Source organism: Pinus tabuliformis, chromosome 6, assembly GCF_031772625.1.
Source record: "Pinus tabuliformis cultivar Carrire ecotype Pingquan chromosome 6, CPIR1, whole genome shotgun sequence".
Lineage (NCBI taxonomy): Eukaryota > Viridiplantae > Streptophyta > Pinopsida > Pinales > Pinaceae > Pinus > Pinus tabuliformis.
Window position 1 is genome coordinate 789,164,072 of NC_142292.1, and position 72,089 is coordinate 789,236,160.

General features: G+C 39.3%; 2 pseudogenes; both read left to right on the forward strand.

The window, feature by feature from the left end:
- Nucleotides 1-30,499: 30,499 nt before the first annotated feature.
- LOC149261123 (UNC93-like protein 1 pseudogene) lies at nucleotides 30,500-33,080 on the forward strand (annotated as a pseudogene).
- Nucleotides 33,081-41,023: 7,943 nt separating this feature from the next.
- Nucleotides 41,024-51,760, forward strand: LOC149261124 (malate dehydrogenase, glyoxysomal-like; annotated as a pseudogene).
- Nucleotides 51,761-72,089: the final 20,329 nt, after the last annotated feature.

Below are 72,089 nucleotides of genomic sequence, written 5' to 3' on the forward strand. Positions count from 1 at the left end.
ATGAACCACACTAGTTGGTTCGAAACGCATCAACAGATGATTTTCTATGTGATTTTGTTGAAATTATTCTCACAAACATGTTATGGATCACAGAAGTCTCAACTCCATAACGTGTACTAGTGTCGGTTGTGGGTATCTCACTTGTTGGAGATATGACATACTTGTAGTTCGAAGGGGCCCAATATTTGCATGTACAAATCAATGGTTTAGTCTTGGAAACATAAAAAAACACAAAAAAAAATAAAATTATAAAACTTAAAATCAAAAAATGGTCAAAATATCTTACCTATAGCACCCCATTTCTCTCCCTCAAGAATCGTGAGCTATATATCTCTGTGGAAATATGCCCCTACATATGGATACTCATCCACCATGATAAAATGCATGCGCATCCATATGAAGAAAACTAGTGTGAATATCATGGACGATGGACCTACATGGCGGACCATGAGATCTGTCCACCTCCTCATCCCTAGAACTCTCGCATCAATGGGCTTGATTGAGATATGCTAAGGCTGTAGTAATGTAATCCTCTCTAGAGAAAATGAGGCCAAGATTTCTTCGGAGAAAAATTTCTTTAGTCTCCCATCTTTTTGTTTAGTCAGTTGTTCTTTCATGTTGACCAAAACTCCCTCGCACAAGTTGAAGATAGTTGGATCTATGCATGTATGACCTATTGGACACATGTAATGTAGAGATACCTGCCAGTATGTCCATAATGAACATGATCATTCATAGAGGCAATTGGTTCATGTCCTTTATCTTGATTTTCCCATCCTTGGTCAGTTGGGCTCGAGGTCTACAATGAGTGGTGAATAAATCCTTGATTGTTTCTCCTCCCCTTCTCGTTCCTGTGAAAGAGATGGGGGAACCTCGTCTAGATAGACCTATCAAGAAATATAGGTCCTCTACCTTTACCTCGAGAAGATGTGCTCTTAGTATGAATGCATGTGCTTGAACGTCCCATTCACGGATAAGATATTCAAGTAATTCCATCTATTGCCTCATTCTAGGAAGCCAGAAGAATTTTAGAAATCCACAATTTCTTAGTGCCTGGATGGTAGTAGGACCATTTGATGCATTCATATCTTGTTCTTCATGTTCTTTTTCCCGCCATATTAGAGAAATTTTGAATCAATGAAGTCCTGAAATATCACAAAGAGACTCATTATGATCGATTTCATGCAAAAAAACTTGACACATTTTGAAAGAATTTAGTGGTACAAATATGGGTTCTACACCCAATGCACCCCCCTGAGGGAGGTGTTGTAGCGGCTACAACCACCCTCCAAAATTTTGCCTTCACTTCATTTTGGAGCCTCCCTCCTTAAATCTTAGCAGCTTGTCTTGCACTGCTCATGTACTTGTGCTTTCATTTGAATTTATCTTTTGCTTTACAGCTTGTGTCACTTACTTGCTTTGTTGTCTAACCACAAGCTAACCCCCCCCCTCCCCCCCGTGACTTGGTTTCGTATGATTCTTGCACTGACTTGGAAAACGGCGCAGTCCTAGAGGGAATCCAGCCTAAAATCAGGAATTGCACAGTGCAGCCTAACAGTGAGCCTTGCTCTCAAGAATTGCGTAGATCAACCCAGCAGTGAGCCTTGCTCACAAGAATTGCGCAGATCAGCCTTGCCCACAAGAATTGCGTAGGTAAGCCCAGCAGTGAGCTTCGGCTCCATAACTATGTAGACCCAAATGGCATCTTATCTTTAGCTGGGAAACTGTGTAGAGCATGAGAGGCAGTGAGAGCCACCTAGCCCAGGAATTGTGCAAAGGAATTCCCTTAGGTGATGCTCAATGCATGTGTGGACAGGTTGCCCGGTTCCCTCTGTAACTGTGCAATTTATCCTTGCATGCATGGAAGCCTTTCTCGAAAAAGGAAAAAATCAAAAAGAAAAAAATCATCCCTAAAAAATAGGGATCTATGTTTAGCATCGGGAGTTACACTTTATGTTAATTTTAGAAACTGCGCCACTTGTCACTTTTTCCTAGAATTTTGGCATGCACATCATAAACCTTAAATTGATCAAATATATTTAATGGATGCCACCAAAGCTCATTTTCACATTCAATCTTGGAGCTCTGGCATTCTCGAGGCATCTAGGAACCTTCGACACGATCGACACAATTTTTCCGACTAAGTTTTGCTTTTCAAGTCTATTTTTGTTTTTTTATCACTTTTGTTTCCTTGGCTTGTGTGAGTGTTTTTTTGCATGTTTTATTGAACGAAAATTGGCATTTTAGTTTTTTTTAACTTGTAGAAGTGTTGTTTCAAGTTTTGCATTACCTTTCTTAAGTGTTGCATGCATAACCCAGTTTTTGCACTAATAGACGCCATTGTGGCATCTCTCCCCACAAGCTTCATTGTTCATCTGTTTGACTGATTCCTACATTTGTTTTAATTCAATGCATGACATTCACTCAAATATGCACCATCCTTCTCTCATGCATTCATATCTACTCATTTTCAAGTTTCCCTTGGGCAAATCTGAGCTGCCTTGGCTAGGATCTAGCTCTTCCCGGCATGCACTTTGCATTTCTAGAACTCAAGGTTCTGCCTTGGCTCCAGGAATCGCACAAAGGCTATTGGTTGTTGGCTCCAGCTATGCTCTTCGAGGAGACAGTCCCAGAAAGTATTCCCCACTGGGATTGCGCAATGCACAGTCCTAGCCAACACTAAGCCATATTGAACTGTGAATTGTGCATTTCTAGTTCATAGCAAGCCACACTAGACTCCGCCCTACGTAGTTCCAGTCATCGGTACCTCTCACTGACAGTTGGGACTACGCAATTCACAAATCTAGCTGACAGTCCCTCACATCTAAGAGTCACAACTGTGCAATCTTGCCCAGAAGGTTCCTAGATTGTTGCATGGCCGATCCTTGAAGTGCTTTTTGTTTTTAAGTTGACATTTGCTTGTCGTGAGTATCCACTATGTATCTAGGTACATTAGTTATTGAGCAGCTTCTTAGCAGTATAGGCATCATGGTTTCCAAGAGAGATTGTAGAGAGAAGAATTGGAGATGTAGTTGAACAGGTGCCAATGAAATTTCCCATTTACGCAGACACACAATTGTTCGTAGAGAAGGACATAAAGACTACATGGCAAGAAATAAAGGACATATTTGCAGGTACCTTCACGAAAGATTTGGAAGATCGACAAGTCGGGCTTGTAGAGGGTTACATGCAGGTACCCCGCCTTCCAATGCATGTATATCATTTATTGGATTGTCTCACATACTGATCTCAAGATGATGACATTGAGCAGTACCAGTGGAACACATCTTGCCACCTTCAGGTTGTAAAAATACCATCTAATGTATCATTTTCCACAGTGATTCAACCACATGGATGAACTGTTCAACACTACAAAAAACAATGTGAACATGAGAGACATCATGAAGCGTTGGGTAAATGAGCCATCGAAGTTTAGAGTGACACCCAACCGAGTCTACAAGATGAAATCACTCAGGAAGGCTTACCAACTCTTGGTCATCTTTGCATGCCACTTGTATGGTCAAGAGAGCACGAATACCTTTCCGCAGAGTTCGGTGGTTGTGTTGGATCAGTTGGAAAATGAAGGAATTCCATTCAACTGGTCGGACATGTTGGCTCTTTAGCTGAAATTGAATGTGTCTAATGCCTAGAATTCACCTAAGGATGAGCAAGAAATATTATTTATGTCCGCATACCTTCTTGATGCAATATGTTCCATGTAAAATTTCCCTGGCATGGGTTCAACATGGACACTATTAGAGGATGTTATGAACATCTATTACAAGTTTCTCTCTAAGTGCAGCTACTAAGGAGTCATGGTGAGGCTATTTGACCACTTCATCACCCCGTTGTACATGATGATCTTTGAACATGATCCACCTTGCATATCCCAAGAAGCGATGTAGGCATTGCTTAACATTGCAGATTGGTATGCCTCACTCGGTGGCACCTTCATTAGGATTTTTGGCAAAGAGAAGCCTCTACATGAGCTACCAATGTTTTCCATGGACAAGCTGGTCATGAAGGAAGTTTCATACCACATCTCCATATGTTTATTAGCAGGATTGTATAGGAGGAAGAAGGCACCATGGCCTACTCTTACTTTACGGATTGGATTGTACAATATTCATACCTTGAAGTATGTGTGTGTTGAGGCCGAGGACTTGAAGAATGTTGGGTTTGACACAAAGAGTTTCAATCTGTATGATTTCCATTTCATATGCAAGAACCATTGTGCGAAGGTGCATTACCCATAGATCCACGGGGCATGTCATTGTCTAGAGGAAGATCCTTGGATGTATTGCTAAAACTCCTCTAGGCTCAATGAACCAGTCAACATAACTATAGAATGGAAAGCATCACTACATAAAACAATACCACAAGAAGCAACAAAAACAAAAGGATTTAGCAACAAACTAGCACAAGACAAAGGAAAGAGGAAGATTTCTGAGAGCACAGAGGCTGAGAAAATATACAAGTTCAAAGAATATCCTCTTATTGAGAAAGTAACTTTGGAGATAGAGGTGAAGAGGTGACAATGCGAAAGGAGAGTAGAATGGAGGAAAAGAGAGAGAAGTAAAGGTTGGAAGATATGGAGAGGGAGTTGCAGGAGATAGAGAAGAAGCTAAAAGAAGAGCATGAGCTCAGGAGCAGAAAAAGGAAAGAAAAGAAAAAACAGGAACAAGAGGAAAGACAAGGCGCACTGACAAAGAAAACTGTGCCTATACAGGTTGAGGCAGCAGAGCAGCCAACAAATGAAGAAGAGAGTGAGTAGGTGTAGGTTCAATAATTTTCTCAGCAGTTCAGCAAATGGTTGAGGCAATGAACATGGATACAGTGTTAGGATATTCCGACACATAGGATATAGTTAAGTTCAACTTGGTCTAGCATAGAGTTAGGTTAGAATTAGGTAAAGTGTGTTTCTTTACCGTTGTACATTTTGTAACTTACAATCCGACGGTCACGATATGTAGTGATCCGATGGTTCACTCTCACCTCGGTATTATCGACAGTTGATCCGTGGCTTGACACCCGATTGGTCCATGAGTTCTATTTAAAGCGCATGGAGGGTCATTGTTCGGGTAATCCGTGCATGAGAGAAGCTTATGTAAATTTTCATTCTTTGATTAATAAATTGCCTGTAGTACCCATGTTGGGACAGGCCGTGGACTGTTTCCCTCCTTGCACTCTGAGGGTTTTAACCACGTCAAAAATACTGGTGTATTGATTTGAGATCTGGTTGTGAGCGGTGTCCTTTTGGTATTCTTTCTGTGGAACTTACCCTGTAAATTCCTACATGGTATCAGAGCTATTTGAGGGCCGCGTCCGTTGGTGATCCAAATCTGAAGCCGGTAGAACTGCATGCGGCTGTCGTTTCCTAGATCTGTTGTTTCTGACTGCTATCGGGCCGAGAGGACTGCTCTGTTGCGTTTGGAGCATCTGTTCCAGTGAGGAACCCCTTTCGTTTCATGCGAAAAGGTTTCCAGTAGCCCTAGCTGCGTAATTTTTCAGATCGGGAGGTATATAGTGTTTTTTTTGCAGTTTACTGTTAATTTCTCTCTGCTTATTTCGGTCTCAGTTTATTTAGCCTTTTTTTTTAACCGGATCTATACCTTTCATTTCTGCGTATGCTCTTTGCCCTGCGACTCTGTGCGATTTGGGCAAATCCGAAACAGAAAGGAAGGATTTTTCTCATGCGTATGCTCTTTTCCCTGCACCTTAGTGTGATCTCGGAAAATCAGAAACATTGAGAAAAATATTTAGTTTTTCGGCTAAAGCTAACCTTGAGATTTTTTTAAAAAATTTCTAGTTTTTTGGCTAAAGCTAACTTCGAGCCGCAAGGTTCATTTTTCTTTGCATATTCGTGTTGGGTTTTGTGTTTTGTGTTTTGTAGGGAAAAAGAGCTTTCTCAAGGCAAGCACGCAAACCGAGCCCCCCCCCCCCCCCTCTCTCTCTCTCTCTCTCTCTCTCTCAAATTTTTTGTATAGATCAATTGGTTCAAAGCTATTTTTAGAGAGTAGAGGTCTTGGGTTCAAGTCTCCATTTTGTGGGGGCGGATTTTTTCATTCCCGCACATTCGCGCACTTTGCCGGCAACGTTAACAATTGTTTTTAAAAAGCCATAACTTCTTCATCCGGAAGCCTTTTTCAGAGCCGTTTTTTTTAAAACCGCCTATTTTTTCGAGATCTATCCGTTGGTACACTCACTTTCAGCATCTTCAGCTTCAGTTTTTTTTAAAATGGAAAGTCCATGCCAAGTCATTCTTGACAGCACTAACTACTTCCAATGGGTAGAATACATGGAAGATTTACTTAGAAGTAAAGGTCTCTTCAGAATAGCCACAAACCAAGAGAAGAAACCAACAGATGAAGACAAGGCGGCAAAATGGGAAAATAGACAAGATCAAGCACGTGGTTTGATAGGGATGTCTATTTCTCCTGATCTTAGATTCCACATTGCAGGACTTGAGACTCCTCATGAAGCATTAGAAAAACTTGCTAAAGTTTTTGGGATTAAAAATGAAATTAGATCCCATCAACTTGAAAATGAGCTGCTTACTTTGGATCCTAATAATTTTTCTTGCATTGAAGATTTCTTGTCCAAATTCAAGACCCTTAGATATCTCTTGGAAGGTGTTAAAGTTAAGAAAGATGATGGTAACCTTATTTATTCCATCCTTACTAAGTTAGGACCAGCCTACTCTGTATTTGTTTCCACTTTCCATTCTACAAGGGAAGCTTTCATTTGTCAAGGACAAGACTACAAGGCCCCTTCCTTTGACTCCTTTTGTGATTCCTTAATAAGAGAACAAGAAAAACTCTTACACCTTGGTCTTCTTAATCTTGGAAACTCTTCCACGAAAGCATTAGCCGCCCAGCAGTACCCAAATTCAAAGAATCCTAAGAAGTCATATCCTCAAAAGAATGGTCCTAAACCATCTCAGCCTCAAAATGAAAGATCATTTCAGCAAAATGATAAGACCAATAAAAACAAATGGAAGAAGACTGATAGACATTGTAACTTTTGTAATCGAGATGGCCACTTAGAATCTAAATGCTTTAAGAAGATGGAAGCCTTGGAAGCCGCAATGAAGAAACATAACATCCATCTGGAGCCTACTTCAACTTCAACTTCCGGAACGGCACTTTCTGCATGTCATCGTCAATCATCTCAGTCTGGTTATGCATTAAATGTATCTTCTTCTTCTTCTCATTCTCATGAGTGGCTCATTGATTCTGGAGCCTCTTGTCACATGGCCAAAAACCAAGCCATGTTTTCTTCTTTAAATGATTGTAACACCAAAAATATATATGTTGGTGATGATAGATCTCTTAATGTTGTAGGGACTGGAACTGTTCATCTAGACAATGGTCAGTTCAATGATGTATTATGTGTTCCAAACTTATCCTGCAACCTTCTATCTGTCTATCAGATAACTCATTCAGGTGAAGGTAAAATTGTTGAATTTTCACCTCATGATGTTGTAATCAAGGATCTAAAAGATCCTAAACAGATTCTAGCTACTGGTCTTGCTGATGATTCCAAAAGGTTGTATAAGTTTCACAACTTTGGGTCATCCCATCTTCCCTCAGTATTTGTTGCTCATAATGATGAAGTGAGCAAACTTTGGCATGAGCGGTTTGGTCACTTAAACTATCGCTCCCTTCAGCATCTATGTAAAGAAAATATGGTGACAGGTCTTCCTATGGTATCTTGCAAAGATGGTGTTTGTTCCGGATGTGTACTCGGAAAACATCATCGGGACAGTTTTGACAAACGTGCCTCTTGGCACGCCTCAGCCCCTTTACAGCTTGTGCACAGTGATTTATGTGGTCCTCTTCCTGTTGCTTCATTCTCTGGCTGCAAGTACTTCTTAACTTTCATTGATGATTTCTCCAGACGCACTTGGGTATACTTCTTAAAACTCAAGAGCGAAGTATTTACCACCTTTTTGGCCTTCAAAGCATTTGTTGAAAAACAATCTGGACATCAAATTCTTAAGCTAAGAACTGATAATGGTGGAGAATATGTTAAAAATGCATTCATCAACTTTTGCACCGAAAATGGAATTCAAATGCAACATACTGTTCCATACACTCCACAACAAAATGGTGTAGCTGAAAGGAAAAATCGCACCTTAAAGGAAATGGCTAATTGTATGCTGCAATCTAAAGGACTCAGTCTTAGTTTTTGGGCCGAAGCAATTAATTGTGCAAATTATATAATCAATCGCACTCCTACTAAGGTTCTAGAGAATATCACTCCAGAAGAAGCTTGGAGTTCCATTAAACCAGATGTAAGTCACTTTCGTGTGTTTGGAAGTGAAGCATGGGCCCATATTCCAGATGAAAAGCATAAAGCTTTAGAACCTAAGAGTGAGAAATGTACTTTTGTTGGATATTCTGAAGATGTAAAAGGTTATAGACTTATTCCATTTAAGTCCAAAAATGTTATCATTAGAAGAGATGTAAAATTTGATGAAAATAAATCGGCCTGCGAGCCTAGTCCGGCGGATGTGCCACCTCTTCCTATCTCTTCTATCTTTGAAAACATTTCTTCTTCTGATGATGAAAGCGAGGATGATAATCCTCCCCCACCTTCTCAGGATCCTCAACTTCCAAGATGGGTCCGTGCTACTCGGGATGCAGCAGGTGATCTTGCCGGTGATCCTACAGATCAGCGACGTACACGTTCTCAGTTTGAAAGAGCCTCTTCTTTACTGGCTCAAGCTCCAGTAAATCATGATCCTGACACTTTTGCAGAAGCTTCAGGCCATCCACATTGGGAAGCAGCTATGAATGAAGAATATCATTCATTGATGACAAATGATACATGGGATCTTGTTCCTCTACCAAAGGGACGCAAACTTGTTAGATGCAAATGGGTTTACAGAACCAAGTATGGACCAGATGGGAAAGTTGATAAACATAAAGCTCGTCTAGTTGCTAAGGGCTTTTCACAGGTTGAAGGCATTGACTACACTGAAACCTTCTCTCCAGTTGCCAAAATGAACTCTATCCGCCTTGTTCTTTCCCTTGCTGCCTCTTTAAAATGGGAAGTCCATCAAATGGATGTTAAATCTGCCTTCTTGCATGGGGACTTGCAGGAAGAAATCTATATGGAACAACCCATTGGCTTCATACAAACAGACTCCAGCCTCGTTTGTTGACTTAAGAAATCCCTTTATGGCCTCAAGCAAGCTCCTCGGGCTTGGTATGCCAAAATGGATAGCTTTCTTTTAGAATCTGGCTTTTCTAGGTGTCATTCTGACAATACTGTCTACACCAAGAAAGTGGGCAACTCTCTTATCATCCTTGTTCTTTATGTTGATGATCTTATTCTTACTGGTAGTGATCCCAACCTTATAAACCATGTGAAGTCCAGCCTTAAAAAGAAATTTGAAATGACAGACTTAGGACACTTACACTATTTTCTCGGTCTTCAAGTCTTGCAATCCCAAGAGGGTATTTTCCTTTCCCAGTCCAAGTATGCTTGTGATATTCTTCGTCATTTTCACATGGAAGACTGTAAGCCAGCCCCTTCTCCCTTTCAGTCTGGAGTCAAACTTTCAGTCTCTTGTACTTCTCCTGAAGTTGATACTACCTTATACCGTCAACTTGTCGGAAAACTCTTGTATTTAACCCATACTCGTCCTGATCTTTCCTTTGCTGTTGGCCTTGTTGCTCGTTTTATGCAAAACCCCGTGAAAGTCATTGGAAAGCAGCTAAAAGAATACTTCGTTATGTTCGAGGTACAATACAGTTTGGGATTCATTACAGTACCAAAGCAGCTCCTCTGTTAGTTGGTTTCACTGATTCTGATTGGGCTGGTGACCTTGATGATCGGAAGTCTACTGCCGGTTATGTCTTCACTCTTGGTTCAGGACCTATTACATGGGCTTGTAAGAAACAGGCTGCCATTTCTCTTTCGTCAGCAGAAGCAGAGTATCGTGGTGCCGTGGAAGCTAGTAAGGAAGCCTTGTGGCTTCGTCAGATCCTATCAGAGTTTGGCTTTGAGCAGCAGCATCCAACCACACTTTGGTGTGATAATCAAAGTGCCATTCAGCTATGCAAAGATCCAGTCCAGCATCAGCGCAGCAAACACATTGAACTACACATGCACTTCATCAGAAAGCTCATTCATGACCATGTTCTTGAAGTGCAATATTGTCCAACAGATGATCAGGTTGCAGACATCTTCACAAAGGCTCTCACAGAGGCGAAGTTCACTAAACTTCGATATATGCTTGGAGTTCAGGAAGTTGTCACTAAGGGGGATAGGCTCTAGTGCCTCCTTCCTTCTCCTATTGTGTCATATTTGTAAATCCTTCAATCCTATCCCAAGTTGTTCTTAAGGGGGGATGTTAGGATATTCCGACACATAGGATATAGTTAAGTTCAACTTGGTCTAGCATAGAGTTAGGTTAGAGTTAGGTAAAGTGTGTTTCTTTACCGTTGTACATTTTGTAACTTACAATCCGACGATCACGATATGTAGTGATCCGACGGTTCACTCTCACCTCGGTATTATCGACACTTGATCCGTGGCTTGACACCCGATTGGTCCATGAGTTCTATTTAAAGCGCATGGAGGGTCATTGTTCGGGTAATCCATGCATGAGAGAAGCTTATGTAAATTTTCATTCTTTGATTAATAAATTGCCTGTAGTACCCACGTTGGGACAGGCCGTGGACTGTTTCCCTCCTTGCACTCTGAGGGTTTTAACCACGTCAAAAATACTGGTGTATTGATTTGAGATCTGGTTGTGAGCGGTGTCCTTTTGGTATTCTTTCTGTGGAACTTACCCTGTAAATTCCTACATACAGAACATGAGCCACATGACCAAGACACTGATCTCATGCCAAGAGCATCCAAGGTCGCACCTCAGTCTCCACCACCTCCAAAATCACAACCAGTCTCGAGCGAGCAAGGAGAGGTTTTTATCCTTGATGATGATCTGGAGATCGATGTGTATAATTTGTCATTCGAGAAGTCACAACACAAGATTTTACAGGCATGAAGAAAGCAACTCCTGATGATCACACATCACCTACACACATAAAGGAAAGGGTGATTGTGTCAGATGTTAGAAGACATCCACCTACCATGGTCAAGGCTTCTAAGTCTTATGTAGAAGCCATGAGTTCAACAGTCAACTTCTTAATAGCGGAGAGCGATCAGATGGTGAAGGACTTGCAAGAGCCTAGGCAAAGAACATAGTAGTCTGCGGGATTTGCTATGGCAGAAATGAATAAAGAAATACTTATGGAGATATAAACTTTGGAGACCACCATGCATATGTCATATAGAATGTTTGTCACTGTGCACAAAGTGGTTATCCATCTATATGGTTTTCAGTAGCAGTGCATGAAGGCAACCCAAAGTCTCACAGACATGCACACTGCTTTTGCGCATGTACAAGAATGGACAATAAGGTACAAGGGGGGGGGCCACTTTACTTTCACAAAATGATGAAGTCGGAGGCAGAGCTATACAAAGCACGAATTTAGATGTTGATACGAAACTATGAGAAGATCCCTCTTCTTATCACTAGTGTTGAGGCTTCCTATCCATGGTTGTACAAGATTATAGATGTCATAGTGAGGACAAACATGATCCCTTTGATCAGAACCCTCATTCAAGCCATGAGGAAGAACCAAGTCATGTTGGAGGTCGAAAAGTACATAGAGAAGTTGATGTGCGAAGCCACTAGTGACGACTTGCAGTTGAGCGTAGAGAACGTGCAGAAGTACATATGTGGTCCAACCACACTCAAGACATTCTTTTGCATGCTTCAGGATGAGCTAGATAGAGATTTCATAACCATATACCTGGAAGCTATGGAGGCAAGACCACCACAAGGAGGTTACCGAGTTGGTCTTTCCCCAAGACCATGAGTGATGTTGTTTTCTTGTTAGGCTGACTCAAGCCTATTTTGTCCCATATGGGTATATGTGGAAACTGTATTATTTTAAATATGTTGTAAGTGAAATTCCAAGTGTCACTAATAGAATGTGAACAATCACTATGTAATGTGAAGAGTCATGAGGGTAGTCTAAGACTCAAAGGGGAATGGCAAGGGTCATCGCACCCTTTGCTATATATAGAACCTCATAACTCATAATACAGGCTTTTGGGAGCGAAGCTTTTGGCTAGGAATTGCTTAGAGAAGGCTTGGAGAGTATTTTGACGAGCCTTGGCTTCTCCACAACATAGAGAGTGTACATATCTTTGGAGGATTAGGCGGTGTTGACTGTAACATTCCACTATTGGGGCTAGTGGTTGTCAACGGTGTATGTATGGATGGAACTTTCACTTAATAATATATAACAAACCCAACACTTTTTCATGCATGTGTTTTTATTGTAGTTGGACTATTCTGGTTGCTTTAGAAATGTATGTTATTTAACTTATGTATTTTTGTATGAACTATTTTGTATGCAATTGTATGAATCTTTTTGCATACGTGTTGTTGGTTTAACCAGTCACTTTGGTTTGTGGTCTATTCTACTTTCCAGCTTGTGATGTCATTCTACTCGTGTGTTCCTTTCAGGCTACATACTATTACATGCTTCTAAGGGACACACTTTGTTTTCCCCTCCGTGTGTTAGAACCCCCATGCATTTCACTTGACTCGCTACAAATTCACACACTTTATTCCAACAAAGATATTAGAATTACCTCTACATGCTACCGCAACCAAGGCATTACTTTACTACCCACTATTGGGTCTCCTACTCCAAATGATCTGAGGTCTAGTTGGGAATTATTACTAGGAAGATCCCCTAACATGTTGGCAGGTCCAGCACCGTCAACATTTCTGGCACTAGAAGGAGGGCTAGATGATAAGGTGAGCCCTCAAAGTCTATTTTGAATCTCTGCACACCATTGATGACTTACATTACCATCTCAACTCAGCATGTTTTTTGCATGCACGTGACTTCAAAGTGTCAGAGGATGTCAGAGATGACTTGTCACGTATCAAGTACGATGGTGAAGATGGATCAGCCTTGTTAAGATACGAAGTTTCCTTCTTAGGCTTTTGTGAAAGGAATGAAGTCCCTTTGGACAACATTACCTGTGGGATGTTTGCTTACATGTTTGATGAGCATGTTGACCAGTGGTGTTGCAAATTCCTCGCAATCTCTATTCACTCTTATGATCACATGATTGGAGAGTTAATCCGTGCTTCCTATCATTATGAACGCAAATCACTCAATAAAAAAATTATGGAATTATGGAAAGCACCTAATGAATCTATTGCGCAGTTTTGGGATCGCTTTTGTAATATTGCTTTTCAAAACCCTGAAGATGAAATTGATTGGAAATTTCTCAAAGAAATATTTCAATACCTTCTTCACATATCTGAAAATCCACATGTGTTAGAATAATTCAAACCCCTCCCAACATACCTCAGTGTTAGAGCTTCCAAATATAAGATGAACAAAGTTGTTGTCACAAGTGACCCTCCGTCCTCTTCTCATAAAACAACTTGAGCTCTGCAGGAAGAGGTGGGAGAAGTCGTGAACCCATCTATTGAATTGTCACATCCTCCCACCCCACCTGCTCTGAATATCTGCGTAGATTTGTACTGCAACCTTAATGGTTGTCACGAGGTCTTGTCTTCTCAACCTCCATCCTCTGGTTCCTTTGATCCTCTAGATTGTACTGTGTTGTGTTCACCCGTTCTGGACTCCACATCTATTGTTCACAAGGATCAAGTTGTTGACAGAGTCAGTGTTAAGAAGTCAACCTACGTTGTCATTTATGATGAGTATGTTTTCGAATCTGAAGAAGAACCTGCGGTGAAGGATGACCACATTCTGTCCACACCTCATATGCGTTTTCTTGACATCTTTTGTGATTCTTCCATTTCTGACTTCTCTTGTAAAAATTCATTCCCGAATGTTTCTACTTCTGATCATTCACAAGACACTCAGGATGCCAGTCCGTCATTTGATTGTGGAGAGGACACATATTTCTTTCAAATCCACCCAATCTGTCATATTGTACTTTTGGAAATTCAGGGGGTAAAAATTTTGTTTCTCATTAACCCCTTTGTACAATTCGTCAAATCATGACGATATCGATGCAAATATAAAATTTTCTGATCATGGCTATCGTGATCTCTTCATTCACTCATTCGATCATGATGTTGGTTCACTTGTTGTTGATCTTTCCAAGACATTGGTCTTTGATGATCTGCCTACCGATGAAGTCGAAACCCCTCAAGTTGTTGAGACACTTCAGCCCAAGCTGATGGTTATATTAGGTTCTCACTATCTTAAGGACAGTTCCACTTCCGATCATAAATTTTTTGAAACACCCCAGACTCCTCATCACTCTCCTATTTGCATTGAAGATCAACATGATCCACAAGTTTTACATCCTCCAACAAAATCACACGATCCTATCGCTCATGCATTGGAGGAGTCATACATAGCAAGTCATGTTTCGAAGCGAAAGTTTTATTCTTTCTGCATGTTTGCTGGTATTTCAAGGTCAAAAGACTATACATTTTCATCTGTGCACAGTGTGTTGCTTCGCCATGGTACGTCCGCAGAGTTCCTGTCTTGCACTTTTACTCTTTTCTTTTCTGTGGACGCATTTAAACTTCGAGCGTGTTTTTCTTCATTGTTTTATCCTTCTTGTGTGTTGGTTTACCTAAATATCTTTCTTGTTGACCATGCCTTCACCAACATGGGCCAACCAATGCATCGGTGGCTACATTGGAAATATCACTTCACATGAGTATGCCCATGCACTATTTAGCTTAGGAGTAGGAGTACTTTTTTCTTTCTTGTTTTTATTTTCTTACTCTCTTTTCTTTATTTTCACTTTTGTCCTTTCCTTGATTGTTTGTTTTCTTGTTATGCGCCCGTAGGATTAGTTTCACTTGAAACTGTGTTTGGCTTTTAAGACAAGTAGAGTGAAGTACAAGAGGACTTGTACAACTATCAATGTTCTTTAGTCAATGATACCATAATGGAAAATATGTTTAGTTTAGAGTGAGTCTTGGTGAAAACACAACGCTTGCACTTTTAACTAGTACCGCCTACTCTGATTGGTTTTTCTATATTCATTTAACCCTTGTCAACTAAGTGAAGTAGAGTAAGGTGAGGGGGAAAAACTTAACAAGTATGTTAGGCGTATATATAACATACTTCTATGAAGGGGCAACCTCTTCTGCTCTCAATAAGTTGGGATCCCTCTTCCGCCTCATGAAATAAATAAGTTCCTATTCACAGTTATCTGAAAATTGAAAAAAACAATAAATAAAGGTGAAAGAAGAGAAATGATTCCTATGCAGAGAGGTGAAGCAAGTAACTCCACCAAGGTGGTGTAGAAGCTCACTGGCAGTGAAGCAATGCTTGTGTTCCTGAAGTGACTCCGCCGAGGTACTGTCTAGGTTTGTTAGCAACGGAGCAACACCCGAGATGAAACTTAAAATATGAGAGTCTATATTACTTGTGCATCAATATACCCCTCATCCCCAATCGAAACAACTCAGTTGACTTGGCTTGGTATGTGTGTTGATTGATCAAGAGAATGGCAGGGACTATATCTTTAACTCAAGCTAGTGAGAAAGCCATGACGATCAAAGAATCGAACAATACTTCCAGAGGATTTATACTCGTTTTACACGAGACAAGGTCCATATAGAGAGTTGGAGTTCTACCAGTGTGTCGCCAATGTTGTAGCGGCTACAACCACCCTCCAAAATTTTTCCTTCGCTTCGTTTTGGAGCCTCCCTCCTTAAATCTTAGCAGCTTGTCTTACACTACTCAAGTACTTGTGTTTTCATTTCAATTTATCTTTTTCTTTACATCTTATGTCTCTTACTTGCTTTGTTGTCTAACCACAAGCTAACCACCCTGTGACTTGGTCACATCCAGCTCTTAAACTGGCTTGTTAAGATGTGCAATCCTAGAGGGCATTCATCCTTGCTCTCAGGAATTGCACAATGCAACCTAACATTGAACCTTGATCTCAAGAATTGCGCAAATCAACCCAGCAGTGAGCCTTGCTCTCAATAATTGAACAGAGTAGCCTAATAGTGAGCTTCAACTCCAGAACTACATAGACCCATATGACGTCTTGTCTTCAGCTGGGAAACTACACAAAGCATGGGAGGCAACCAAAGTCACTCAGCCCAGGAATTGTGTAGAAGCATTACCCCAGCTACTGCCTAATAGATGTGCTAACAGGTTGCCAAATTCCCTACAGAACTACGCAATTTCTCCATGCATGCATGGCATCCTTTCCTACAAAAGAGAAAAAAACATCCCTAAAAAATAGGGATCTATTTTTAGCACTAGGAGTTATACTTAAGTTAATTTTAGAAACTGCGCCACTTGTCGTTTTTCCTATATTTTTGGCATGCGCGTCATAAACCCTAAATCTATCAAATATATTTAATAGATGCTTCCAAATCTCATTGTCACATTTTATCTTGGAGCTGTGGCATTCCCGAGGTATCTAGGAACCTTCAGCTCGATCGACACAACTTTTCCGGGTAAGTTTTGCTTTTCAAATCTTTTGTTGCCTTTTCTGTCATTGTTGTTTCCTTGGCTTGTGTGAGTGTTGTTTTGCATGTTTTATTGAACGACAGCTAGAATTTTAGTCTGTTTTAACTTGTAGAAGTTCTATTTCAAGTTTTTCATTGCCTTTCTTAAGCGCTACATGCATAACCCAATTTTTGCACTAATGGTCATCGTTGCGATGACTCTCCCCACAAGATTTGTTGTTCATCTATTTGAATGATTCCTACATTTGTTTTGATTGCATGCATCGCCATTCACTCAGATCTTCACCATCCCTTACTCATGCATTCAAATCTACTCGTTTTCATGTTTCCCTTGGGCAAATCTAGGTTTCCTTGGCTCGGATCTAGCTCTTTCCGGCATGCACTATGCATTTCTGGAACTCAAGGCTCTGCCCTGGCTCCTGGAGGTACGTGGAGGCTGTCAGTCACTGGCTCTTGCTGTGATTTGTGCAGTTCTAGGAGACAAACTCGTAGTCTTTCCCACTAGGATTGTGAAATGCACAATTCTCGTCAACATCAAGCCAGACTGAACTACGAATTGCACAGTTTGAGTCCACAACAACCACATTGGACTGTGCTCTGTGCAGTTCCAATCATCGGTACCTATCACTGACAGCTGGGACTATGCAATGCATAGATCCATATGACATTCCCTCAGCTCTAAGAGTTAGAGTTGTGCAATCTTTCCCAGGAGTTGCCCAGTTTGTCACATGATCGATCCTTTAAGTGCTTTGTGTTTTTAAGATGACATTTTCTTGTCATGAGTGTCTGCTCTGTCTCCAAGTGCATCAGTTGTTGAGAAACTTCTCAGTAGTATAAGGAGCACGGTTTCCAAGAGAGTTGGATCAAAGATACCATAGAGAAAAACACTAGAGATGTAGTTGAACAAGTGCCAATGAACTTTCCCATCTATGCAGACACACAATTGTTCGTAGAGAAGGACATGAATATTACATGGCAAGAAATAAAAGGCATATTTGCAGGTAGCTTCAAGCAAGATCTAGAAGATCGACAAGTGTATGTCAACCTCCACAATTCAAGCTTGTACAAGGTTGCGTGAAGGTACCTTGCCTTCCCGTATGCATATATCATTGACTGGATTGTCTCACATACCGATCGCAAGATGATGACATTGAGCAGTACCAGTGGAACACAGCTTGCCACCTTCAGGTCGGAAAACTACCATCAGATGTATCACTTGCCATAGTTGATGAACTACATGGATGCATTGTTTTACACTTCCAACAACAATGTGAACATGAGAGACATCATGAAGCGTCGAGTAAAAGAGCCATCGAAGTTCAAAGTGACACCCAACTAGGTCTACAAGATGAATTCACTCAGGAAGGCTTACAAACTCTTGGTCATCTTTGCATGCTGCTTGTATGGTCAAGAAAGCATGAAGACATTTCCACAAAGTTGGGTGGTTTTGTTGGATCAGTTGGAAAATGAAGTAAGGTCATTCAACTAGTCAGAAATGTTGGCTCTTCAGCTAAAAGTACATGTGTCTAATGCTCGAAATTTGCCTAAGGATGAGAAATCAATATTATTTATGTCCACAAGCCTTCTTGATGCAATATGTGCCCAACAATAGTCCCCTAGCATGGGTTGGATATGGACACCATCAAAGGATGCTGTAAACATCTATTGCAAGTTTCTCTCTGAGTGCAGCTATAAAGGAGTCATGGCGAGGTTGTCTAACCACTTCATCACCCTACTGTACAAGATGATCTTCGAGTAGGATCCACCTTGCATGTCCCAAGAAGTGATACAGAAATTTCTTAACATTGCAGATTGGTATGCCTCACTCGATGGCACCTTCATCTGGATGTTTGGCGGAGAGAAGCCTCTGCATGATCTACCAAGGTTTTCCACGAACAAGTTGGTCATTCAAGAGGTTTCATACCACATCTCCACAGGGCTATCAATAGGATTGCATGGGAGGAAGAGGGCACCATGGCCTACTCTTCCTTTGTGGATTGGATTGTACAAGATCCGTACCTTGACAGATGCAAATACCTAGACCGAGGACCACCATGTGAAGGTGTATTACCCATGGATCCATGGGGCATGTCATTGGCTAGAGGAAGATCCTTGGAGTTATTTCTACAACTTCTCTAGGCTTAATGAAATGGTCAACATAGTTGTAGAATGGAAAGCAGCACTACAGGGAGCACCACCACATGAAGCAACAACAACAACATAAGTGAGCAGAAAATTGGCACAAGAAAAAGGAAAGAGGAAGATTGTCAAGAGTGCAGAGGTTGAGCAAAGATACAAGTTTAGAGAAGATCCTCTTGCTGAGAAAGTATCTTTGGAGATAGAGGCAAAGAGGAAACAACACGAAAGGAGAGTAGAAAGGAGGAAGAGAGAGAAGCAAAGGTTAGAAGATACAAAGAGGGGGTTGCAGGAGACGGAGAAGAAGCTGAAAGCAGAGAAAGAGCTCAGGAGGAGAGAAAGGGAAGAAAAGCAGAAATAGGAATAGAAGGAAAGACAAGGCGCATTGACAGAGCAAACTGCACCTATACAAGTTGAGGTAGTAGAGCAGCCAACACATGAAGAAGAGGATGAGCAGGTGCAGGTTTAAGAAATTTTTTAGTAGGTTGAGTAGATGATTGAGACAACAAACATGGAAATGGAACAAGAGCCACATGACCAATACACGGATCTCATTCCAAGAGAATCTAAGGTCCCACCATAGTCTCCACCACTTCTAGAATCAAAAACAGTTCCAAGTGAGCAAGGTGAGTTTGTTCTCCTTAATGATTATCTGGACATGGATGTGTACAATCTATCATTTGACAAGTCACAACACAGGATTGTACAAGCATGAAGAAAGTAGCTCTCGGATGATCACACATCACCTGCGCACATAGAGGAAAGGGTGATTGTGTAACATGCCAAGAGACATCCAGCTACCATGGTCAAGGCTTCTAAGGCTTATGCAAAAGCCACAAGTTTGACGGTCAAGTTCTTGATAACATAGAGTGATCAGATGGAAAATGACTTGCAAGAGGCGAAGCAGAGAACAGAGCAGTCTATATGATTCGCTATGGAAGAAATGAAGAAAGTAATACTTTCATAGACATAACCTTTGGAGACCACCATGTGGAAATTGTATAGAAGATTTGTCACCTTGCACAAAGCGATTGTCCATCTATACGGTTTTCAGCAGCAGTGTGCAAAGACATCCCAAACTCCTAAAGACATCCATGCTACTATTGCGCATGTATAAGAGTGGACAATGAGGTACAAGGGTGCCCTGATTTACTTGCATAACATGATAAAGTCATAGGAAGAGATAGACAAAGCATAGATTCATATGTTGATCTAGAAATATGAGAATCTCCCTCTACTCATCACTAGCATTGAGGCTTCCTATGCACGGTCGTAAAAGGGTCTAGATGTCATAGTGAGGACACACAACATCCCTTCAATAAGAAAGCTCACTCAAGCCATGAGGAAGAACCAAGTCTTGTTGGAGGTCGACAGGTACATAGAGGAGTTGATGAATGAAGCCACCAGTGATGACTTGTAGCTGAGTGCAGAGAACATGAAGAAGTACATCAGTGGTCCAACCACACTTAGGACAGTGTTGTGCATGCTTCAAGATGAGCTAGACAGAGGTTTCAGAACCATATACCCAAAATCTATGGAGGCAAGAGTACACTCCAATAAATAAATCACCAAACATTACGGGGACACAACACCATAGTACCAAGATTGGTATGAGTTCATCACCGAAGAACACCATGAGGAGGTTACCGAGTTGGTCTTTCTCCAAGACCTCGAGTGATGTTGTTGCCTTCTTAGGCTGACTCAAGCCTATTTTGTCCCATATGGGTATATGTGGAAATTGTGTTATGGTAAATATGTTGTAAGTGAAATTCCAAGTGTCACTAGTGGAATGTGAACATTCACTATGTAATGTGAAGCGTCAAGAGGGTAGTCCAAGAGTCAAAGGAGAATGTCAATGTTCACCCCACCCTTTGCTCTATATAGAACATCATAACTCATAGTACAGGCTTTTGGGAGCTAAGCTTTTGGCTAGGAATTGCTTAGAGAAGGCTTAGAGATTATTGTGACGAGCCTTTACTTCTCCACAAGGTAGAGCAAGTACATCTCTTTGGAGGAGAAGGCAGTGTTGACTGTAATGTTACACTATTGGGGCTAGTGGTTGTCAATGGTGTATGTATGGATGATCCTTTCACTTAATAATATCTAATAGAGACAACATGTTTTCATGCATATGTTGTTATTGTAGTTGGACTATTCTGGTCGCTTTAGTAATGTATGTTATTTAACTTACGCATTTATGTATGAACTATCTTGTATGAAATTGTATGGATCTTGTTGTAGATGTGTTATTGGTTTAACCCATAAGTTTGGTTAAACATCAAACCTTCGCTGGACTCATAAAAACATCAAACATTGATGGACTCATCGATCATGATGGGACCTGACCACTCCTTCTCTAGGTTCATTAAATAATCTCTAATGGATTCATCCAAAGGATGAACTTACAAATCAATCATATTGTAAGACCTTCCTCCCACATCTACCCAAGTAAACGGCCAACCGAGGTAAACATGTGACGAAGAGTTACTATGATATGATTCAACTCCCTGTGTCAGTTAAAGAAGTGGAGTCGATGGAACACAATAACATCGACCTTATAGACCTACTACAAAACCCCCAGGAGCCATTCAAACCTTCTAGGTGAATAGCCCTTGAGACAAACTAAATTTTTTACTGCATTAACTCCCCATTCACTCCCATGAAATGGGAATAAGTGTGATTACGACCCTCCAGTCGCTCTCACAACATGGGTATGCCTACGACTAGGGACTTCCTCGAGCAGTTCTGTGCCTACAACTCCGAATTTTGTACCAATTTTCTGGCCCAGGGCTCAGGTCACTGCCCAGAACTCCATGAAACTTCTAGAAATTAAAGATAACAGTGGAATAATGATACAAATGTAATTACTTGAACAAGGAATTGACTAGATCCCTACTAGCCATGACAAGCATTTGATCAAACATGTCACAAGTATGCACTCTATAGGTTTAAACGTAGATATGAGCATACATGTTTCATACTTATCTCATAATCACTAAGAAGCATTTATGCCTCATCATAATAACTACATTACCATCTATTAAGTCACATATTCATTATACATTCAGTGATTAACCAAACATGATGACAACCATACATTTTCACTGTCATAAAACACATTCATAACCAGTGTACAACCAACAGAAATATCAGGGATATAACAACCATTTAAGCCACATATAAACAAGTATATTTACCCATAAAATACCAATGAGAAATAGAGCTCTTATTGACAATTTCATAAGTCAGACAGGTATGGGAGTTCAATGAACCACTCGACCATAGAATAGGTTGAACCAAATCTTTATTTCAGTCAACCACTCCCATGCCATATTCCAAGCATGAATGTGGGATCTAATAAAACAAATCAATCAAAAACGTCTTGGACTTCCAAAGGCCAAACCATCTCAACCCTCAACTAGTGATTCCACCTCACAGTTGGACATCACTAACCATCACTAGATTGGTCTCTACCTAAGTTGTCTAGGGATCCAGTGCGTTTGTTCCAACCAAGGCTCTAGAGCTAGCAACTCATCCCAAAACTACTTCCAGGATCCATAGAATTTCTCCAACCAAGTCTACAAGACTAGTATCTCAACCCACTAAGGGCTCCAGAGCATTTGTCCAACCAAGGCTCCAGGACTAGTAACTCAACCCAAGCTGTTATAGGGCTCTAGGGTGTTTGTCCAACCAAGGCTCCAAGAACTAGTAACTCAAGCAATAGCTAAAGGAACATGAGAACCAACCAAAAAACAAAAGAAAATGAACGCACAACACAATGGCTATCTAGGAAATGGAAAGGCTAGGAAACCCTACTGTCAATCCAAGCAATCCTCCATGCCAATGACAACTCATAACCAAGAAACCATATGCATATTCCATACATGCCAAAACTAGTGAGGAAAAAATACATGCAACTAGGTACCTACAAGAAAAACTCATTGTAGTTGCTAATCCTAATGTCCTCTTGCACTTTCCTGCTCTTCCTTTGCCTTCTTGCTCCAAAACTCCAAGTATGCCACCCTCCTCCAAGAGTGCTCCAAGAAAAATCTAAGTGTGCAAGAGTATGAGAGAGAGAGAATAGAGAGAAAGAGCTCCAAAACAAATTGATCCTCATAAGCCTTTTTATCATTGAGGCCTTTATTTTCTTCATTTTCCATTATTTTCCTTCATTTTCCTCCTCACATGCAACCTGTGACCTTTCACCTTCCTTTTCTCCTAATTTCCATTATTTTCATAAATAAAATGCCAATAAATGTCTCTTGTCTTTCCAAAGCCTTTTCCATTTCCTTTGCCAATTTCCTTAGCCATTAATTAACCACAAGTGATCCCCATCACTATGTTTTTTCCCAACATTCAGCTTGGAATATGTGTCCCATGACCAAGGTCTTATTTTACCTTTATAAATTTTACATGGATTTTTTAACCATGGTTCTTACATATATGTTATCCTACTCAAGCTTTTCAGAAATAAAGAGGTACTAACCAACAATGGTTGGGGAAATTGGGAAAACGGGATACTCCACTTGTTAATGGCAACGATTCGCTCTTGAACACGACACTCTTCCATTTCATCTTCATGGCTGTTGGGTTGGGAAATTTGTTTGTCTTTTGGTTTATCATACTTTTTCAAAGCCTCCATTTTGGTTTTGGGTCAATGCTACCAACTCCATTTTAGTGTCGCCGGTGTGTTCAAGATAAGTCATTCATTCAATATCTACTACAATACTCTTAAGTCTTCATTCCATGTATGCTGTTCATGATCCAGATCCATATCAACATCATTCTAATCATTTTATCTCAAATCATCATACACATTTTATGTTGTTTATGGGGGATACATCAAGGCCCTCCTATGACAGGTTGCTTCCTATCGACATCAACTCATTATCCCATAAGTTGACTTAGAAACACCTCTTCAATACCCCGGTGCTTGCATACATCAATGGAAAGTTTCCTCGCCCTCGACGACAAATTTACATCATTGGCCTTCAACCAAAGGATTCGATGTGGTGTTCAATATCAACTCATTGATTCACATAATACAGATTGTACTAGAGTACCTTGAGAACCATTAACATCATCGATGATTTCTCTGGTGTTTGTTAATGACTTACATTGTTGGTCAGTAATCAGATGGTGTCTACCGTGTTCTACTTGAGCTCATTGATTCACATGGTTAGACTCATACATTGGTTGGTCGTGTGAATGAGATAGAAGACCCCGGATCTAGTTTCATCCATCCAGGCTATGATTTCAGGAGTAATACAAGATCACAATGTATGATGGCTATGATCATACAAACAATTATCTAGTCATGGGTCCACCATCAGTCATCCGTGGACATGTCTTTTGGTCATTGTACATGTAATGTTAGCTTATGTGCTGAGCATGGGTATTCCTCCCTCAACAAAGATATCATTAAACAAAATTTCAGCCTAAAAGTGGCCTCCTAAGGCAACATAATAAAATAATAGTTAAAATAATAAAATAAGAGTTATGAATTTTGAAGGGAAAAGAAGAAAACTATTTTTTTTAGCTTATCTCCTTATAGGTTTACTCAAATTTAAAGTGTAGATACTCTTTGATGCGGAATTAAATTCCACATCTAGTGAGTACCCATTATACATACTTTTGAGAAGACCCACATTGATAAAAATTGAAGATACATTAAAAAAGCATGTTGAACACATTTTTTTAATGTATCTTCAATTTTTATCAATATGGGTATTGTCAAAAGTATGCATAATTTTGCATCAAATGAGTGTCTACATTTTGAATTTGTGTAAATATATAAGGAGATGAGCCAAAAATACAATTAAAAAAAGTAGTTTTTCTTCCTTTCCCTCTAAAATATTTACATGTACCTCTTTTTAAATTTAAAGGATATTGATTGGTTTACATATTATGACATGGAAATTATGTGAAAATTTCATGGGAACTTTTAGACTAAAATTTCCTCTAATGCTTGATGTAAATGTATTGTAACAGATGATGCTCTCACCGGTTGTTCTTGATCTTGACTAGTCATAAGGTAAAGAACTTCAGTCATCAGTTTTCATTTCTGACTCTACACTTTAGGGGGCAATCTGTTATAGGCCGTTTTGTTGCATCTGGTCAATAGGCCTTCAAACAAGATTAATTCACATCCTTCAACATATTGTCATCATCCCTACACAAATCCCTAAGCACGACTCTGTTGAATCCTTGAGTTTCTACTCTTAACTTCTGAATTCCCAAGCTTTTAAGGCCCAACACACCCTGGCCCTTTAGGGACCAATGTTGACTACCAAGTTGACCCTCTCTACACCTGTGTTGATCACCAACAGGTTGCTCAGTTTTAGGGGTGCATTGATTCTAGAAATTCAGGAAAAATTAAAATAATCCTAAAGCTTCCTCTTCTAGAGTTTTTTGAGGTTGTTTCAACTATTTACCTTGGATAAACATTCAAATCTTACCTAATTCCACCTTGGAGAGATCACCATCTTATCCCTTGAGCTCATCCTCCCATCACTTTTGGATCTCAAGCCTGATTGGTAAATGGATAAGAATTCATGAACTACCTCCCACATCTATATATTTATAGCCATCCATGGGCAAGGGGTTGGCTTTTGGAGATTGATTCTACCCTCATGTTGTTGCTTTCAGAGTCATTATTCCACGCATTAGGGTGATATAGAGGCATACTTTGTGGCAAGGAAAGGACAAGTCAACTTGGGGAGCTCTTCTACAAGATCAACTCCTATTTTTGGTTGTAACTCTCTCCATTTCCATTAGTACAAAGAGTAGACTATTTTCATATATATGATGTTATGATTTCATGTATTTCAGTAGCATGTTGATCTATTGAATGAAGTGATTGAATTATGCTACATAAATGTCGTAGATCTTTGCCTTATCTGGTTTGATTGTGTAGGTTCTAATTATAGCGATTGAAGCTAGGACTGGAACGTACAAGTCAAGGAAGGAGTGAAGCTTACGACAGATTCTAGGCAGGCCCCATCCCATCATTCAATTACTTTAAGGAAAACATTGTGCCCTTTTCTTTCTGTTGTTCTAGGTCAGTCCACCAGGCCTAGGGAAGACACTTATGTCTATAGTCATAGATTTCGTATAACAATAGGAAAGAATCCAGAGCCTTGAATTGGTGCTTAGAGCAATCACCAACAACAAATGCACATGATTAAACATACCACCATAGTATAAACAAAATAGATACCATTCCTAGGGAGGAGTCCAAGACCAAAATTCAAAGGTAGTAGTGGATTTCAAATGCCAATAATTCCATCCATAGATAATGCAATTAAATAAATGACAAGTTCAACGAATCCTCAAAATTAACCGAATTCGAGTGGCCCCTTAATGACGAGAGAAAGTGCCCTCTATATCCCTCTGTGTATCAAGAGAAATTATGTCGATCTACCAACATCAAGTGAGAACCTGTAGATGCTCAACCTTGCTTAAAATCTCCTTGAGTGCCAAGCCATAGGGCACTAGCACTGGGATTGTCTTCAACAATTGACAATTGAGTTTGTTTTACCATTATACCTAGCCATGATGCTCTGCTAGGAATTGAGTAGCTTTGTATGTAGCAAGGGCTAGAACATCCTCCTCCTTTTAATCCTGGAAATGCTGACCAAACCAACCAGACCTCATGGACAGAGACAACCAACTTTTTCCTTATCAAATGCACCATAGGAGGGCTTCTCTTCGTCCTCGCCTCCTACGGATGACCCTCTGCATGATTAAATCGGAGTTTAGAGCTCACATGCTCATGCATGCACGAGGTGACCCCCTCATTTATTGTTAGCATATCCCAAAGTGGCGGACACACCCCTCCACACTACCTTCTGCCTCTATCCTCACCCCATGGAATTGTCTTAATAATTTATATTATTAATAAAGTTATAATATTAATAATGATATTATTAAGAATTATAATTATTCTAAAATTCCTAAAAAAATTAAAAAAAAAAAATACTATTTTAATAACAATAATAATGTAAAAATTATAATAATAATTGTTGATAAAATGTTAAAATAACTCTAATTGTTAAATTTATAAAAATCAAACATTTTAAAGCTTTTTAAAACTCTAAATTTGTTTATACTTGAAAAATTGAACATGAAAAAATATAAGGGCTGCATAGTAAGTAGTACATGTAGCTTCGCTTAAATATAACTTAATTAAACTAAATTTATATTTGTAATTAAATTTATTAAAATATGTTTTTAATATAATAATAATCATTTTAAATTGAAAATATGGATAAATAACTATAATTCATGAAAATGGAAATAATAGAAAAAGAAAAAGAAAAAACAAAAATAAAAAAGTTAAATAAAACAAAAAATTAATAACTAATAAAAATGAAAGCAGTAATCACCTTACAAATAAATAAATTTAAATAATAATAAAAAATAACAAAAAAAAATAAATTTTAAATATTAAATTAGAAATAAGATGTATATTTTTTGGGTCAAAACAAATTAATATTAAATAAAAAAAAATTAAATAATTAACACTATCGTATAAGACAAATATAATAAATAGTAAAGAAGTAAAATAACCCTATTCCAATTTTCTAATATTTAAGGCAATCCTCGTTGAGGTTTACAAATACTAAATAAAAAAAATTAAATACTTAACACTATCGTATAAGACAATTATAATAAATAATAAAGAAGTAAAATAACCCTAATCCAATTTTCTAATATTTAAGGCAATCCTCGTTGAGGTTTACAAAATATTTAAGTAGATCATACAAGCGAAGGCACCACGTACGTTAAAACATGCAATTTTCATTGACGTTTACAAAAATATTTAAATACAACAATAGGTACGATCCCGAATCAAAACCGGAAAGCTGACAAACAAATGTTTGGATTAAGAGAAAACAGCGTGGTATATCCGGTACATGTGGGAATTTGAACATGTAATGGGTGATAACATGCAGGTTGGATAAATTTGAAGATGAGGGTATCTTTTTAATTTTTAATATCAAACACTTAAAATAAACTAGAAAGATGATTTAAAATTTAATGTATACTTTAAACATTACACTTTTTAATAATGTTATATTTTAAATGAAAAGTAGAATTTCAAATATATATAAATTAGAATAGGTTTATTTTATGTAGGTATTTAACATAAGTTTAGTGTGTATTTTTTATTATTTAAATTATATTTTTGAATGTTAAATAAAGTATATATAGGAAAAAATAAAATTTTAATCATAAAAAATAATTTTTTTTTTCAATACATGATATATATGAAGTTGATATCCACATAAATTAGTCTTCAAATAGTTTATTTAAATCTCTGGTCAAAAAGCTTTTGAAAAATATAAGATTTACACATCTGATTTACACATTTTTTACTTCTAATTACCTTACAACATATTCATTTTTTTTTTAAATTATAGCCAACATTATTTTTCTATTTAGAACATAATTTTTATTTTAAAGGGGCATGGACGGAGAGACAAACTTACACATTCCCTCATACTAGGCAGTAGAATGAGCCTCTCAACTCATTAGTTCACCAATATTATAATCTACATAAAAACCATATGAGAAGACTTACCAATATTGCAATCTATACAAATATCATATTGAAGGAATTACATAGAACAATTTACTTGCACTCTATATATGAATCATATGGAGAGAAATTGACTTGCACCATTTACATATAATCTATATAGGAATCACATAAAGGGAATTTAATGGACCATTTACTCCTCCATGTCATGGATACCATTTGTTAATTATAGTGAAATTGTTTTATGATGAAACTTGTTTTCTTTAGTACAAGGTGATTGGTTCAAATGATTGCAATGAGCTTTTTACAAGCAATTAAAATAGAACATTATATTATGGATACCACTAAATCTAAAAAAAAAATTAAAATCAAACTACTTAAGATCTCTAACAACACAATTTCATAAAATAAATATTACTTACAAGAAGTTTAATAATCTCAAAAATAAAAATAATCAAACTACTTAAAATCTTCAAAGGCACAATTTTCATAAAATAAAAATTACTTACAATAAGCTTATGCCATAAAAATTATAGGGATAATGATTGATGTACATATGCATCATGATGGGGGACACCCTCTTCCAAAAAAATAAAAAAATAAAAATAACATTAAGCAATTTTTAATAAGAAATCGTAAGCATACTTGCATTTAATCAATTTTTATCCCTAGCGCATGTTGGTATTAAGTAGGCATAAAGAGAAATATAGGTAATATTCATTAGTGCATGTTGGTATTAAGTAGGCATAAAGAAGAAATATAGGTAATATTCATCGGTGCATATTATAATATTCATTAGTGCATGTTGGTATTAAGTAGGCATAAAGAAGAAATATAGGTAATATTCATCGGTGCATATTGGTATTAAATACGCATAAAGCAAAAATATAAGTAATATTCATAAATATAAGCAATATTCATAAATATAAGCAACCAAAACAAATAGTAAATGCAAGTTAGTTAAGCATGTATTAAATACAAGCAAGTAGGGTAGAAAATAAAAAGATATATGGGTGGAGCCATAAAGAATTAGTCGATACTAATTGTAGATCAAAAAACAATAGCTTAACAAGCTCATAAAATTTAAATCAAAATGATATATAACAAGTAAAGATTTTGATCATAAATGCATATTAATAAAATGTAATTTCAATAAATAAATAACGCATTGATACGTAACCTCTATAACAATAAAATTGTATGATATAAAAATGATAGTATTTTTTTGAATTATTATGATAAAAACCCAAATAAAGCATCGAAGTCATTATCATGATAGAAACCTAGATGAGGCATCGAAGTCATTATCATGATAGAAACCTAGATGAGGCATCGGAGTGAGTGAGGATGTTGGTGCCCTAATCCGCGTTCAAGTCCTCCCTAAGTAAAAAATAAATTAACAAAGTGATCAAATAATAAAAAATGGGATCAAAAAGTAAAGAAATGTAATAAAAAATGGAAATTTTTTATTTATCATGATACCAAAAAATGTTGTTGACTTTATTTCTTGTTTTATTATCGTATGTAGAAATATTATTAATAAAGAAAAATATAAAAACAATTACAGGTAAAATACATTATGGGAAGTCCTCTTGATTTTGAATTGAAAAAACAAAAGTTGCTGACTTTATTTCTTGTTTTATTATCCTATGTAGAAATATTATTAATAAAGAAAAAATATAAAAACAATGACAAGTAAAATACATTAGGGAAAGTCCTCAATTGAAAAGTCCTCAATTGAAAAGGCCTCAATTGAAAAAAAAATGAAATAATTTAAAAAAAATTAAAAATAATAATGAAAAACACATTTCATTTTAAATGTGAGAAATTATTTTAAATTTTAAATTTTGGTAAATAATTTCATATCCTTCCATGACGAGCCAGAATGGACCCTTCAAAATTGGAAATTGCAAGATGAAATCTTGCGAGCGTCAATTGTCTCTGTCCATGTGTGCATGCCACCTTCCAATCTGTGTAACACTTGTGGATGACAGAAAGGATACTACCTACATCTCTCAATTCATTAGGGCGAAATAAACGATTCAATATCTGAGTTGTCCATTCAGGATTCCTATTAAAGGACGGTTGCTCATGAATAGAAAATCCCCATCTCAGCGGCCTGCACAAGGAAAATCCGAAGTTGGGCTGCCCAGGAATCCTGATTTGAGCCGTCAAAGCCCATGAACAATTATCGGGCATACACAAAAATTTGAAAGTGAATTGGCTTTGGGATTATCAGGACGCCTTGATAAATTCACTTTGGGATTATCAGGACGCCTTGATATCTATTGATGAAGAAGGGTAATCGTGATGAAGAAGAGGGAGTCGATGAGAAGATTCCTCATTCCAAATGGTTCCGCTACAATTCCCCCTCACTCAGGTGCTTCTGATATCTCTGGTCTGCTTCTGCTGCTCGGGCATGTTCAACGCCCTCTCCGGATTGGGGGGAAGCGGGCAGGAGAACGACCAGGCCTCCAACGATGCCAACACTGCCCTGTACGCGACATTTGCAGTGTTCAGCATTTTCGCCGGCGGAATTTACAACATCTTCGGCCCTCGCGGGACCATCTTCGCAGGCTGCTGCACTTATGCTCTCTACGCCGGTTCTTTTCTCCACTACAATCATCACCACAATGAGACTTTTCCTGTTATTGCAGGCGGGTTTCTGGGCGTCGGAGCTGGAATGTTCTGGGCCGGACAGGGATCGATCATGACCTCGTATCCGACCGAGGACAAGAAAGGCAGATACATTTCTCTCTTCTGGGTTATATACAATCTCGGAGGAGTCGTAGGCGGTTTCGTTCCTTTTATATTGAATTATCACAGCACAGCCACGTCTGTTACCGACGGTACCTATATAGGCTTTATATGTTTCATGGTCTCGGGGGCTTTTGTGAGCTTGGCCTTGCTTCCACCCAACAAAGTGGTCAGGAGCGATGGCAGCAAGCCGACTCTGCGTAAATACTCCAACGTTAGCACAGAGGTCATGGAAGTTCTCAAGCTATTCGCCAACTGGAAGATGATGCTGCTCTTCCCTGCTGCATGGGCCAGCAAGTTCTTTTACACTTATGAATTTAACAATGTTAATGGCAAGATCTTTACAGTGAGGACCAGAGGGTTAAACAATGTTGCTTTCTGGGGTGCTCAAATGTTAGGGTCTGTCATACTTGGGTACGTTCTCGATTTCAACTCCCTGACGAGGAAGAAAAGAGGGAACCTGGGCGTGGCCATCGTTGCAGTACTAGGGACTGCAATCTGGGGAGGTGGCCTCGCCAATCAGCTGAGATATAGCAGAGATAAGCCCTTGCAGCTGCTCGATTTAAGGGACTCCGGGGCTGCTTTTGCAGGACCATTTGTTTTATATTTTAGCTATGGATTGCTAGACTCCATGTTCCAGACTCTGTGTTATTGGATCATCGGAGCTTTGGCAGATGACTCCCATACTCTGAGCAGATACAATGGATTCTTCAAAGCCGTGCAGAGTGCAGGAACAGCGGTGGGGTGGCATACGGACAGGCAGAGTGTTTCTCTGCTGGAGGAGCTCATAATCAACTGGAGTCTTGTTACAATCAGCTACCCGTTCTTGATTATCCTCATTGCCTTGGCTGTAGATGATGGTGAGACTGCTACTTCCACTGAACCCAAAGAAGCAGACTTTCAAGATGAAGGGAAGCAAGTATCAAGCTGAAAGAAAACAGTTTTGTACATTGACAACATGTACAGAACGCGATGCGTTGATCAATTTCTCAGAAACGAGCGTTTCTTTGGGCGGAAAACCTTACGAGTTAATGGTTATACATGTGGCGAAGCCTTGTTATGTACTGTAAAGTTTTTCGGGATTTTTGGTTTTTTGCCCTACATGTGTGCTTTGTGGTGTTTGTTCTGTAAATATATCCGTGTGCTATGTCGTATCTATTGTGCAAATATGCATGCGTGGTCTATTGTATTTTTTCTGTAAAATATTGTACTCACGTTGCTCGAGGCTTGAAATGCTATGCTTTGGGATACAAAGCTATCATTACATTATCTCGAGGCTCAGAAATGCTATGCTTTGGGATACAAAGCTGTCATTACATTATCTCAAAATAGACTTTCTTCTATTTGCTTAGAGCAAACGGATGGATTCAAGAATATGCTTTGGGATACAAAGCTGTCATTACATTATCTCAAAATAGACTTTCTTCTATTTGCTTAGAGCAAACGGATGGATTCAAGATTTTGAATCTAGATTTCCAAGTCTTCTGACTTTTGCTTTACCTTCTGCCATGGCAGCAATTGAACATGTTTTCTTTACTCGACTATAGCGATGTGCTGGCACAGATTTGTCACGAAGGATGGAAAAGTGGTCGTTCCCGTAACCTTTTTGGCATTTCAAACAGATCTGTTGTAATATGATTATAGATGAGGAGACACAGTGATAACGGAGGAAATAGAATCACTAGCTATGCAACGTCAAATAGATAATAGACATATGATAATGGGTACTTGAAAGATGTGCGGGCGCATATTTGTTACAAATGGTGGACAAGTGGTCATTCTGGTAACTTGTTTTGCATTTCAAATAGATCTGTTATAATATGAGTATAGATGAGGAGAAACATGTAAATGTGTTAGAAAACCTGCACAGATGAATCTAGCTAGTAAAGGTTGAACACACAGCTTTGCAGAGCAAAAACACTAAAAGAAAATCGAAAGAAGAAAAGAATGATTCAATTGAAAATTATGTTACAATGCTCATGATATAGCATTACTGGGTGAAGATCCCAAGGTAATGACTATAGTGGTGATCAATGAGAAGACTCAACACCTACAACAAGTTCCGGAGATAACTAGTCAGTTGCGGAGTTAAAGAAGGAGCAAATCAAGGAGTAAATCATGCAAAAGGAATTTTGCATGCAATCCCATGCTCTAACTAAAAGTCTGTATGTAGATGTGTAGTAGTTCCAACATGCAAAAGGAATCTTGCATGCAGTCACATGCTCTAACTAAGAGTCTGCATGTAGGTGTGTAGTAGTTCCAACACCCCCCCTGAACACCACTATGGGGAAAAATAGAAAATGGGCCCTGGCAACTAAGGCCAAAGGTCACCCAAAATACAGTGCAACTTGTACTAAAATTGAGGAAAGAGGGAAAACCTCGTGGGAAAAACCCCCCCTCAAAATACAATGTAATCAAAAGAGAAGAGGAAGAAAAATACAGTTACCAAGCAATCGTGTCCTTCACTCCAAGACGATCACGCAAAGAGCGAAACTTCTGCTCAGTGAATGTCTTGGTGAAAATGTCTACAGTCTGTTCTACTGAAGGACAGAACTGCAAATCAATGACCCGATGATGTACTAAGTCTCTGATGTAGTGCATATGGATCTCTATGTGCTTCGTCCGCTGCCGCTGTACTGGATCCCTGCAAAATTTGAGAGTGCTCTGGTTGTCACACCAGATGACAATGGGCTGGTTGAACTGGACGCCCAACTCAGTGAGGAAGTGCTGTAGCCACAGAGCCTGAATGGTGATGTTGACTACTCCTCGGTACTCAGCCTCAGCTGAAGAGAGAGCAATAGCAGCCTGCTTCTTGCTCGACCAACAGATAGGGCCAGATCCTAGACTGAGTGAATATCCGGAGGTGGACTTGCGATCAATGTTGTCTCCCGCCCAATCAGAATCTGTGAAGCCAAGGAGATTCAATGCAGTGCCTGCTGCATAGTGAATCCCGAAGGTGATGGTGCCCTGCACATATCGGAGGATGCGCTTGGCAGCATTCCAGTGTAGCTCATGCGGCTCCTGCATGTATCTGGAAACTGCCCCTACTGCATATGAGAGATCTGGTCTGGAGTGGGTGAGGTACAATAAGCTCCCCACTAGCTGTCAGTAGAGAGTGCTGTCAACTAATGGAGTGTCACCTCCATCCTCAAGGCGGACCCCAGACAGAAAAGGAGTCGGTGCTGGCTTGCAGTCAGTCATGCGAAATCTCTCGAGGAGATCCCGTGCATACTTAGCTTGAGAGAGTTTGATGCTTGTGGCATTCTGGCTGATCTCAAGACCAAGAAAGAAGTGTAATGGACCCATGTCCGTCATCAAGAACCTATCATGCAAGGCCCTCTTGACTGTAGCAATGGCTGAAGCCGAGCTGCCAGTGATTAGGAGATCATCTACATACAAAACTAAGATAAGAAGAGAATCATGTGTCCTAAGCATGTAAACATTCGGGTCAGACTTACATCTTTCAAAGTTTTGTGATAAGAGAAAAGAATCCATCTTCGCGTACTAAGCTCTCGGGGCTTGCTTAAGGCCGTAGAGAGATTTCTTTAGTCTGCAGACCAAAGATGAATCCTGAATGAAACCATGTGGCTGCTCCATGTAGATCTCCTCAGATAGGTCTCCGTGAAGAAAGGCATTCTTCACATCCATCTGATGTACTTCCCACCGCTGGGCAGCCGCAATGGCAAGTGTAAGGCATATGGAATCCATCTTTGCTACTGGAGCAAAGGTCTCATCATAATCAATGCCATGCACTTGTTGGAAGCCTTTGGCTACTAGCCTTGCTTTCCGTCTGGTGATTTGCCCATCTACAGCACTCTTGGTCTTGTAGACCCATTTGCATCGGACAAGTTTCCTTCCTGAAGGAAGGGGGACCAGATCCCAAGTCTGGTTCTCGAGGAGGGAGTTATACTCCTCCTCCATGGCGGACTCCCAAGATGGATGCCCAGTAGCCTCAGCATAAGACTGTGGATCAGAAGACTGAACCAAATGACAATTCCAGGAGGGCGATGGTTCAGTGGCAGTGAGAACAAGAGGAGGCTCAATAAACTCTGAGCTAGTCCTCTGCAGATCAGAATTATTCCCCACAAGACCATTTCTTGCAGCTGGTTGGTCTTGTGCATATATCTCACGTAAGCTCCTTGTTCTCTGATTTATGACAGGGGAATATGATTCATTGCTGGAAGCCCGATCTGGGCTTGGATGTGGATCATCATTTGCATGCACTAGATTTGTATCTAAAGACTCTGTCTTTGTATCTGCATGCTCTTCCTCGGCATCTGCATGATCTGTATCTGCATCTGAATGCACTGAGTCATCATCTCGGATATGAGGTAGATAAAAAGTGTCTGCATGCGGCGCTTGAGGTGCATGCGAGAGACTTTCCTTAAATTTGACACTTCGCTCAGTGATGAGCTTGTCCGTAGAGGGAATCAGTAGTCGATATCCCTTCACACCATCAGGGTATCCAACAAAGATGCACTCAATGCTTTGTGGATCAAGAGCTTTCCTCTTTTCAGAGGGGATCCGGGCCCATGCTCGAGAGCCGAAAACACGGAGGTGAGTGACCTCTGGTTTAGTGCCGCTCCAAGCCTCAAAGGGAGTCTGATCCTTGACAGACCTATGAGGAGATCTGTTCTGGATGTAGTTAGCACAATTAAGTGCTTCGGCCCAAAGCTTATGAGGCAGTGACTTGGCATGCAACATGCAGGAAGCCATCTCTTTGAGAGATCGATTCTTTCTCTCAGCAACTCCATCTTGCTGCGGAGTGTATGGAACTGTATACTACAACTGTATGCCGGACTGAAGGCAAAGGTTCTGAAGTGCTGTGTTAACATATTCCCCCCATTGTCTGTACGGAGGGCTTTGATCTTTCTCTCTGACTGTGTCTCAACTAGTGCTTTGAAATCTTCAAAGTGCTCAAAAACTTCAGATTTGTTCCTAAGAAGATACACCCAAGTATACCGTGAGAAATCATCAATAAATGTAAGCACATACCTTGCTTTATTGATGGAAGGATGAGGAAAAGGCCCCATGAGATCACTATGGATCAGATCTAGAGGAGAGGATGCTCTGTGAGTCTTGCCGGTGTCAAACTTTTCTCTAGGATGTTTGCCAAGAACACACCCTTCACAAACTCCTTTGGAGAAACTGATGTTTGGCAAGCCTTCCACCATCTCATTCTTGCTTAGCTGCTGCATATACCTGTAATTTAAGTGACCAAACCTCTCGTGCCAAAGCCTACTACTATCATCAGCATGTGTAAGCAATAAGGAGGATTCAGATTCAATAAATTCAGAAAATGTATACAGTCTGGCTCCATTGTTTACCTCACCAGTTGCAATTTTGTCATTGTTATGTAGATCATATATGTTCATTGCATCTGTAGTGAATTCCACTCTCTTTCCGGTGTCGGAATGAGTGATCTGATAAACTGAAAGCAGGTTTACCGAAAGTTTTGGAACATGAAGCACATCTTCAAAGCTTCCGTGTAAAAGTTCCACTCTACCTTTTCCGGTGACCTCAATAGGTGAGTCATCTCCCATGAGGATGGGAGGTCCTTTGCATGCATCCAAAGAGGAATATACTTCCTTTGCAGCAGCCATATGATGTGATGCACCAGAATCTATAATCCATGCATCAGGAGAAGAATTAATTGCAACTAAAGCATGAAAATTGTTACCTTTCCCGTGTTGCGGATCCTCAGTTTTCTTCTTGGCGCCCTGAGGGATGTGGTCCCCAAGGTTGTGCTTCTGAAGGATTTCTGCCATTTGGTCAATTTGTTTCTTCATGCAAGAGGATTCTGGATGGAATCCTCTTTGAAAGTAGGTGCATCTGTTTCCTTTCTTCCCTTTCTCATTTCTCGAGCCGGAGGAGTCATTGAAGGGCTTGGTGTACCCTTCCTTCTTTGGATGGGAATGTGCTTTTCCTTTGTCTTTTTGCTGCTGATTTTTCTGATTTGAATCAGATCTGTGATTTTTATTGTGGCTGCCATCATGCACAACAAGTGCATGTGCTTTTGGAGGTTTGATTTTCCCCATGCCAATGAGTTTATCTTGCTCAAAAATAAGGGACTCCATAAATTCTTTGAGAGAAGGCATAGTGTAGGATTTACCTGTTGCGAGCCTTACTGAATGAAATGTAGACACAAAGACGGAGTATTATGGTCCGAGCTTTGACATAATAGAGAGAACTTGGCAACTCTCCTCCTTGGATTTGTCAATTCCACAACCCTTGAGTTGCAGCAATAGATCATTATATTTGGTGAAGAAGTCTTGAATTCTGTCATAGTTCCGTGGATCCAATGATAGCAGTTCCACTTCGAGCAGATGTCCTTTCATCTCATCCTGTTTCCCGTAGAGCTCTTCAACCTTTTTCCAAATCTCATTGGGAGTATTGCAGGCAGATAGATGAAAATGCAACTCTGGAGAGATGCACATGCATATGGATCCGTGGGCCTCATCCATACGGTTGAGGTACTTGGATTTCTCTATGGCTGAAGTGGGTTCCACTTCTGTAGCCATGGTAATCCTGTACAACCCTTTATGACGAAGGTATCGAGCCATTTGATCCTTCCATTCATGATAGTTGTACGGTGTTAGGATCGATGCTTTGGGAAACTCCATTTTTTCTGTCAATCTTCGATCTCCAAGCTGTAATACTTGAAAAATAAAGTATTGGTGCGCCTTTTATCTAGCAACCTGTGGGCTCTGATACCATGTAAATGTGTTAGAAAACCTACACAAATGAATCTAGCTAGTAAAGGTTGAACACACAGCTTTGCAGAGCAAAAACACTAAAAGAAAATCGAAAGAAGAAAAGAATGATTCAATTGAAAATTATGTTACAATGCTCATGATATAGCATTACTGGGTGAAGATCCCAAGGTAATGACTATAGTGGTGATCAATGAGAAGACTCAACACCTACAACAAGTTCTGGAGATAACTAGTCAGTTGCGGAGTTAAAGAAGGAGCAAATCAAGGAGTAAATCATGCAAAAGGAATTTTGCATGCAATCCCATGCTCTAACTAAAAGTCCGTATGTAGATGTGTAGTAGTTCCAACATGCAAAAGGAATCTTGCATGCAGTCACATGCTCTAACTAAGAGTCTGCATGTAGGTGTGTAGTAGTTCCAACAAAACAGTCATAACAGACGAAATATAATCACTAGCTATGCGTCCTCAAATAATATTAGATATATGATTATGGGTACCTGAAATCCTCAGGAAGAAGTTCAAATCTAAGAATGTGTGGCCATTGATCTTAAGAGAATTAAATAACTCGAATAGATGTAGAGTATTGAGCATAGGCTATTAGTATGATTTTTTAGCACTTGGTTCTAACTAGCACACTGTTCTATTTTATTTATGAATAAATTTATATCTATGGATGGAAAAGAGTAGTGGCTTTCCTGTTGCTTATTTTTTCACATTCTCCAGCAGCATCTACAACTTTCCCTGGCCCCACCCACCGGCCTCCGTGTCCATTTTCAACCTGTCTCCATCTCATGTCTTTAGCTGTGTAGCTCCGTTTTCATTCCGCCACCCTCCACACGTTCGCGTGGCACTTGAATTCTAGCTCACTAGCTCACTGCACAATTTGCAAAGTGGAGATGGTGTTTGATTGGGGAATTTGTGATAAAATACTCAAATTTTAACTCACTCCATAATGTGCAAGGTGAAGATGGTGTTCAATTGGGGGAGTTTGTGATAAAATTTCTTTTATACACTTATGATCTTGTATTGATTTCTATGATTTCTAAATTGTCCCATGGATTGCAGTTGCACCTATATGCCTTTGTGCAATTTTGTAGAGCAATGGAGATGCAAGTCAATACTAGCCAGACCAAAATAATGTTTTTCTCTAATAAAAGGAAGCTTTTTGAAGGAAACATTTTTGAAGAAGTAAATGAGTACAAGTACCTTGGGATTGATTTCGACAACAAACTTAATTGGGAGGATTGCATAAAGAAGAGAATTTTAGGAGGGTGGAAAGTATTATATGCTTTTCAAAAGAGAGGTATGCACCTATATGCCCTTGTGCATTTTTGTAAGCTTGTGCACTTTTGTAGAGCAACAATGGGGATGCAAGTCAATACTCGCAAGACCAAAATAATATTTTTCTCTAATAAAAGGACGCAGCATGCATTTTTTTTCTTTTTTGAAGGCAACATTCTTGAAAAAGTAAATGAGTACAAGTACCTTGGGATTGATTTCAACAATAAACTTAATTAGGAGGATTGCAGAAAGAAGAAAATTTTAGGAGGGTGGAAAGCATTATATGCTCTTCAAAACAGACGTAGAGAGGTAGAGTTATGGGATTGGGAAAGGATTAAAGTGCTTTTTGGACTCCTAGTTTGTCTAGTGATGCTATATGGGTGTAAATTGTGGTCTAGCAACACCCCGTCTCAAAATGGAAACCAATTGAGAAAATCCAAAAACGCTTGATCATGAGCTAGTTCAAAATAAAAAGTTTGGTACCTTATGAGATAATGTTGAGTGAAACAGGAGCAACTCCCATCAATGCAATCGCTATGTTGTGGCTCATAAGATATCTAAAAATAATTGAGCAAATGGGAGTATGTAGATGGCCTAAAGTTATCTTCCATGAAGGCATGAGTGAAAAAAGAAAACATGGATGAGACAAAACTATGCATGGATGGAAAAATGTAATATCTACTTCAATCTCTGTTCCACAAATAGCAAGGAGCTAAAGAATTTTGTTATGGAGAAGTTTCGTAAATGGGTATGGGGAAAAGAGTTGGGTAGAAAAAAGAAGTACTACATCGTGGAATTCAACCCTACCTGTGATCTCCAACAAAAAGAGTACACCTACGTGTGATCCATTGGATTTAACATTCTGTAAAGGGTAAAGGTTCTTATTGTTCAATTAAGAACCAACTCGCATCAACTTTGGTGTGAAAAAGGATAATTGAAAAAGCCTAAATAAACTTGGGAAAAACATTCAATGGAAGGTAAAGGTGTTGGAATTTTCTGATAAATTCCATAACAGACAGACAAAAATTGCTCTATTTTTGCACTCTGTTTTTACACAGAAAAACAGAAAAATTCGTTCTCTGGAAATGGTGTTGCAGCAACGCAGATTTTTTTCAGTTGTTGTAACTTGTGTTGCAGTAACGTTGTTCGTGGTGTTGCAGCAACGTAAATTTTTGACGTCAAGTATTTTTTTAGTTATGGTGTAACAGCAACAGGAAAAATTAACTTGCGTTTATTAAAAATAAACTAATTGTTACAGATTTGTCTTCCTCATACTGAGGGAATTTCACAACTTCTATTACAAAACAGATTCACCAAGGAACGCTTCTGTTCCACACAAATAAACATCTGTTAAACAAATTTCATTCAAATATCTGCACTGCTGTGCATTTTTCACTTTCTACTCTCTGCTGCGTTGTTGCATCTACTCCTACTGTGCACTGCTGTGCGTTTCACTATCTGGCAAGTATTATCTTCACGCTGCTGCGTGCTCTCCTCTGCTCCCTATCAATCTACTGCTTATCACTGCACTGCTGTGCATAAAACAACTTCTTCTAACCTTACGCTGCCGCGCCTCTCTCTTGCTTTTCAGTCCCTGCACTGCTGTGCAAGAGGGCTTCATTCATGTGAGCTCGTGCTGCTGCACATTCTTTCTTAAACACACGGAAATTACATTTGAGCGCTGCTGCGCTACATTGCAGAGAGATGAATCACTACTACCGCTCATTACATTTATATGTTTAAAACATATCTGATTTAAACAATAAAATATTACAAAATATCTTCTAATGTTTATCTGCGAATTGAATGCAGCAAGGCGGTGATGCTTTTATCAAGAGCAAGTCGGCTGTCTGCAGGGGAAATCAATTTTGTGAGTTTAATGCACATTTATGTGCAAAAATATCAAAGGCGACTTTGCTGCACTGAACAGCCTGGAGCATTTACTACGGATCAGATTCCCGTCCCGCTGTTCATTGTTGCAGTTGGAATTAAATTCCAACACAAACAAGCAAACGGTGAAAAGACACTTATGGCAGTGGCGTGAATAAGCCGAAACAAATAATGCCCGTTGAAATAAAGACAGATGGACTGTTGGGATTGTTTGCAAGTGAAGGTGCGATTTCTGTTCAACTGTTGCTGCAGTTGAAATTACATTCCAACAAAAGGTTCTTATTGCTCAATTAAGAACCAACTCACACTATCTTTGGTGTGAAAAAGGACAGTGGAAAAGACCTCAAGAAACTTGGAAGAACTGAAAGCTTGGGAAAAACGAGTGTGTACATTTTGCAAGTGTAAGGCTGTAGAATGGGAAAAACATTTCATTTTGGAATATATTAACATTGCTTTCTTGGCATTGTCTTTTCAATAAGGGGATTGTTGGAAGGTTGGGTCAGCTCATCATCAATTTGAATAAAAATGATTAAAGTACAAAAAAATTGAAAACAAAACACAAATGATCCCATAGAATATTTTTTTAGTCTCTAAAATATCATTTCATTTTTTATTTCAATTTATTTTTTATTTCAATTCAGACTAATAGTCTAGTAGACGTTAAAATATTATTTCATCTTTCATTTCAATTCAAACCAGGTGCAATCACAGCACCAAAATTGCCGGTCTCATCGTCCATCAGAGCATTCGCAGATATAATTGGGATCCATAATTCGATCGATAATAGTTTACTTCAACATCCCCAATAAATTTCTCTGTTTTAGCTCTTAAAATAAGTTGCTGTGAAATCTGTGTGATGGGCAGTTGCAGAATGAAAGGGTACTCGAGCGCATCGATTGCAGATAGAAAGGCAGGGCCTCTAGATTCAAGGTGGCTGTCCTGGGACCATGGGGAGGCGTCGGAAAACCCCTTTCCATGTTCATGAAAATGAATCCGTTGGTCTCAGTTCTTCGTCACCTCTATGATGTCGTCAATACCCTCGGCGTCACTGCAGATATCAGCCATTTGGACACCACCGCCATTGTATGTACAATTTTGAGAAAGAAGGCTTTTTTATTTGCTTCGTTTTTAGGTCTTAATCATCACATCTTTTGTGTTTTATTAGGTGCGGGGATTTGTGGGCAATGAGCAGCTAGAAGCGGCGTTGGTGGGAATGGGTATCGTGATCATCCCTGTAGGAATTCCACGGAAACCCAGGATGACTAGGGACGATTTGTTCAATATCAATGCGGGAATCGTCCGCAACCTGTGCAATGGGGTAGCCAAGTGTTTTCCCAACACAACTGTGAATATTATCATCCATCCAGTCAACTCCACTGTGCCAATTGCAGCAGAGGATTTTAGAAGAACCGGTATCTATAACCCTAAGCGTTTGATGGGAGTTACAGCATTAGATGTTGTTGGAGAAAATACTTTCGTGGTATGCAAGCTTAACGTTCCTTTGTGCACTTAGTTTTTGGTGGAGTTGGAACCAACTAATTAGATTAACTTTTGATTTTAGTGTTGCCGAACTTAGCAGTGGTTTTTCGTTATAATGTTTTTTTGGGTTTTTTCACAATTTGGATATCTGGTTGACCCTTTTCAAAATTCATAGGAGACAACAGAATGTCTGGTATTTTGATTTCAAAATACATTATTGGTAATGTAAACGGGGTACCAAATTTATAATTTCTTGGTTCTGATTGAACAGGATGAGGTTGTGGGTGTGGATCCAAAGTTCCACTTTTATCTCAGGCTTGACTTTTGAAACCAAAAAATAATGGATGCTTCTATTTGTGCTAGTTTGTTTAATGCAGTATCCAAAAATGATCTCCAGCAACTAGCAGGATAGGTAGGACTCTATGTTTATATGTTGCATCATTTCCCTAATATGAATTCAGGCCTTTGACTGATATGCTTTTTTTTTTTCTCTTTGAACTGGAACAAATTAGTGTGTACATTGCACCTGCTATGCCCATAAGGCTACTTGAAACAACTTGTTGATGCACGTATTAATTTACCTCTTGTTTCTGCTTTGCTTTTTATCTTCTTTTTCCATCTCTTTTTAAAATTTCTGAAAATTTTGAGAGTGACTTACTATCTTCTGAGTCCTTAGTAATTGTTTCTGCCTGCCCTTAAAAGAGGATTCTGCATTTTGTGTCCCATTGCAGATATTGCTTCATTTTTTTTTGGCTTCTGTTGGTTTCTTGGATAGTTTGTGGTGGTTGATATCGTTTACTGTTACATCATTAACTTGTTCCTTTTTGTGTCCTAATTATGAACCTTTTCCTGCCTTCTTACTGATTTCGGTCTTCTTCAGGCAATTCAGCTTCCTCACCACAAGCATACATAATATGTCTCAGCTTCCTCACCACAAGCATACATAATATGTCTCAGCTTCCTCACCACAAGCATACATAATATGTCTCTGGCTGCAAATTGGAAGTGTATGCATTAATTTAAGCCAAACACCATTTTATTAAAGGAGTTATTCTTTGCCATGGCTTTGCTTGGGCTAAAATTATTGACTGTTGAAATCCCTATATTTTTCCTTGTGGCTGAAACCTTCTCAAATATGAATTGGTGTCAACCACGGTTCCACCAATGTTGAAAATATAATTTCAACTACGCAACTGTTGAACAGTGAAACTACTCCAGAAAACCGTCAAGTTTATCGGACCGCTTTTCACGAAAAGTGGTTTTCCTCCAAACACGCCCGATGCAATAAAATTTTGCCACACGTCAAATGTACTTTTAGCAAAACAACGTTCTATCGGAGCGTATCGTTTGTTTGAATTGGCCGAGAGATGATCGTTGGATTGAAGTGAAGTCATTCTGTCGTCCGATTGAGCTAAAGATGCACAGAGGCCTGAATATTGCGTGACGTGAAGTTTTGTTTTGACCGCCGGTAAAATATAAATGAACTTAAATGTGTTCGTAGCATGGCTGGTAAACGTTTTTATTTTTATTGTTCTTTATTTCTTACGGAGGTATGGGGATAGTAAATATGTATTCACGTGTAATATTTTTTTATGTTTTTGGATATGCATTGCAATGCAAAAGAATAGGAACGCATATGCATTGTATATGTTTTTGTTTTTTGTGGTGTTAACTATCGTGTGATGGAAGCGGTAGAACTCACAGCAGTGCGTGGGTGAAGGCGAAGACGAAGACAATATGTATTTCTTTTGAAAATATGTAATTGCAAATATGCAGCAATGTTTTTAATTTTTTTTGGTTGTTGACTTTGTATTATGAGAGGAGATACGCACAGTTGTGCGAACATGAAATGAAACAGAACAGAGCATGTAATGGCTTGTGTGCTGGAGGTTTTGTAATATGAAAAGTGCATAATGAAATTGTTTTTAGAGCAGTAAAATGTAAAAGTTTTATTTTTACACACAGTAGTGTAAAAATAAATTTTGGAGCTGAAACAGAGTAATTTGTTTCTTGTTGAAAGTTTTTGGTGAATCCCTCTTTTAAGAGGAAGAAGTTTGTACTAGGTTGATTTTATTATTGAATACAAAGGTTTTATTGTGCATCTGAAACTCTGTTCTTCAAAAATCTATTTTTTCTTCCCTGTGCTAAGATCCTGGAGGAAACAGAGCATTGTCTCTGTGTTTAGTTTATTTGTTTTTGGAATTTTACCAGAAAAATTCCCAACAGTGGTATCAGAGCAGATCCAATCTCTTTGAAGGTGTCAAAGAAGCTGAAGGAAGGAGATTTTTGCTGCAACAACTTCTCCAGCAGAGTGAAGTCTCAGGCAAAAGGATCCAGGTATTTCTTAGATTAGTTTTTGTGTCACTGCTATTGAAAACAGTCAGTTGTTTTAAATACACGGTCAAATATTTGAAGCATAAATGAGAATGCAAGGAATGACCAACACAAGCACTAGCATGGGTATTTTTAATACTCAGCTCCCACAGTTTAATGGGAAAATCTATGATTATTGGGCAATAGCCATGAGAGCCCTGTTCAAGATCTATGGGAATTAGTTGAAGATGGATTGGAAGAACCAGCAGATGAAGATGAGTTTAATAGGTTAACTCAGGCAGGGAAAGATCTATTGAAGAGAAACAGGAAGAAGGATTCCAAAGCCCTTGTATTTTTGTATCAAGCAGTGGACCAGAGTGTGTTTCCAAGGATAGCAGTAGCTAAGACATCCAAAGAAGCATGAAAAACTCTCAAGACAACCTATCAAGGCATGGAGAAAGTGAAGACAACAAAACTACAGTTGCTGAGAAAATATTTTGAGAACCTGTGCATGAAGGAGTCAGACAATATTGACTCATTCTTCACACATGTAATTGCTCTGGTCACACAGATGAGGATTCATGGAGAAGTTCTTGAAGAAAGGAGGATTGTGGAGAAAATATTGAGGGTCCTACCCTCAAAGTTTGATGTGATTGTCATCACCGTAGAAGAGACAAAGGATCTCTCAAACTTTTCAGTTGATGAACTTCATGCATCACTGATAACACTTGAGCAAAGGTTTAGTAGAAATGTAAACTCATCTCTAGAGCAAGCCTTCAAGACCCAGATGTCATTTGGAAGAGGAAGAGGTCAAGACAGAGGAAACAAGAGAGGAAGAGGCAGAAGCCAAAACGGAGGTGGAAGAAACAGTCCAGCAAATGCTCAAGGAAGAGGCAGCAATCCAAATCAAAACCAAGGCCAAGGCAGTAGCCAACAAAGTGGACAACATCATGCTCAAGGACAAAGGTATGAAAAATCCAATGTCCAATGTTATTATTGTAAAAAATATGGGCATTATGCCAATGAATGTAGGAAGAAGCAACATGATATGAGTAATAGATCTAGTGCACATATCACTAGAGAAAATATCAGCCAAGATAATGTGCTTTTAGCTTGTAATATGGCTGAAACAAACAATGATGATATATGGTTTGTAGATTCCGGTTGTACTAACCATATGATAGGAAACATAGCCTTGTTTTCCAATTTAGATCAGAGTGTGAAGTCACAAGTCACACTTGGGACTGATAGTAAAATCTCTGTTATGGGAAAATGAAAAGTAAAAATATTTACAAAGAAAGGAGAAAGGAAAACCATAGCAAATGTCTATTATGTTCCTGGAATGAGATGTAACCTCTTAAGTATTGGACAACTTGTTCAAAAGGGTTACAATGTTTTCTTTGAGAATGATATATGCACCATCATGGATAGAGCACCCAACAAACGATGCATTGCTGAAGTGAAGATGACGAGGAACAAGATGTTCCCTCTTAGAATAAGGGTAGATTTTAAAAGCAAAGAAGTAATTGCAGCAGTTACACAAGAGGCTTTCCAAGGCATACCAAAGGATGAAAATTGGTTGTGGCACTTGAGATTTGGACATCTCAACTTTGGAGGTATTAATTTGTTGAGTAGAAAAGGAATGGTAAGAGGATTACCATTGATAGAGAAACCGGATAGCCTTTGTGAAGGTTGTATATTGGGGAAACAACATAGAGAAAGTTTTCCATCAGGGAAAAGCATAAGGGCAAAAGCACCCTTAGAGATTGTCCACTCAGACTTATGTGGACCAATGCAAACTCCATCACTAGTAGGCAGCCAATATTTTCTAACAATCATTGATGATTTCACCAGAAAGACTTGGGTTTATTTTCTGAAGAACAAAAGTGAAGTGTTTGAAAAATTTCGAAATTTCAAAGCACTTGTGGAAAACCAAAGCGGGCTGCACATCAAAGTTTTGAGAATTGATAGAGGAGGTGAGTATATCTCCAAGGAATTCCTACAGTTTTGTAGAGAAAATGGAATACACAAACAATTTACAGCAAGGTACACTCCGCAGCAAAATGGAGTTGCTGAAAGGAATAACAGGACCATCATGGATATGGCGAGGAGCATGTTGAAGGCAAAGCATTTGCCAAATGATTATTGGGCTGAAGCTGTACATTGTGCAGTATATATTTTGAATAGATGCCCAACAAAAGCAGTCATGAATAGAGTGCCGGAAGAAGCATGGAGTGGGAGAAAGCAAGGAGTCATCCACATGAAAGTTTTTGGATGTGTGGCTTATGCACACATTCCATATCAGCTAAGGAGGAAGTTGGACAGCAAAGGGGAGAAATGTATGTTCATAGGATACAGTGAGGAATCCAAAGCTTACAGGTTGTATATCCCATCTACCAAGAATTTTTTTGTGAGCAGAGATGTTCAGTTCATTGAGGAGGAAGCTTGGGATGGAAGCATAGAGAAAGCAGTGAATGTTAAAAACTGTTTGTCTCATGATGAAGATGATGAGGAGATGGCTGAAATACATCCCCAAATAGCAGAGCCAACATAAGGACAACAAGAAACACCCTTGATGAGAGTGCTTCTCCAAGCACACCACAAGGAGGAAATTCAAGTGCATCTTCAAGCACTTGTACACCAAATGAAAGAGGGAAGAAGTTTAGAAATTTAAGTGACATTTATGATGAAGGAATAAATTCTTTGTTTGCTTTGTATTGTCATGTTGATGACCCTATTCATTTCGAAGATGCAATTAAGGATAAGAAATGGATAGAAGTTATGGATGAGGAGATTAATGCCATAGAAAGAAACAAGACATGGGATTTGGTTGAACTACCAAAAGGAAAAGAAGTCATTGGAGTTAAATGGGCCTACAAGACCAAAAGTAATGCTGAAGGAAAAATAGAAAGACACAAGGCAAGGCTAGGTGTCAAAGGATACAAACAGCAGTATGGGAGAGACTATGAGGAAACTTTCGCACCGGTTGTTAGAATGGAAATCGTGAGAGCAGTGTTGTCCATAGCAGCACAAAACAAGTGGAAAGTTTACCAATTTGACGTGAAGTCAACGTCTCTAAATGGAGTGTTAATGGGAGAGGTTTATGTTGAACAACCTATAGGCTATGAAAAGAAAGGTCAAGAGCACAAAGTGTGTAGATTGAAGAAAGCTCTTTATGGGCTGAAGCAAGCGCTAAGAGCATGGTACAGTAGGATAGATTCCTATCTACTGGAAAAAGGATTTTAAAAGTGTGAGGGAGAACCCACCCTTTACATCAAAGAAAAAGATGGTAAAATTTTAATTGTTGTGTTATATGTTGATGATGTTATTTTCACAGGTAATGATGATCATCTTATTGAAAACTTCAAAACGGTCATGAAGGAAGAATTTGAAATGACTGACATGGGTTTGCTGAGATACTTCTTAGGAATAGAAGTAGATCAAAATGAAAATGGAAATTTTATCTCACAAGCAAGATATGTAAATGAAGTGTTGGGCAGATTTAATATGCAGGACAGTAAGGCAGCGATCACTCCCACAGTGATGGGATTAAAACTCAGCAAAGAGGACAGCAGCAAGGATTTTGATCCTAGTTTGTACAAGAGAATAGTTGGCAGCCTCATGTATTTGACTGCAACTAGGCCAGATATAATGTTTGCTGTTAGTTTAATTTCTAGGTTCATGGAGAGGCCAAAAGAAGCACATTGGCAGGCAGCAAAAAGAATTCTGAGGTATGTTAAAGGTACAAAAAGATTTGGAATTTTATATACTACTTTAGAATGTTCAAATTTAGTTGGATACACTGATAGAGATTGGGCTGGAAGTGTAGATGATCGGAAAAGCACATCCGGTTATGTTTTTCACATGGGTTCAGGAGCTATTTCATGGGCTTCTAAGAAACAACCTATTGTAGCATTGTCTATAGGAGAGGCTGAATATGTGGCTGCTACAGCAGCAGCATGTCAAGCAGTTTGGATGAGAAGAATGTTAAAGAGCTTAGGCCAAGAGCAGGCAAAAGGAACAAAGATTTTTTGTGACAATAGCTCAGCTATTGCATTATCAAAGAAATCGGTGTTTCATAAGAGAACGAAGCACATTGATACACGGTTTCACTCATCAGGGAATTGGTGAACAATGGTGAAATTGTTTTACAACATTGCAGGACTTAGGAACAGGTTGCAGACATTCTGACAAAGCCATTGGACCAGAAAAGCTTTGAATTTTTGAGGAAATGTTTGGGTATGAATGATAATATAGCAGTTGAAATTAAAGGGGAGTGTTGAAAATATAATTTCAACTGCGCAACTGCTGAACAATGAAACTACTCCAGAAAACCGCCAAGCTTATCGGACTGCTTTTCACGAAAAGTGGTTTTCCTCCAAACGCTCCCGATGCAATAAAATTTTTCCACGCGTCAAATGTACTTTCAGCAAAACAACGTTCTATTGGAGCGTATCGTTCATTTGAATTGGGCGAGCGATGATCGTTGGATTGAAGTGAAGTCATTCCGCCGTCCGATTGAGCTAAAGATGCACACAAGCCTGAATATTGCGTGACGTGAAATTTTGTTTTGACCGCCGATAAAATATAAATGAACTTAAATGTGTTTGTATCATGGTTGGTAAACGTTTTTATTTTTATTGTTCTTTATTTCCTACGGAGGTATGGGGATAGTAAATATGTATTCACGTGTTATATTTTTTTATGTTTTTGGATATGCATTGCAATGCAAAAGAACAGGAACACATATGCATTGGATATGTTTTTGTTTTTTGTGGTGTTGACTATCGTGTGATGGAAGCGGTAGAACGCACAACAGTGCATGGGTGAAGGCGAAGACGAAGACAGTATGTATTTCTTTTGAAAATATGTAATTGCAAATACGCAGCAGCGTGTTTAAATTTTTTTTTGGTTGTTGACTTTGTATTGTGAGAGGAGATACACACAGTTGTGCGAAGATGAAATGAAACAGAACAGAGCATGTAATGGCTTGTGTGCTGGAGGTTTTGTAATATGAAAAGTGGATAATGAAATTGTTTTTACAGCAGTAAAATGTAAAAATTTTATTTTTACACATAGTAGTGTAAAAATAAATTTTGGAGCTGAAACAGAGTAATTTGTTTCTTGTTGAAAGTTTTTGGTGAATCCCTCTTTTAGGAGGAAGAAGTTTGTACTAGGTTGATTTTATTATTAAATACAAAGGTTTTATTGTGCATCTGAAACTCTGTTCTTCAACAATCTATTTTTGCTTCCCTGTGCTAAGATCCTGGAGGAAACAGAGCATTGTCTCTGTGTTTAGTTTATTTGTTTTAGGAATTTTACCAGAAAAATTCCCAACAACCAAAAGGCTTAAAACAAAGTCTGCTACTGTTGGTAATTCTATCTCAAGTCTGCTGAGGAATTTGTCTTATTGTGGCTGCAAGCACCACATGAAATAGAGTCAAATACAATTGCCAAACTTTCTTTTTTAACATGATGCCTCATCAAGTCTAATAATAAATAAATGGGGGACACCCTTTGTGCTGCTAAACAAGACTGAATATAAGTTTCAGATGTGTGCAGCCGCCACTTTCTTGAGAACAGGATTCTACATTAGGAAGATGAAATTAGCAATATGAGCAATAGGGGAAGTGGCTAGCATGCCAAGTGAAAATAATGTCTTAGTGCTGGGAATATGCTTCATTCTAATATGATCTAAGCAACACATACATTTATTTTGTTTCCTTGACACAAGGCCTTTCATTACTGATGCAAACAATAACAGAGTGCTTTACTTATCTGGATAATGAGCTCATACTTTTTTCCATTACAAATGTATTCACCTATCCACACATCAATTGATCCATTTCCTCATACTTCACATACCTCAGTGGAGCTCAAGTTAACCCTTGAAACTGTATACTATTGATCTGACCTCAGAAACAACAAACTAAAGCACATTACCTATGGATGTGGGTTCTCCTATATCTATTGTTCATGAGAAGAGCACGTTGTACATCTCATCAACCATCTTTGCTTAACTACTAGAATTTTCTCACATTGACCTTTGAATGATGGGAGTTCTTTGCCCTCCTATTGTTGAGAAAGCGATCCTTCCTTCCCCTCCTTTGTCAGTATTTTCCCTTAACATTCCTTTGCCCCCTGTGTCGGGAGATCGAGGGAGGTTTCTGAGGTAAACATTTATCAATTGTCTATTAGTTTGTATAAAGTAGAGGTGCATCTAGAGTTCCTGTCTTCTTATGGTTTTTCAACTAGTTATTATCGGTTTGCCAAATTGATGGTGAACATCCGCTAAGCAATCACTCTTTATATGATTTGCCTTCTGTTGTTTTATCTCATTCATATTGCTTAATGGTGAAGCCAGGGAAAAGCTAGAATAGGATCTGCAACTTTTTTTACTGTGGGATTTCTGAACTGTATTTAGCATTCATTGTTAATTTGATTCTTTTCTCCGTAATTTCTGCCATGCAGTTCTTTTGATTTGTCATAGAGTACAGGGCTAATGATCTATTCGTTGAATCCAGTCATTTGCAGCAGCTAAATTTGCTGATGTTTTCCTCCATGGTTTGTGGGGTTGATGCTGGCGTTGTACAGTGTGTGGGGTGATGTTGGTGTCGTACAATGTGCTTTTATGGCATCGGTGGTATATAATAATCACGGAGAACAACAATGACTGGCTTCAAAATATTTTGGCTAGTAATTATATTGCCTTTTTGATGATTATTGACATTTCTGTAAATTGCAATGCTGGTACTAACAGGTAACTGAACTACCATTTTTTGCTTCAAAAGTAAGACTGGGTCGTGCTCGTATTGAAGAAGTTTACCCTTTTTGATGATTATTGACATTTGTGTAAATTGCAATGCTGCTACTAATAGGTAACTGAACTACCATTTTTTGCTTCAAAAGTAAGACTGGGTCGTGCTGGTATTGAAGAAGTTTACCCCTTAGGACCATATGAAAGGTCAGTGAATACTGACTGTTAGAATGAATTTATATGCAAGAATTGTTACATCTAAATATATTTTCGAGATTTCAATTTGGAGAAGAATCTTATCTTTGGTATATGTTTGTCTCGGCAGATCTGGGTTAGAGAAGTTGAAAAAAAACTGCTAGCAAGCATTCACTGTAAGATCCCAAATGGAGAAATATTCAATAGTTCTAGGACATTCTTGTGTTCTACTTAAAATGCCTATAACCAAAAACATTGAACATAAAGGGATCTGAAAAATGCAGCGACTTATTCTATTAATAATTGGAAAAATATTACATGCCCATATAATGAACAGTGAAGCCCTTGCCAATGACATGCACAACTACTCATTAGATGGCTATATTAAACACTGAAGCACACTTGTGAACCCTAGATGGATCTACCAGACAAATATATTGTTGAGTTCTCGTCCCAAGATCAAGCTAGAACCAGCCATCCCAAGTTCTCAACAAATTCACAATAAAATAGACAAACTAAGGATGATCCAAATGCCTTGCTCCTCTCCCCTTTTATATGCTTGATGGACTCTCTACAAGCCTTTAATTTATTATTTTTCTCTAGAAATTAAGGAAAATACCATGGAAAAACACCATGGGTGAATACCACGACAAATACCATGGGAAATACCGTCCATCTTGACCACATAGAAAAAAGAATATTACAAATCCTCCCACCCCAAGATTGGTTGCCTTCAAACAATTCACATCTGTCTACCAATTTGGTTGTTCATAGCAGTAGAGTACCAATACCAGGGTCCCATATGAATGATTGAACCATCACAACATGCCACTGTATCACCCAATCAAGAACATATATCTCGATGCGTGGATCCCAGAGCAACCTATGAATCAATTGTTCACCAATATATCCATTGTCATGTGAACTACCACCTAGATCCCCATCTAATCACTGACTTAACTTGTCATCAACAAATCCTCTCGGATCCCAATGCTGCCAAACTTCTTGGCCCTTGCACCTTGGCTCTAATTGTATTATGTCCCTGGGTAAGAATGTCCTCCCAAGAATCATCTCATCAATCAATCACAAATATCAAGAGAAAAACAGTAAAGACAGTGGACCAGGGTTGCGGGGGAACACTCTCCCCCCTCACGATCCTGCTCCCAATTCACGCAAAAAAAATGCTCCCTGGTTTTTCGGGAGCATTTAATCTGTTTAGCAAAAAGAAAAGTAATATTCCAAATGCAATATTTTTTCAAAGAAACAAATAAGTTTTGAGTGGGGCAACCTAATGATCAAGCCTATGGCCCTAGTATTGATATGTGATTCATGGTAATGTTAATCTTCATTCTTCATTTTCATCCTTTAAATTTTTAAGATTACCATGAAATGACTCAGGATGTTTGAGAGTGGTTTTGACCTCATTGGATTTCATATGGAGAAAGTAGAATTTTAGATTTCATTCAAAATCCAGTAGACTTATCATTTTTTCAGGATTTCAGGATTGCGGGGATTGCAATGTTTACATTAGATTTTGTCATGTATTAGGGTATGGAACTCGTATTTAATCAAGAGCACCAATCCCTCTATGTACCTTGATGTTAGTGACATTGGTTGTTGTTATAGACATTTTTGTGCCTTACAGCTCTAAGCATGAAATGTCCATAAACCTAGGGATCCTAAGTCCCTAAAAGTGTTTTTCCGACCCCTAGAGGAACAAGGTCAACAAATTACAGCTTCTCCCAGAAGTTCTCCACCAGAAACTTCTTAGAATCAGTCAAATCAGGATCATTTCAGCTGCTCCACTAGCTAGTTGCGTTGCATAGCACCTAAGTACACTAGCTAGGTGCGTTGCAACACACCTAAATGCACTACTAGGGTGCGCTGAGCGGGAAATGACAAATGGCAGTGTCATTCCGCGAGGTGGATAGACAATGGAAGCTTCCAGAATCTTCCCCAATGACACTTGCCTCACTGAGTTCGACCAAGGATGAGTAAGAGGCTCTCAGTCTCCAAGTGGAAGAAAGAACTGACAGAGAGAAGCCACTAGTCAAATCATAAGCTGACTCATCCTCTTTGCATACATCTATATATGGATCCCTCATCCCAGAGATCCGGAGGCTGGAATTTTGTACATTGCAGAGAATTGTTGTTGGTTTTGAGATAGAGATCAGAGTATTGGGTGATTTATGCTTTGTTGGAGGTGAAGAGGGGATTCCTTTGCTGGGGGGTTGATGCTGGATCAGGAATCATCGGTTGTAACTCCTCCTAGACCTTCTTGTTATATCAATAAAACTATTTGAGTTTCTCCTACATGCTTGTGTATCAATGATGTTTTGTTATATTTGCATGTTTAGCTTAAATCTGATCCTAAGCTATTTATGAATATAAATCCATGTCTTTGTGTAGTTTTCCTCTTCTGTGATCTTGCAGGAACTTGGTGAAGCTGGGCAAGTAAGGGAGCAGGTAGCTGGAAGCTGTCAAAGAGGAGAGAGATTGGATCAAAGGACTAGCGCAAGACACAGGTTGGTTCATCCTATTCCTCTTCGTTTATAGTTCATAAAGAAGAATACGAAAGTAGTTTTCTCTATTTGTTTCTAAGGTATTGTCACACCTTAGTGGGATAGGGGCGTTTTGAGAAGACACTTTTCCCGTTAAAAAAATGGCGACTCCGCTGGGGATCGCTTCTTGTCGTCATCAGCTCATTATCCAAGAAGTTGATCTAGGAACACCCCATTCAGTACTTTGAAGCTTGCATGCCTCAATGGCAAGTTTCTCACTTCCGGCGACAGGTATACATCAATGACCTTCGACCGAAAGATTTTGCGTGGTGTTCGATGCCAAGTCCTTTATTCACACCACGTGAATTGTACTGCAGTACCTTGAGAGTCATCATCATTATCGGTGATTCCTCTCGTGCTTGTTAACAGTTTACATCATTGACTGGTAATCAAGCGATGTCTTTCCATGTTCGAATTCAAAACATTTCTCACATGGATCGACTTGTACTTCGAGTGAAGATCGGACGAGATTGAAGACCCCGGATCTAGTTTCATCCATCAGGGCTGCGATATATATTCAGGAGAATAAAGACATTGAAATGTACAACGTTGCAGCACAGATAATCATCCTACCAAAAGGATGATGGCTCTCTCAGAATCATCAGTCTACCATCAGACGATTGTCTGTCCTATGTACATGAAAATGAATTTATAAAGCTGATCATGGGAATGCCCACCTCAGCTAGATCATGAAAACAGTATGAAGATAATGTATTGTATTGTATCTTATTACAGGTCTCCTCCCAGCATTGAAAGAACTTCGCATCCTCCTAATAAAGCATTTCACCCGATAAACGGCCTCATACTTTAGGGGGTAACTCTTATAGACATTTTTGTGCCTTACAACTCTAAGCATGAAATGTCCATAAACCTAGGGATCCTAAGTCCCTAAAAGTGTTGTTCCGACCCCTAGAGGAACAAGGTCAACAAATTACAGCTTCTCCCAGAAGTTCTCCACCAGAAACTGCTCAGAATCAGTCAAATCAGGATCATTTCAGTTGCTCCACTAGCTAGTTGTGTTGCATAGCACCCAAGTACAGTAGCTAGGTGCGTTGCAACGCACCTAAATGCACTACCAGGGTGCACTGAGCAGGAAATGACAAATGGCAGTGTCATTCCGCGGGGTCGACAGACAATGGAAGCTTCCAGAATCTTCCCCAATGACACTTGCCTCACTGAGTTCGACCAAGGATGAGTAAGAGGCTCTCAGTCTCCAAGTGGAAGCAAGAACTGACAGAGAGAAGCCACTAGTCAAATCATAAGCTGACTCATCCTCTTTGCATACATCTATATATGGATCCCTCATCCCAGAGATCCGGAGGCTGGAATTTTGTGCATTGCAGAGAATTGTTGTTGGTTTTGAGATAGAGATTAGGGTATTGGGTGATTTATGCTTTGTTGGAGGTGAAGAGGGGATTCCTTTGCTGGGGGGTTGATGCTGGATCAGGAATCATCGGTTGTAACTCCTCCTGGACCTTCTTGTTATATCAATAAAACTATTTGAGTTTCTCCTACATGCTTGTATATCAATGATGTTTTGTTATATTTGCATGTTTAGCTTAAATCTGATCCTAAGCTATTTATGAATATAAATCCATGTCTTTGTGTAGTTTTCCTCTTCTGTGATCTTGCAGGAACTTGGTGAAGCTGGGCAAGTAAGGGAGCGGGTAGCTGGAAGCTGTCAAAGAGGAGAGAGATTGGATCAAAGGACTAGCGCAAGACATAGGTTGGTTCATCCTATTCCTCTTCATTTATAGTTCATAATGAAGAATACGAAAGTAGTTTTCTCTGTTTGTTTCTGAGGTACTATCACACCTTAGTGGGATAGGGGTGTTCTGAGTAGACACTTTTCCCATTAACAGTTGTCGAACTCCTCTATCATGACCCTCCTAAAAATGTACACATCACTCAAACAAAATCTTGACTTGACATGTTATGCTTTTTCTATCTTATGTTAATGCTTATAGGGTGATATTAATGACAAAGATCCCGATTTTCCAACAAGACTAAAAAAGTAGACATTTCTTGTGGTGGCAAGAGGCCCAAGCATTAGTAATAGATAATAGATTTACTTGTCTTTTCTAGTTTCTAGTAGTTTTTATAACTATTGACTCTCTCATATTTATTATGATATTTTTTGTAAACAATATATGACAACTTAAGTTTGAAGTTTGAAGTTGGCAATTATATCTCATTAGTAATGAATTATGAATATGATGCTTTGCGAAAGTTGAAAGTTGTTTCATTTCATTTCATTTTATAACATTTAATTTCATGTTAGATATTAATTGTTGTAATGGTTAAACTTAGCTTACAAGTACAACTTTGGTGATCAATGATGATAAATGTTATATATTGAATTTTGAAAGCTCGAAACTTTAAGATTGATGAATCACAAGACTCAATATGTTGTATGTTACTATGTTACTAACTCGTGGACATGGTTGATGAAGAATATAACTTCTAGATGATTGTTATTGTTATCAATCCAGGAAACTCTCCTAGGTTCTAGCTCGGAGATGCCTAGTAACATATAATCTTGAATATTGTTCTAGGAACTATTGGAATGAATGATGGTTTGGTTCAAGCCAGATAACCACTTCAACTCTGTTTTCACTCTAGACATGCATGAACACCCTCAACCTACAAGGCTTTAGACCACTAATGCTCAATAGTTTGCAGATTAAGTGAATGAATGGAGAATACTAACCACACCAGCAGATACATACATAAACATATGATGGCCAGCTGCAGCAAGTAAATGAAACTTGCAAATCTAATCTATCAGCGCAAAGATAAGATGACAGTTATCTAGCGTTAGATACAGAAGAAACATGGATGACTTATTCAGTAACAAATCCAATTTACCAATGCAAAGATAAGATGACAGTTGTCTAGCATTAGACACAGAAGAAATCATGAATAAACCAATCCAGGTGCAAGTTTAGAACAGAAGGGAAATGGACATTGAGCATGTAATAGCAAAAGAAGCTTGTATTACTGAAAATGAAGATGAGACGCTGCAAGGAACAGAGTATCTATAGTCTCTAGAAGTTGAACCCTGATTACATCTTGCTTTCGGCTATTTATAGTTTATCTTTACAATGATCCTTAGCCATTTAGGGCTGGAGATGTCTTAATCGACCACCTACTATCATTAACTGTCTGATTGTGTCCTAGGACACAATTTCCTTCTCATCACAAAAACATTAATCAATTCTAGTACTGTGATGCCCTGTTAGGTAGTTCGATTGATTATGGCTGTGGAGCTCCATGACTATTTAAGTCTATTTGCTGAGTCATGCTGTGTCCTTCTTCCTTTGGCCATGCTTTCTGTTAATTCTATTCAGCAGTCAGACTGTCCCCAGACTGATAGAGTCGGCCATCTTCTCCTTCGGGTAATAGGTAGGGGGTGGAGTATGGAGTGCATGGGTGGGAGGACGTGTAAAATTGGATGGGCAGAGAAGTGACAGAGAAGTGGAGGGCGATCAGGAACGATCGTGAATGAGGGCCGTCGGATTGAGGGGAATGCACGATGGAGATTGTGCGCAGGAGGCTTGAGGTCATGGTGGGAGTGGAACATGTTTGGGCCATTAGATCTCAAGTGAACAGATCGGATAGTTATCGAGCGGTAGAGATGCGCAGATGATAACACCCGGGGATGGTTTTGTTTTGGGCGGTTATGGTTTATATTGGAAGGGCATCAAGCGGTAAGTGGTAAATGGCAGAGTCTTCCCGATTCCATTCAGCGGATGACATGTCGTAGCGGAAGAGAGAGAAAAACTGCGTTTATCCGCCAGGTATTCCTCTCGCTAGTTTCCCGTGCGATATGAGTGAGAGCCATTAGATTTGGTGGGGGTGATCTAATGGCGGGGAATGATCAGTCACATTTCAGTGATCGGGTGAAATGCGGGCCGTTTGATCGGCGGGGAAAGATCAATGGCGGAGGGATGCGTAGGTACGCAGTGTCCTCGAGAACTGTGCGGAGGACGCATATGGGCAGAGAAGTAAGGTTTTGTGGGGGTTTTGGGTTAATTTGCTTAAGGCTAAGGAGAAAGAGGATTTCGTCGGGATGTGAGGGTTAGGTTAGGAAACGAGTAGAGTGAAATGTGATCGGAGTAAGTGAGAAAGCGGGGTAATGGCCTGTGTGGGGCCCTCTTTCAGGACAACAAAGAAGATCGAGTCCTTCCTTTAACCCTCAAAAATGGCAGTGCCATATCTCAGGGCTAACACTGGCTCCTTCTGGGGATGAAAGCCTCCCTGTGAGGTTTCAAGAACTGTAGACCACTGCCTTTCCATTAAACAATAAGATCAAATCTACTACATAGTGTTCCATTGGTCATGGAGTCTATTCTACAAAAATAAAAAACTGAAAAACATATTTACACTGCCAAGGCTTTAAAGCCTTAAAAAAAATAAAGCTTCAAAAACTACCCATTGACTGGGCCATCAAAAACACCTTCCCCTTCTAAACTCTGCAGAATGAAAGTGTTGTTCATCCGAACTTAAGCAATGACAAATGGTCATGTCCACAAGGCATCGAATTTACCATGGTTGCCCTTCTTTTCCTTCAGTGCATCCCATTTGAGAACCCAATCACCAACCTGAAAACTGTCCATCTTTGCCTTTTTATCAAAGGATTCCTTGATTTTTCTTTCATGTATTGCTAACTTCTCAATCAATTGATCTTTGATCTGGTTGACTTCAACCAATTCATTCATCCTCCTTGCCCTGTCATCTTCTTCATCCATCTCCTCTTGCAAGAACTTGGCCACAGGGAGGGTCAATTGGATTGGAAAAACCACCTTAGTACCATATACTAGCTTGAATGGATAATTCCCTATGGATTTCTTGGTGGTAACTCTATCAGCCCACAGTGGAAACTTTAGCTTGGAATCCCAGTTTCGTTTGTTGTCTTCCAGCAGTTTTTTGATTATCCTTACCAGGCTTTTATTAGATGATTCATCCAGGCCATTTCCTTGAGGATAATACGAGGTGGAATGCACTAATTTAATTCCCATTGATTCACCCATGTCCACCAATTCCCTTGCTCTGAAAGCTACTACATTATCAGTAACTAATTTGGTCGGGTAGCCAAATCTAGTGAAATATTTTCAGTTAAAAACTTCATGACAACTTGGTGATCAGCCTTCCTAGTGGGTATAGCCTCCATCCATTTGGTAAAATAGTCAGTGGCTACTAAGATCCATCTATGCTGGCCACTGGAATGTGGATTAGTTTCCCCTATGAAATCTAAACCCCACTACTGGAAGGGGCCATTGGTATGTATTGGCTTCAGGGGCAAAGATTTCAGTTGTTGTCTTCTTGCAAACCTCTGGCATTTGTCACAAGACTTCACAAATGAAAACACATCAGAGAATAGAGTAGGCCAATAATACCCAGCCCTTAAGATCTTGTGGGTTGTGGTTTTCCAATAGTGATGTCCTCCACAGATGCTAGAATGAAACTGATGCATCACTTCCACATATTGTTCTTTGTCTAGAAATATTAAGAGGATTCTAGATGGGTCCCTCCAGTAAAGCACATTCTTATTAATACAGAACTTGGTTGATCTGAGCTTAATGGTCCTGACCTGACTTGAGCTAAGCCCTGGAGGGACTTCTAGCTTCAACAAGAAATGAGCTATACTGGAATACCACTCACAAGTAGCCAAATTCTCAGCCAATGACTGGCTCTGCCTTTGTTCTTCTGTTGCCTCCTCTGCCTGTTCGACACCTGAATCTGCACTTATGTAATCTATGTCCAGCAGACTACAATTTTCCTTAGCCATAAGCTGAGCCAGGCCCTGGCCTTTAACAAGCTTGGTGGGTTTTATCTCTATGCTGAACTCTATGAGTTTTGCAATCCATCTGGCCCTTCTTCCATCAACATCTGTCTGCGTTAGGATATCCTTTACTAAAACTGAAGGTACATAGGCCACTACTTTGGAGTGCATAATGTAAATTTGAAATTCCTTTAAGGACTTCATAAGAGCATATCCCTATTTTTCAATAAGGTCATACCTTAATTCAACATCCCCTAATGTTTTGTTGAAGAAGGCCACTAGGTGCTCTACATCTTCACCACTTTTCTACAACAATACTGCTGCGAGTGTATCATAACAGGAAGAAGAGAAGATATAAAACTCCTTGGTGTAGTCTGGGCTGATTAAGGTGGGAGCTTCCATGATAGCTCTTTTGATGGCTTGGAAAGATCTTCTTGCAGCCTCTATCCATTTTATCTTCGACCCCTTCTTTAGCATGGAGGTGATATGCTTTACTAGTTCTGCAAAATTTGGAATAAACCTCCTCACAAAGTTAATCTTACCCAGAAAATATTGAATGTCCCTTTTTGACCTTGGGATGGAAAATGTTTGTATTTCTTGGACTCTTTCTGGATCAATTTTAACTCCTACAGCAGAAACAGTATGCCCTAAAAGCTTGCCTTCTTCCAGAGCAAACTGTGATTTCTTTGGATTTACTGAAATTCCAAACCTTCTACACTTTAGGAATACCTTCTTGAGATGCTGTAAATGATCCTTGTGGCTGCTAGAGAAAACTATTATGTCATCAAGATAAATAAGGACAAACTTGTCCTTCTCTCCCACAAAGGCTATGTCCATGGCCCTCTGAAAAGTAGCCCCAGCATTCATCAGTCCAAAAGGCATCTTGGAGTACATGAAAGTGCCCCAAGGAGTAGTGAAGGTAGTATTCTCTTGGTCCTCTGGGTGTACTGCAACCTGATTGTAACCTGAAAGGTCGTCTAAGAAAGACATGACTCTAGCCCCTGAAACTTTTTGCAGTAAATGTTCCATCTTGGGAAGGGGGTAGTTGTCTTTCTTAGAACATTTGTTCAAATTTCTGAAGTCAACACAAAGCCTGATTTCTCCATTTTTCTTCCTTACTACCACCAAGTTAGCTACCCACTTTGAATACCTTAGGCGAACTATGATCTTGGCAGCGAACAGTTTCTTAATTTCTTTTTCAATCAAAGGTAGTAATAGAGGGCTAATAGACCTCAACTTCTAATTAAAAGGGATGGTGTCTTTCTCCAAGGGAATCTTGTGCTGGATGATGTTTTTGTCATATGTCTTAAGGTCACTGTACTCCCAGGCAAAGACATCAGTGAATTGTTTCATCAGGTTGCAATAACCAGAACTTTGGGTAGCAGATAAGTGGGCGGATAGATTTATGTACTTTGAATGACCTGAGCTCCCTATATTATGTCTATGGACTGCAGACTCATTCTCTTTCTGGGTAGGCTTATAAGGCACATCATTATGATAAAACAACTTCTCTAAAGGCACCAGCCCTTTGGTTATATGGTTACTAGGCAATTGTACAACGATGTCTTCGCCAATTTTATCTCTTAGCCTGGACTGGTTACATCCCTCAATGGCTTTGTTCTCTTGGTCAATTTGCGTTTAAGAGAATTCACCAATGACTTGCAAAAATCTATTGACTTCATCATCATCCTCAAAAAATTTCCAGTATTTGACATTTTTAGGCAAGGATGGTCTATATTTCACTTGGACTTCATAAGTCAATCTAGGAGGCCAAGGAGGGACAAAACTGCTAGCAGACATAGCAAGGGAATCAGCAAGCTGATTCTCAACCCTAGGGATGTATGAAATACTAAAGCTATTGAAAGAATCCTTGAGACTCCATACCTCATCTTTGTATGCTTTCAGCCTGGGATGTCTCGCCTGGAATGTCTTATTCACCTGTCGAATAATAAGGTCTGCATCTCCAAACACCTTTAGATATTTAATGCCCATTTCTTTAGCAACGTTCAAGTCTAAGATCAAAGCCTCGTATTCTGCTATAGTATTTGTGACTTGAAAAGTTAGCTTGAAAGATATATGTATGCCTTCTTGTGTGGGAGATATCAGAACTACCTCGGCTCCTGCAGCTTCCCTAGAGCAAGCTCCATCAAAGAACATATCCCAAACTTGTGGGCCTTCATCCTCTATGCTCTAACACACTATTTTCCTGAGCTGCATGGAGGCCAACCGAGATTCTTCGATTTGGAGAATACAGGCTCCAAAATCAGTGTCAACAGCATAGATGGGATGATTGGTGGGATTCTTCTCATCACTGATGATATAAGGTAACTGAGCTTCTCTGTACAATCTCTTGCTCTCTCCTCCAAAAACTGGTACAGTAGCATAGGATAGGTCATTTCGCAATGTCCCACCTAATGTTTTAATCCATCCCCTAGAAAGAAGCATGCCAAACTTAGGGGGAACATCTGCTACCACGACATCCATCATCATGCTCTTCATGGGTAGCTGAGACAAGGTGATAGCTAGGTCTTTGATTAACCCCAAACATTTCACCTTTCTAGAATCAAAAGAAAACGGGTCATGATAAGGCCTAGTGATGTCAAGGCCCAACTCATCCATAACAGCCTTGGGCATTAGATTATGGCTGGCTTTTGTGTCCAGAAGGCAGTTGGGAAGGATTTTGTCATGAATAGTCAAAGAGACGTAGAATGATGGGGAGCTAGCATCAGAGGGTTCAGTCATTTGTCTAAGAACAACTATAGGTTTTTCATCTTGCAAATTCACATATTCTTTTGATGCTTGTGTGGCCTTAAACTCAAGGGCCTCAAGGATGGGTCTCTTAAAGGCTTCATTCTTCACTAGTTCCACCAGAGGTATAGATATTTTCAACTTCTAGATTTCTGATTCAAAACTGAAGGGAGAAGGGGACTTGTCAGGGCCTCTTACCTCTTGAGCTGGAGCTTTAAGGATGTTGGGATTAGCTGCCAGTCGTTTTTTCTTGTTAGCCTGCTGCTCTGTAGGGACAACAACTCTTTGAACAAGGAAGTCCTTGGCATTGTTTGTCTTTGACCTCAGATTATATCTTTGTTGATCCTCAGTTTGTAGAACAGCTTCACCATCCCACTCTTGGCTGATTTGGTCATTGGATAATGACTTCTCATAGGCAGTTAAGGTCAGAAAGGAGGTACTTCCTTTATCTTCCATACAATGGTTCTCATCATCTTCATCAAACTGCTCCTCTTCCATGAATACATTCTGGAAAGGGGGCTTCACCCTTTGGTCTTCATTGGCATCTCTACTCCTTTGCATAATCTGTAACTGCTCGTTAGCTCTTCTATATGGATTTAGATCTCTAGGAGCAAAGTTATTAAGAGTTCTTCCTTTCCCAGGATGCTGCTCAACCTTTAATTTGGAGATTTCAAAGGCCAACGACTCTATCAGCTTGGTCATGTTATCTATCTTGGGATCTGAAGATGATGAAGGTTGACCCCTCTATCTCCTTCGGTCAAAATGTCCCTTGAGTTTCTCTGCAACCATGATGTTGGATTCTACCTCCAAGGTTGCATCCTGCATTTCAACCAAAGAAGCACATCTTCTCTCCCTCAATAGTAGACAGAAGTTAGAATCAAAGGCATTGGCATAGGTGAGTTTAGCAGAGGTAGGGGTGGGTTTCACTTCTGCTGATATCTTACTGTACATGCGGTTAAACCTTTTATTGAAATCAGACAATGACTCACCATTTTCCCTTTTCAGGTTCCCAAACTCAGTATGGTAGTAGACAAGATCTTTCTTATCCCCCCAATGTTTTAAAAATACATCATCTAATGCTTCAATATCTTTTATGGACCTCGGGGTCAATTCTCTGAGCCATTTCCTAGCCTCCCCATCTAGGCTCTAGACAAAAACCCTTATCCATACATCATCTTCACTAATATCTAGATTGTTAGCATAGCTATAAAATGCTTCGAGATGTTCTTCAGCTGTAACCCCTTCAGTTCCAGTGAACCTAGGCATGTATTTTTGATATTCTCCAGTAAGCATAGCATTCAAAGGAGCGGGTAGTACTAGAGGTCCATACCTAGCAGCTATGATCCTTTCCATTTTGGTGGGTTGTGGACTTTCCATAGCTGTAGTGGCTAAAAGAGTACTGGAAGTTTGAATGATAGGGAGTTGAGGAGTGACTAACAGGACTAAAGGAGTATGGTGGATAGGAGGTGAGGTGTCCTTTGTGCTTAAAGCAAAAGGAGAACCTAAAGGATAAGGAGCTTTATGAATCTCTGAAAGTTTTTCTTTACTGCTAGTATTAGAGGCTATACTCTTAACATGTATTTGTTCTGTTATAAGCCTTTCTTGCAGATATAGAAGATTGTTTAGATTTACCTGATCCTGATGCTCCTTTCTATGATATCTTTCTTTCTTTGATGATATTTTCAGGGTGAGGTACTAGGTCAGCAGGTGACTTTTGAGGCTTCCTCCGAGTGTTCCTCACAAACTGAACCAGAACTATGATGTGGAGTCACCAAGAGGTTCAGTCTGCAGTAGAATCGCCAGATAGAAGATTACAACCAGAAATGTGCCCAGAATTTGTCTATCATCAAATTTGGATCTATGTCGTCTCCCAGGGAAGCTGAGCTTCAATCTCCTCTCCCTGGCAACGGTACCAATTATGTTATCAATTTTGGAAGCTCTCCCGGGTTGTAGCTCGGAGATGCCTGGTAACATATAATCTTCAATATTGTTCTAGGAACTATTGGAACAAATGATGATTTGGTTCAAGCCAGATAACCACTTCAACTCTGTTTTCACTCTAGACATGCATGAACACCCTCAGCCTACAAGGCTTTAGACCACTAATGCTCAATAGTTTGCAGATTAAGTGAATGAATGGAGAATACTAACCACACCAGTAGATACATACATAAACATATGATGGCCAGCTGTAGCAAGTAAATGAAACTTGCAAATCTAATATATCAGCACAGAGATAAGATGATAGTTATCTAGTGTTAGATAAAGAAGAAACATGGATGACTTATTCAATAACAAATCCAATTTACCAATGTAGAGACAAGATGACAGTTATCTAGCATTAGACATAGAAGAAATCATGAATAAACCAATCCAGGTGCAAGTTTAGAACAGAAGGGAAATGGACATTAAGCATGTAACAACAAAAGAAGCTTTTATTACTGAAAATGAAGATGAGACGCTACAAGGACCAGAGTATCTACAGTCTCTAGAAGTTGAACCCTGATTACATCTTGCTTTCGACTATTTATAGTTTATCTTTACAATGATCCTTAGCCATTTAGGGCTGGAGCTAGCTTAATTGACCACCTACTGTCATTAACTGTCTGATTGCGTCCCAAGACGCAATTTCCTTCTCATCACGAAAACATTAATCAATTCTGGTACTATGTTGCCCTGTTAGGTGGTTCGATTGATTATGGAAGTGGAGCTCCATGACTGTTTAATTTTGTTTACTAAGTCATGCTGTGTCCTTCTTCCTTCGGCCATGCTTTCTGTTAATTCGATTTAGCAGTCAAACTATCCCCAGACTGACAGAGGGAGTGGAGTATGGCGTGCATGGGTGGATGGACATGCAAAATCAGATGGCCAGATAAGTGACAGAGAAGTGGAGGACGATTGGGAACGGTCGTGAATGAGGGCTATCGAATCGAGGGGAATGCACGGTGGAGATCGTGTGCAGGAGGCTCGAGGTCGTGGTGGGAGCGGAACATGTCCGAGCTTTTAGATCTCAAGTGAACAGATCGGACAGTTATCGGGTAGTAGAGATGCGCAGATGATAACACCCGGGGATGGTTTTGTTTCGGGTGGTTATGGCTTCTATCGGAAGGGTATTAGGCGGTAAGTGGTAAATGGCGGAGTCCTCCCAATTCCATTTAGCCAATGACACGTCGCAGCGGAAGAAAGAGAAAAACCACCTTTATCAGGCAGGTATTCATCTCGCTAATTTCCCGTGTGATATGAGTGAGAGCCGTTAAATCTAGCGGGGTGATCTAACGGTGGGGAATGATCGGGCACATTTCAGTGATCGGGTGAAATGTGGGATGTTTGATCGGCAGGGAAAGATCAATGGCGGAGGGATGCGGAGGTATGGAGTGTCCTTGAGAATTGTGCGGAGGGCGCATATGGGCAGAGAAGTAAGGTTTTGCGGGGGTTTTGGGTTAATTTTCTTAAGGCTAAGGCAAAAGAGGATTTCATTGGGATGTGAGGGTTAGGTTAGGAAATGAGCAGAGTGAAATGTGAGTAGAGTAAGTGAGAAAGTGGGGTAATGGCCTTTGTGGGACCCTCTTTAAGGACAGCAAGGTAGACTGAGTCCTTCCTTTAACCTTCAAAAATTATAGCGTTGCATCTCAGGGCTAACAGTTATTATATGGTTCAATCTATGATTTTTTTCTTTTTATATCTAATTCATCATTCTACATGCTTTTGTTGACATATATGAATCAAAATATAAAAAATATATATTATATAAAAAACGCTCCTAGAAACGCTCCCAAACCTGGAGCTTCTAAAAATGTCGCTCTCACTCCCCGTTTCTCTCTTTCTCCCAAGTAACCTTGCAATGGACATAGATATTAGGCTCCAAGCTAGGGAAAAACCCCTCTAGGGGGAAAACGTGGAAACACTCTCCTCTTCTTATAGAATCTACTTCAAATGATACAACAAAGACCCAAACCCTAGACCAAGTTCTCCTCCAAGTACCTAGTTGTTGATTTTTGGTAGCTTGGGACGTACTCCAATCCCTAGGGTTCGGGGTTTGGAGGTTGGAGCACCACAATAGGTCATTGTGGGCTTGGAACCGAAGATGTGGGCTTTGCACCCAAGCATGTAGAAGTGAATCCATGAAGATTTTTGGACATGTAATGATTTGAGGTGATAGAGGATCTTGAGAGAAACTGAGAGCATAAAAAATCACTCGAATCCGACTTATAGAACATGATATATGAATTTTTGAAGATAGTTGGTGGGTTTTGTATCACCTAGCATAGGTCGAACTAGTGTTTTTGTGTGCCACAAGGCATGTTGGAGACACCACATGAGTTAGTATAAATGAGATCGTTTTGAATCATTTTATCACCATCCTTGTGCATCCATTCTAGTGATAATACATCTCTGTGGCAGTGAGATTGATTGGAGGACAAGATGCTGAAGAGAAGGTTATTCTAGGCATGTCTATCTTTTGTTGCAGGTCCGAGTTGTCATAGAGACTAACCACAAGCTTAAGGAAAGAGCTGGACTGTTTGGGTGTCCCAGTGGGCCGTAGCTACACAAGTCTTTCTCAAGTAGCCCACAGGCCTAATCTAGCTAGACAGGGGGCCGAGAGGGTAAGAAACAACCTAGGTAGGCTACAAATCTATTTTAGCGAACATAGGTGGGCATGGAGGCTTGTTTGGGGGTTGGATTAAGCCCATACTTGTAGAAAATGTGGACACATTATCTTGGAGGGAGGCCGCAATTGTATAAGGATTTTTGGATAAGTTTTTGAGGGCTGTAGTAGTGTGCCACATCCCCTAACCAAAAGCAGCAAGCAACAATAATATACTCGAACACTTGTGATCATTAGGTATGTGTAGATATGATGTATTTGTGTAGTTTCAGATGCTAGTTGGATGGTATTCCGTGGTTGGATAAATATTGGGAATCTTGAGGACTGTTGGAGGGAAATGTGAAAGTGCCTAAGTTGGAGTCCTATGTGTAACACTATGATGGACAAAAGTTGCTGCTAGGAGTGGCAGTTTGGGAGCTCAAGTTTGGCCAACCAGAGGAGTAGATTGTTGGAGCCCATGTTCATCATTGAAGAAGTGACATTTGGTTGTGATAGGTGGAAGCCCTCCTGCCCTATATTAGTCTTCATTAGAGAGGCGTAGGAAGACTATAGTGGGAAGAAGACCCTGAGTAGTTGAGGAGCAATAGTGGGCAGTTGTGAGTTGTTAACAAACAGAGTTTTGAACAACGTAATAGGAGTCTCTATGTGTTAATGCATTGATGGACAAATAATCAACTTGAAATCAGATTGGATAGTTGAGATTCAGTGCCCAGATGGACTTGGAGCATTGATAGAGGCAGTTGTTGTAGATTGGGAGCGAAGGACCCACAGGTGTACATTATATGACAAAGAAGTTGTTATCGTCGACTACATTAGCTAGACCATCAAATTATATTGTATTTGTATTTTTGTACCATTGGATATTTGAGGGCCATTATCTGTGGTATGGGAGCCCTAGAGTATCATATTATTTATTTGAATTATATAATGAAGATTGGTTATTTTACAATATTGTGTAAAAGGTTGTGTCTATTTTGTGCACTAGTATATTTATTGTTGTTTATATTCTTCTTTGCAAAGTAGCTTCGTTGTGATTCTTGGTTTGGTAACGTTAGTGATTTAAGATTCTATCCTAGACACTAGGATCATGGAAAAACAACTCTAGTAATCCGTTCCAATAGAATCAGATAACCACAACTCGATCCTGCATCAATCTACAATTTTGAGCACAACTTCAACCATGCAACTTCATCTTTGTAGTAGTTGCAGAAATCTTAATTCAACTTCTTCAAGAGATATTTCTTTGAGTATAACACATCTTCCCAAGGTCAATGAAGTCAAAACAAAATATTTCCTCTCCTAGCAACTTGATACTGCAACTTGCCCTATTGCAACTCAGACCTATAATTCATCCTTCCTAGAAGCCACAAAACCCTAATTCTTCGCACATGTAAAAGAGATAGAGCCCAAAAACAAGTTTTCTTCCTTCTTTTCTTCTTCTAGACCTTCAATCTTCTTGTCTTCTTGCTTCCCAACTACAGATCGAAATTCTTTTCTTGAGATTTAACTTGTGAGTGAGTGCCAAATGAGGTCGAATTTGCTCCTTTATATAGACTTTCCAAGGGGTCAAATTCCCTCCTTTAGGCTAGGGCCACTTTGCACATTGGAAGTTTCCAAGACTTTCTAGAGTAAAAAAAAAATCTTTTACAACATATGTTTTGCTCGGAAAGGTCTTATAAACATGATGTTTACTCTCTTGATTCATGACAATAAATTCTATGACCTAACAAACCCTAGGAACATGAAGAACATTATTTTACCTAGAAGACCACCAATAAAGAGCATGAAACCCATGCTTTAAAATAATAACTTTATTTTCATCTTTTGTTTGTTACATAAGACACATTTCGAAATGAGTACAACAACAATTATGAAGACTGAAACTAGTTCATTTTCAACACTCCCTCTTAACTAGGGAGGTATTCATAGTTGTACAACTGGTACAACATTATTCTCAAACTGAAGAGTTTTCATAAGAAGAGTTGGATTGATAAGCGAACTGTAAGCATGAACATTATGACCAACACTATTTTTGAGGCCTAACTAGACAAACTCCTCTTCATTCAAGAGCATTATGCTGGGAGGATTTACATGTGATACCACACTAAATCTACAAGGCACATACCCCATCCGGATGTTCACAAGGTATGTCCTTTTAGGACTATTCTTATCTTGGATTCTTATCCCTTAGTACTCAAAGAATACTGGTCCTCTTCGACCACTCTTATCTTGGATACTTCTCTTATCCTCAAAGGCACCTTTCCTTTCTTGGATGCTCTATCCTCAAGGAAACCACAGATGCTTATACAATCCTCCACCATTATCTCTCCAAGACCTTCACTTAGACTTACGGTTGTTAGTCCTGGTAAAGTGCATGACACATGAAGAAGAGAATGCACATGTGATGTCCATCATCACTCCTTCTCAACCAGAGAGGATATCTCTATTATCCTTTTTTATTAGAGAATAGATCCTTGCTCCTGTTAGGGTCCTATAATAATAGGATTCATAATTTTGAATTGACTATGATTTGTCTTGTAATATTGTACATACTTTTTCTTTCTGCGAAATGTTTTCCCATATTAAAAATAAAAAACATAAAGAGGGTGAAGTCCTAAAAGAAAAATCAAAGGACTAAAATAAAAGGATCAAAAAAGAAAATAAAATATTAACCCCACCAAAAAGAGATAAAAAATAGATTCTGAAAGTTATGCAAATTCAAATGCCACTTCTTCTTACTTTGCTTTGCAAAATAAGATTGTGTGCAGCTTGTCAAAAATGCCACAATCCATGATGGTCAAATAGTTTAATGTTGATTCATTCATGCTTTAAATTTCATGTTGATAGATAGAGAATAAAGATCTAGCCAAACTGTTTAATCTTGGAAGATCAATAGTTAGGTAGAGAATAATAATGAGCTCATCAGTTTAATATGAGCCATTGGAAGTTATAAGATTATAATTAGATAGTTTTCTTATCAAAGAAAAAGAAATAAAGGGTTAGCAAGCTCAAATGCACCCAATAAATGAAGAAAAAATGCTAGGGTAAATAAAGGGTAGGTAAAAGAGGTTTTGGAATGCATAAGGTTGCTATCTCAAATGCACCTTCATCATACTTAATCCTATGTTTCATGTGTAGGAGGCATTGTCAAAGAAAGAGGACATTCACAAAAGTCGTATATTATTTTGGGTATTTACCCTAAAATTTCTATATAATTTTAGGCCTGAATACTAAAGCTCATTCACTAATTTCCCCTCATTTCACTAAACCCCTTACATGTCTAATTTATTAATTTCCCTTCATTACCCCTTCATTACTTTTCATTCCCTAATATTTTCCCCTCCTAGAAACCCTTATTCCTTTCAAAATCCCCTTACCCTTTACTAAATCTTCTTGATAAAGTTTAATTGAAGACTTATTTTAATTAAATTCAAGCCCCCCACTTCATAACTCCCCGACCCTCACAAAACCTTTGTATAAATTTAATACCTGCCGCATCACTTATCCCAAAGCCCCGCCAATCAAATCTTCGACTCATCCCTCACAACTCCACCACCCAATAACCCTCCGATCACCCACCTCCAGATCCAATGGCCTGCATCCCATATTGTGTGCTCCGACGTCTGACCTTTAACATCCCAAAAGCATGCAAGATTAGCGGTTTTGCCCGCTCACCTTTTTTTTACGTGGTAGCCCCACGTTATATCGCGTCCTCCAAAATAACACCACTCTACCTCTCAAAAGGGGTGCGATAAACCACCTTACCGCCTCATCGCATTATATGGAACTGCCCTGCTATTTAAACTTAAACCCGTGCCCAACGATTAACTACTGATTGGTTAAAAACAAAAGAAGCCACTCTTTCCAACTTTTTCACCATTATTGTGTTAGCAGTTGCAAAAAGAACCTCTACTGACCAATTCTAAAGCCTAGAAACTCTGCTCAACTGTTTTAACCCATTTACGACCAGAAGACGCTGTAGATTCCAATTTGAAGCAACATAAAGACCACTGAAGCCTCAGAAAGCATCCGCTGACCCTAGAGAACCCTTCTGCATATCAAAGCTTCATTTTCCAGGTATTCCTGAAAGGCCAAAGGCCTATACTTAAGCTTTACATAACATTTCTAATAGGTTAATCAATTGAACCAATTAAAATCCTTGTCGACCTAAAGAAAACCATTATTGCATCCAAAACTCTTTTTGTAGACTATATTTATATTTTCACACTATTCAGAGGTTCTAAGACTACTCCTTAAGCCAGATAGTGATTAATTCAATAAAATAAACAAATCTATGGCTTCCCAAAGCATTATGGATGAAAAACCGCTGCAAATTCCTCACCTGGATGTTGGCCACCTCCCATTGGCCGATAGAGATTTCCAGATCAAAGATATAGCCTCCCCTAGCAATCTGTTAAGACTCTGCTACTGGAGCAAAGATAAATTCCTCAACCAAAATGATGATATTCAGCTATGGGAGTCAAATTTACCCAAATACTTGTTCCCATAGGTATACCAGTTCCCTGAAATCATCCACCCATGCCAACTTTGTTATATCCCAAGTCAAAGAGCCGTAGTCTCTCCTAGCTAGCAAATTTTGTTCACAATCACTGCAAGATGAATAAATGAAATGTTGCAGATCCAGCCAAAGCCTAATGAAGCTCAATTTTCTATTGAAAACCTAATTGATTTGTACCTAAAGCTGGACCTTCCCAAGAGATCACAAAATTTTCGGACTTTCATCCTAGAAAAGGTCCAAGTTCCTACAGACAACCCTCCATATTCTACCCCAT